A 71,871-nucleotide genomic window follows, 5' to 3' on the forward strand; every position below is an offset into this window, starting at 1 on the left:
AATGTTTTTAAAAAAATACGGAAAAATATATTTATAGTTAATGTTTTTACATTTTGAAATTATGTTACAGAATTATTATAATTTTTAAGCACTTAGGTCATTTCCTTGTTTGTTTAGTCTCAACTTTATTCCTTTTTTTAAACTTATTTTCTTGTTTTTTTTTTATTTTCTCCATTTACTAATTTCTTGCTAATTTTCTGGGTCATTTCTTCTTTTGTTGCTCATTGCTTTCCTCCCATATCTTTAAAAGAAATCAAACAAATTTGCTCAGGTTTCAAAGGGTGAAAACTGAAGTGAAAGCACAGAGCTTAGTATGCTCTCTTCAAAGCCAGACTGCAATACTAAGTTTTTTTTGTTTGTTTTTTTGTTTTATAAGTGTTTTTCTTTATTGAGTAAGCATGGTTCTGCATACAATATAGTTCACATTTCATATGTAACATAATCGTTTCTTCTTCTTCTTCTCCTTCTTCAAATAACAAATTTCATGATTTACTCCTGTTGGTTACTCGTCCTCAAATACAAAGCCATGAAATACAGTTGCAATCACAAGATGTTAAATCCTCACCCTCACAAGCTTATACATACTGATTGCACACTTGCACACATACAGACACCCACTCAACACACACACACACATACACCCCCATACTGCCCACCCACCTCCAGACACATACATACAGTTTGTAACCAGATGTTTTGATTAAGTTTTGCTGTTGTTAAACATAGTCCCCAATCAATCAATAAATCATTTTTTTAACACAGTATGACTAATTGATTTACAAATGGTGATTTCAGCATCTGCAGTGCTATTTGTACTTCATGAGTATTTTCATTTTATGCTACTTCAAACTTCTACCACTACATTTCACAGGGAGATATTGTGTTTTTTTTACTGCACTTACATGTATTTGATAGTTGGAGGCAGAAAAAACACATAAAAATAATATGATTTATAGAATATGAGAAGTTTCTGAAGTAGTTAAAATAGCTCCACTTTGATCAGATTCAGTATTAGACTGCTGCTTACATGTTTATGTGTCAGTGATAATTAATAATTTCATAATTTTAAATATAATAATATAAAACTGACTACTTATAAAACTACTCTTTAATTTTTACTCAAGTAAAGGTTTGAATATAGAACCTAAACTTGTTAAGAAAGTACTGGGTTTCTATTATATTCCTACTTTTCTCTTTAAAGATTAAGCATAAGACGACCTCTCCCACTGTGACACTACCACATACAGTAAGATTAACCCTCTGGTGCATCATGTTCCTCTCACCGCTGCTTTAATTTGTCGTCTCCTACAGTTCAGGTGTTCTGTTCCCCACAGGGTGGAGTAACAAAGAAGGAAAGAACTGAGAATCTAGTCAGAGTAAAACATTTAGTTCATTTTTATGGTGGTACCTTGACCAACAGACTGAAGACAGTAGGGAAACCAGTGTGTATGAAAGACCATGAAGAGTTAGCAAGCCACCAAGCCAAGGCTAGATTACATTTCCCCAAAACTACATCCAGTAATTTTGATTACTTTTGAACTATTTTGGTATGTGTTGCTCCCTCCTGGTTTATATCTTTGCATTTTGAATGCCGACCATTGGACATTTTTTGTTGGATTATTTGGTCTCATTCAGGAAGAATGTTTTAAGACAAATATTGTGGACAATCCAGAAGATATCCCTCCAGTTAATTTGTTTGTACTCTTCCTTTTAGGGGGAGGTTATTTTCTTAAATTGGGCAAGTGAAAGCTTACATTCAAGTTTCCTCTTAGTGCTTTTATTTGGTGAGGTCACCAGGGCTTGAAAGGAAACCCAAATTATTATCAGTTCCTCTATAAGCCAGGTCTGGGTACCACAGGTGCTCTTGAATTTTACTTGTTCTGATGCTCTGATTAAGGTCTGAAAGACTGAAAGCATGAAGATAAGTGCATAGATATGTGTTTCAATCTAAAATTGAAGATAATTGTTACACCACCACTGGCAGCTGAAGTACATCTGTACTATTTCCTAGTACAAGTGCTTGATATATCAGTCGGCCTGACCAGCACCAAAGTTACGATCACTGTTAAAATACAAACTGAGGCATCAGCTGCTTTCAAACAAATAAATCAATAAAAAGTAGCAAACATAAAGCACCATATTGAGATGAAAGCAAACAGATGAGCAGGGTGTATCATGACAAAAATACAAAGATTTATTTAGCAAGAAGGAAAAAAAAAAGCTCCCAAATAACACTGTTTATTCCTTAAATACAAGTGTAGCAAAAATGTGTCTTAGACAAGCTTGATTGGCATAAGTGTGTTTCCCTGGATGCACAAGTTAAGTGGATAGTGTCTTTTTAAGTCAGCTTCACACAGATAAGGCACTAACACTAGTGTAAATATAAAGTGGCAGTGTTGGTGAGTCGATGTCGGTTTATAAATCACACTTTACTGTTGTGTTTTACTCTGTACTGTAAAAATGCTGCGAGGTGTGAAACCCTGTCTCGTCCAGACACATGTGAATAAAGAAATGATAAAAATACAGTCACAAATGCATCTTCCCCTCTCTCCCCATACTCCCCTCGACAAACACTGACTCGACATGATGCATTGTTTCCATGAGTCAGCTCTTTTCAGACAGAGTGCGTTGCAAACTTCAACTGTTTGTGTCAGTAAGAAAAATAAGGGAGCAAGTAAAACACTACATATATATATATAAATATATGCTGTAACATGTACCTAATCCAAAACCAAGCCTCAGCTTCACCCTCCTAGAAGACTGTGAAACTGGGGCTGGGCAAGAGAAGTGTCTTTGGAAGGGCGACAGAAGAGTCAGTGCGGCTCCTGCAGGTTTATGTATTGCTGGTGTGCTCGTATTTAAAGTTTATAGCATCAAGGAGGTGTGAGGGGAAAAGAAATCAGACGCAACACAGAAGAAGGACAAGGAATTATAATGCCCTCTGACCCTGATTATGACAATTCTCGATGATGAATGCACTTGATCGACCTTCAGAAATGATCACTTAAGCCCCTTTCAGACATGGATTCTGTTACATCGCCAGAGCTGCAGATCTGTTAAATATCAAAGGTCTCTGTGGAGTAATTATTCTGTAATGGCTCCATTTAAACATGACAGCACTATTACACAGAGAGCTGCAAACGCTCTCGCTATATTTCCTCTCACTGCAGGACAACAGCTGTGGCTTGAAAAAATAATAAAGTGATTGTTCATCATTTTATTAATGACTCGCTCGCATCCTCTTCTCACTGAGCGAACAAACACTGCAGATTTCCTGATGAATTTTCTCATCTGTGTCATCGCGTATGTATAGAGCAGAAAATTCAGCAAAATATGCCAAATTTAGAGAGTTTACATTGTTGTTTCGTCGTTTATTAAACTGATTTTCTTTTCTTTGTGAAATAGAATTTCGAAACTGCTGTAGCTTTTAGATTAATCCCACATTCAGACGTGTTTTGTTAGATGGCTGACGCAGCTTTAATTGAAAAAAGGATGCATTTATTTAGACACTGAGACCAAAATGTAAGTCTCCTCATGAAGTGTATGTCTGAAAGAGGCTTTACAATAAATTACAAGCACGACACAGATGTTTTTTTCTCAATACCAATACCAATACCAAATACCTAATGATATGGCAGACAGATTAAATGTGAGTGAAGAAGTCCCTTTCAGTATAGTGTTGATCAATATAGAGCATTTAGTGAGGAGGCTGGGTGACGATCAATACTCAGACGTATTAAAAAAAAAGAAAGAGGGAGGCATATGGAAAATGAAAGTCTTATACAAAACGAAAGGATAAATATAAAATCTTACACAGAGGTATAAAACCCATAAAGAAGATTAAAAAATACCATTGAGCAAAGTGTACACAGGATTCATGGGTACAGTCATTAAACTTTGGCACAAACTCACACTCACACACTCTGCTGGTTTGTGTAGGGTTTTTTTTCCTGGTTAGTGTTTGAGACTGGCCACAAAAGGGCTGGAAAGAACATGGTCAGAATGTCACTGGTTACACTGGTCATAATGGAGTGTACTTCAGATCCAAATGTCTTCACATGAAGCCGGAACTGGAAGAGAGAACAAGAGGCAGTTGGGAATCAGTTTTACAGCAAGTAGTGGTTAACACAAGGGGGGTCAAACTCAGCATAGTGTCCAGGGGTGCTAAATCCGCCACCATTTAGGTGACAGAAACAACACCTGTTCACAGACAAAATGTTGCTACACCATCACAGCTCATCTCTGCACTCTGTAGTTTGTTTACACTTGTCCGTCGTTCAGCACTACATCGCTCTGATTAGTTGTACGTCTATCCCATTGTGTCCAAGCAGCATTATGGTCTACGTCTGTTGATATTGCCCCTTGGAATTCTGAGGTTCCAGACCACAGGGTTCCTACATATTTGGAATTTCAAAATTCCATACCCAAATTTCCAGACTTCACATCATATTTAATTATTCTTAATAGCCGATTGTAGCCAAGTACCATAACGCAGTGATGCAAACACAGGTATGGTGAAAAAAGAGAGAGCCTCTGAACTTCTAGGGGGGTCTGGGGGCATGCCCCCCCGGAAAAAAAGTTTGACTATTTTAAAGTTATAATACATCAGTCTGGTGCACTTTGGGAGCAAATTTAGGAGGCTAGATATATGAAGAACTTCGTGTTTCTGTAAACAATTTTGGCCACAGTAAGCTAAATATCTAAAATATGCATTAACCCAGCTAAAAAGGCCAGAGAATGTCATGAGCAAAAGTCCCCAGTTTGCTTAACAAAGTGACAGTGTTAAAAAAACAAACAAAAAGCAATCTAGGCTATATGTTAATAGGTCAATATTAATATTTTATTGTTCCAAGTTTTCTATTTCCACTCTGGTTTTAAAACAGTTTCTAACAAACAGAGAGATGCTTTATAACCACACTAAACACATATCCTAATGATGATTTTAGCTGCATTTTAATGGTGTAAACTTTATTTTATCCTCAGAGTGACAGCTGACTGTGTGGGTGATTTTACACTCTGCAGCTCAGAATAACTTGAGACACCTGATAACTGGAAATAAAAACTAAAGAAATAACCCACACTGTTAATTCTATTACAGTATGTGATATTAAGAATGATTTCATCCTGTCATCAAACTAAATAGCGAAAAATACTCTGTACTTAAGTCATAATAATTCTTAAATGTGCCTTAGCCTACTTTTAATATTTGTAAATTATTATTATTATTATCATCATTATTATTTCTAGTCTCTACATCTGTTAAATCAGACAAGCTGATGTTCACAAAATTATTGACAAGGATTTTTTATCTGTTTCATCTGTCGTATTTTATTCTGTTGTAGCCTATGATTACAGGCTGTTGTTACTTAGTTGAAAATAACTGTTTTGCCGTCACTGAAACAGAATTTTTTTACAGATAGGCTACTGTTTCATCTCATATGAGTATGAGTTCATGATGATGATGTCACTCCTAATTAACAACTCCACCTCTTTCACATGAATGCGCTCATTGCTGGAAAACACAGAGATGACAGAGCGAGTTGATAACCAGCTTTGTAGTACTAGTTATCCTGGATGGGCACTGTTAGGCTCTGTGAAGCCAGCTCACCTAAAGAAAGCCTGGATATGTTAAACGTGCATCGTAGTACAGGCCGACCGGGGGAGAGCGAGTATCAGAGCGGAGACAGTGGAGTGACGGACTGCGAGAGAGAGAAAGGCAGGCGAGCAGTGACACACATCCTGCGACTGGAGTTGCTTTACCTGCGACAGCTGTTTTATTTTTATTTTCCCCTTCCTCAGTGCAGTTCCATCATGTAGCGTGACAAAAATAGGATTTATTATGAATCGTTAAGGGCATCTGTCAGTTAAATTATTTTTGGAAATACCTAATTTTCTATTTTAGAAAACAGTATTTTAGAATAGTGGTAATAGTCTGGAAACATAAATATTTTTCCATACTTTATTTTTCATTTTCCACACTTTTTAATACCTAGAAATTGATCAAATTTATTTCCATACTTTTCCATACTTTCGTCGGAACCCTGAGACCAATTCGCATTAGCAAACTGGTCTAGCGAGGGCAGGCTACTCATGTAGACAAATCTTAAATGCACTTAGTACCATTCCATATAAGGGCAGCCCGAACTTTGGAACACTTTAAATCTCTTTTAAAAACCTACCTCTTTTCGCTTGCTTTCACCTCTAGTTGAGACAGATATGTCTTTTACAGCTTTTATTTGTATTTAACCTGTACTCTAGTGTTTATGTTTTATTGTCTAAGCCTATTGTTGATCTTATTGATAATTTTTGTGGTTTTTGCTATTCACTCACTCTTTGGATGAACTGTACAGCACTTTGGTCAACCGAGGTTGTTTTTAAATGTGCTATATAAATAAATTTTGACTTGACTTGACTTGACTTGACTTAGTAGTCATCAGAGTTGTTGCCCCGCATTCATTTACCAGCAGGTGGCAACATGTCCTGTGATATGTAAGACTGATTACTGAACTCATTTGTCAGCAGCAAGTCACTAATGAATTAAAAACCTCTAATGTCACACTCATTGCCTACAGACTAGGGCTGCCCCCGACTAAGATTTTTCCTAGTTGACCAACAGTCGTCATTTAGGGCCATTAGTCGACTAGTTGCCTGCATGTTTACGATATTAATTTAATCATTGAATTATATATTTTGGGCGGGGCAACACAATGGTTTGAGTTGAAGGTGTGAGAAAGAACAGTATCAGTAACATTGTTAACACTGTGCTACATTACAGAGAAATACAAAACCGTACTAATGAACCTTCATTAATATAGGCCTATATTTTATCTGAGGTCACTAAGCAACCTTAACAAGCATTGTATAGCCTACTGACCTGAGTGCAGAGCTAATCTTCTTCCAGACGCTGTTTATAAGTGTATAGGCCTATCGTCCGTGGGACAGATGTAAAGCTCTGGGTAGCCCTGCACTACCATGATCAACTTTTCCATATTTATCAGACTGAATATTTACAGAAGAAGGGAACGATATCTGTTTGTAACGTGACTCCTGTCTGACTGCTGAGTGTGGCCTCTTCCTGTGTCTGTCCTTTCAAATTAAATTCCCACATGGTCCAGTCATATAGGTTCTGATTTATGTTGACAAGGCGCAGCTCCTAATAGAGTTTCAAGTTTTTTTGCAACTAAACAACCAATGAAATCTTGTTGACAAATGACCTTTCTCGTTGACTAATGCTTTAGTCGACTATTAGGGAGCAGCCCTACTACAGATGTATAAATCTATGGATGCTGAATATTTCACTGAAACATCAGCTTTAACTTAAAGAGAGGCCTCTTACTTCTTGCGATCCTTATCCTTCTTGCCATTGGCAGTGAGGCTCTGGGCCTGCAGGAGCTGAGCGGCAGCTCGTCTCTTGCTGAAGGAACTCTGGTCATCATCCAGAAGCCTCTTCTTTTCCTCCAGAGCTGCTTTCTCGTCTGCGTGAAGGCGCTTCAGTTGCTCAAAACGACTTTGCAGCTGAAACACACAAGAGAAAACAACAGAGGTGAGTTACAGAGATGTCTCCATACTTGACTCCATAATTGATCAAGTAGATCAAGCAAAAATAATTAAAAATCTGCCTATCTATGTGGCAAATTAAAACTTTTACGCAACAAATTACTTTTTCTCATTATCTTGCTCACTCACACTAAAACCAAATTAGATGTGAAATTGTTAAAAGATTAGATTTTTAATGCTTTCATTTTGATTTTATCCAGTATAAGACTAAACATCCTGAAACATTAATATTTTGGTTTCCTTATTATGCAAAGCAGCAAACAAACACAAAGGGAAAATACTGAGGCAAGTCAAGGTTGAACCAATGCATTTGTAAAATGTTGTAGGTTTTTACACAAGACAGAACTTTGACTGTTTATTCATTCCAAGTAAGTCTAACTCAGGCTAACTTGGAGGTTTCCTTAAAAAAACCTCCAGTGAAAATGAAGTTAACTCTGTTACACATTCTTGTTCTGTTTAAAAGCAGATGTTTCAATGTTTGATGAGCAGAGTTACAGGTCAGCACGTACACTGAAGCTGCAGGCAAGCAGATGAGGGGTGGGACTAGTTTGCATATTCATAGACCTGTATATTCAAAAGGCAAAGGTGCAGAGTCACATCTAAGCCATTTTAGGCATGAAGGGATTTTTTTTCCATGGATATAATCTAAATATGTGATTTTGCTGAACAAATATATGTTTTTAGGGGTTTAAACAAACTGTCTAACTATCTTTGACTAATTTTTAACAAGGTCACCACCTTCTGTCTCCGAGATCTCAGCACTTCTTTAGCGAGCACAGTACATGTGCAGCTAATGAAGAGTTCCATGTGAATGAGTTTGTCCACATACCTCTCTCTCAGCCTCCTTTAGCTCAGACTCCTTCTCCTTCACTCTCTGCACAAACATCTGCCTCATCTCATCCTCCCTCTTCTGCAGCTCCACCAGGAACTCCTGACGCTTGGCCTCATAAGTCTGCTGCAAGCTGCACACACACACACACACACACACACACACACACACACACACAAACAAACATGTATACACACGAGTTGCCAGCCATGTCAGCTGTACATTCTTTATTGTGTCCAGTGTCCATGCAGGTGTTTCTCAGCTCACCTGACAGGTTTGCACTCTGGGTCTGTGTCTTTGAACCCCATCTCCTCGAGTTTACACCGCCTGTACAGCTCGTAATGCCGAGTGTGCGTCTGCTCCCTCAGGTCCTCCATGTTTACGCAGATCAGCATCTCCCTCAGCTTCACAAAGTCACAATGACTCTCGTTCTCCACTGACACACATCAACAGACATGTGATAAATAAGCTGGTTAGCCGTGCAGCTCTCCACTGACAGCCACAATAATTTTTTTTTTTTACTTCAGGGGTTGGCTGAAGGCCAACATTAACTCCATTGAGCAGGAATGTGCCCATCTCAAAATTAAGTTACGGTGTATTGCGCTCTTTCAGCCACAGTTCTAATTTCAACATGGGACATGTGGGACAATTCTTGTGGGGGGAAAATTTACAGCAGATCTCTTGCAATAAAAGCACAGTTGTCTAGGAAACTACAAACAAACAAAAGCCTCATTTCCACTGCGTCATACAGCAGGGGTGGACTCAACTCACAAGGAATAATAACTGTGCAATACTGTATACCGTGATGCCATGAAACCGTAATATTTTCTGAGTTATCGTAGCGTGAATATCTCACACTATTGCAACCCTAGTACCTAGTACTTCCTTTTGGTACCACCTATGCTACCAGCTAAGCTATGATTAACAGCAACTGTAATTTTTTTTTATTCAATTCACCAGGATCTTGAAAATGGCCGCCTGTAAAACCACACCATGGTCAACTGATGAAGTACAGTGGTTCCTCTGTTTGGTTGCTGTGTGTTAAAGCATGTCGCTATGAAAATCAGCTAAGAATCCCTCCAAGACTGAGGTTGTGCTATCTGTCTGCTACTAAAAAGCTGAGTCGGGCTGTACAGTGGAAATTCGGCAAATGATCCATCTTACCTTGGACTACACCCCAGGGATACTGACGAGCCTTCACCATCTTATTGCCAACGGAGACTTCCTCTGTGCTGCCTACGACTGCAAATGGCAAATGACCCTGAAAAACAGTTTATTATAAGTTTAAACATGAAGTGCAAGCAAAGATACAACATGGCTGGAACATCAACTCTTCTACTAAAACTCGTTAAAACAAGTCAGGTGGCGCAAATAAAAGTATAAGTAAGATTTATACACTTCTTAAGTTACAGCTGTTTACACCGTCTCTCTCAGCAATGTGCCCTCACACATACACACATTCAGTGTTTAAGTTATATTTTTAAAACCTTGCTGATGCTACAAAGAAATGCCGGTTCAATTCTGAAAATATAACAGCTGCAAACCTATGAGAACATACTGTACGTCTGTCAGACTGTGATGACTTAAGTGCAAATCCAAACAACAAACCGCAAAACCTTTAAAACTCAAAATACATCATTGTATTTTGACCCAGTTCTTTTTTTAGCATAACCAGGCCTTAGGAGACACTGTAGTTAAAGGAGGTGAAATGTGTGTATGAGTTTCCTTACATTCATTGTAGTGTTGACCTTAGCGACCGTCTCATCATCGAGAGGGAACTGATAGATCTGGACGCCGTTGCTGACCAGCTCGCTCATGATTTTGATCTTGAACTTGTGCAGCTCGCTCTTACTGATGGTGTCAGCTTTGGCGATCACTGGAATTATGTTCACCTGCAGCGAGATAGGAGCATGTACATGTAACAAAATAACAGATTCTTTTTCTTAAGTTATCATTATCAAATAAACATGCTACTATCTGCAGACTTAAGAGAAAAAGATCTTTAAAACAAGAAAAATTTCCAAGAAGAAGAAAAATGTTTCCACAGAGGGCTCCAGGATAATCATATTTGAAATTCTACAGGCAGCAGCTCTGAATAACTCAGTGTTTAAAAATCCAGTGACTCATCTGATCATAAGTTTCACTTCCTCCACGGTTCTCTCCTCAACTGTAGATGTCGAATATAAAGTCTTAATCAATATCGAACAACCAAAATATTTTCAGATGGACGTCCCTGACCTAATGTGTATTAATTAGGGGTCCTTGACACAAAAAAGTTAAGCACCACTGCTTTAGAGCATCATTTCTATTGGTTATGATAACTCACAGTCACTGATTTCACCAACACCAACAAGACAGATAATATGAAGGTCTGATCCACTTTGCCTTGCATGACTGTGGTGTGGTGGTAATTAAAATTAATTGTTAATTTTAATGTAGGTTTGAATAAAATAAAGTTTGTTAATATAAAATTAGTAGCAGTAACTTCCCTGAACTTTGAGCAGAGCTGCTCCCGGTGCCACAGGCATTTAATAACTGAGCTAAAACAAGCTAATCTCAGTAATTAACAGAGCATGAAACTACATGCAGACACAGTGAAAACTGTCTCTATTAAAGTACAAACAACCGTACAATTCAACAAAAACTATTCCTACAGTTTGTTTTTATTACTTTATCTAAAATACTTCTTAAAACTGATTTTAGATAAGTGTTATATAAACCAGGTTTGCTGATGTTATTTCTGGCCCAGCAGCCCACTCTGCTGTCCAAGTCGTCCCACATTCCACTCTGCCTGTCTGTCCGTCGGCTTGTCGTACCAAAGAGAGGCTTGGAATGAGTTGTTGTCACTAGACAAGCTTCTGGGCCAGACCACACACCCATACACACATACAGAATACACAGTGATCCCAGCAGAGAAAACAAAACAATGCTAGGAGATCTGTTCCAACAGCTGTCTGAGTGAGTGAGTGAGTGAGTGAGTGACTGTCTTTCTGTCAGTGCTGCAGACTCAACAAATGGCTCTTTCTGTCTGTATCTGTACAGTGGCACAAAAGGACAACTCGAGTGTGTATGCGTGAGGTGATTACAGCATTCCACTGCTTTTTCTCCTCCATTCACACGCAAATCCAGGGTTACTGACACTCCGGAGCAGTGAAATCACACAAACGCACAAAAAACACAACGTCGCTACACACAGAGAGCATGGGAAAGTTTCTGACCACTTCAAGAGTGAAGGGAGGGGTTTGGAGAGTTGGATAGCTAACCTCTCTCAACAGTCAGCCCTAAAAACACTTGAAGGAAAGTCTTGAAATGACCACAGAACAGACTATAATATGGTGGTTCTATCACATTCATATCAGTTTGTATCTGATTCTTCAGAAGCGAGCACTGTTTTCCTATTAACAAAAAAATACTAAAAATCATCAAGCTCTTTCGCATACTGACATCTCTTCTACACATTACACACGCCAGGGTTTCTATGGTAGCCCAAAGAATTGACAAGTGCATTATAAGATACTGACGTCAACAGAAGTCAGTCTAATCAATGCAAGCAGATGTCAGATAGATGCACTATCATCTCTTTGGAGTTAAACATGTTTCTGCATTTAACTCTTGAAAGTATTCATACATGATCAAACCTCTTTTCCCCACCTAGTTTGTTGGGTAAGGACAAGTTCAACAATTTCATAGCAGGTTAATCCAAGCCGCCATTTTAAGCTTTGTCAAATCAATACATTTTTTCTCCAAAAAGGTTAATATAATCTTAACCACACTGAAGATAGACACCTTTGGGATGTCTTTGTGGTATACCGAGGAAACCTATTGTGATCATGTCTGTCTGGGTCAAACTAATAACTGTAAGGGATGTTTATTAAAACTTTTTTTCCTCATGCAGATAATTGCCATTTGTGTATTTATTACATGAATATAAAGTAATGAAACTGACAGCTTCACTATTTGCTAAAATTTAATGGACCGTTTTAAAATACAGTACAGGTGTTTCATTATGTGACCAGCCATTATCAACCCACTTGACGAGGAGAGCTTCAACCACAGGTGCTTTCACCGTGCACATTCGTTTTCTGTCTCAATCACCATTTACTGCTGCATCTCGTTGGCTCTTTTTTTTGCAATTTGTCATTAGCTTTGAGGAGATTAGAAAATGAGTCTTTTTCCCTAATGATTAAATGTGCGAGTAGCTTCAGTCTCAGGTAGCCAGCTGCAAGCAGATGGGTTACCGAAGGCAAATACCATGGGACTAAAGTGAAAAAATGGAATTACCAAAGTTTTTTTCCCATATGCCATCATTTTTTAACTGCATTGTAACCGTGATCACTACAAGCGGTTTCTAATGTTGTTGAGGAACAGGTAAATGTCACCATGTAATACAATTACTATGTGTAGCGGTAAAATGACCCATTTTATACTATATTATACCTGATATTCCCCAAAAATTCCAAATATTTCCTGTGTATCCACTGCCTTCTGATATTCTATGGTATTTCAGAAATCTCATATCAAAGCAAACTTTGAAAAGCCTCCTGATGTACTGACAAAACAATACATCAGTCTGACCCTTCAACACACACACACACACACACACACACACACACACACACACACACACACACACACAGCAATCTTTCTCCCACCTTGCTATCTAGTTTCTTCATAGTGACAAGGTCCAGGGACTTGAGTGAATGACCCGAGGGGGAGATGAAGTAAAGGCAGGCGTGGACTCGTGAGTCATGGTAGTTGTGCAGAGAGCGTTTGATTTTAAGCTCCTCCTGTAGATAACTCTCAAACTGCCTGTCGATGTAGTCCACCACCGGCTGATAGCTACAGAAGAGACATATAAGCTGGATCAGAAATTTGGCTTTTATGAATGGTGAGCACAGATTAGTTCACAATGACAGTACATTTAAAATACAATATGTAACTTAACAATCATTCTTAATCCCATTCACTCTTGCATCATCATCACTCAGACTTTCTTGAACGTGATGAGACTGTTACTCCTATTCACCATCAGTGACACACTCACACACACACTCTCCTCCTCCTACCTCTCTTGTTTGTTCATTTGGTCTCCAAAGCCTACAGTGTTGACCACGGTAAGGCGTAGTCGGACATTACTCTCCTGCAGGTCATAGGTTTGCGCCCGCAGCTTCACCTGAGGCTCAAAGTGGGATGACTCAAAGTTCTCAAAGTTGGTATTGAACAGAGTGTCCATCAGGGTAGACTTGCCAATACCTGTTTCACCTAAAGCCAGAGAAAGATGGGATACAATTTTTAGTTATTGAACTCCATGGTTGAGACCCACTTTAGTAGTGTGTGCATCACAGACTGGCCCTTTGACACCAAAACAACTTTAAATGAAATATTCCTAAAACTTAATTTGCTCAAGGGAGGATCACTCAGCACCAAGCTCCAAGTACACACTCCAGCTGTATTAGAGCAGTGGTCGAATCATAGCGTTGCTCAAGAACACAGAGAAGGCAGTTGTTGAGGAAGGATAAATATTACTCGTTCACCCAACCACGTATTACCAGCTGGTGGAGAGATCTGAGCCAGCAGGACCCTTCTTACCACAAAGTGATCCTTTGACCCCTTGTCTCTCTCTCAGCCCTTAATACTCAGTCATTAAGGGTATAAAATGGGGAACAAAGGCACTCAAGCTAAGGGTTAGGAAGAAAGGAGCTATAACATCAGACAGACCTAAGCAATGGCCATGAATTGAGGCTGTCAAGTAAAACAACGTGTGTGTGTGTGTGTGTGTGTGTGTGTGTGCATGTGAGTGAAGAATTTATTCTAGTAGCAGCATTCTGTGTGTATCTGTGTTTCAGTAGGGCTGTGTGTGTGTTATTCGTGTGTGTGACATACCAATGCAGAGAATATTGAAGCAGAAGCCCTGGCAGATGGACTTGTTGACAAGCTGATCTGGGAGGCTGTCAAAGCCAACATGTCCTGCCAGAGACAGGGGTCGGACTCCCTTATCCTGAGGAAGAAATTGCAGAGACAGGCAAATCATTCTCAAGATGCTGCAGCTGTTTCTCCTCAAATAAGAAAAAAGTTGCCCTGGGGAGGTGTTATTTCAGCAGAAAAGTATACTTACAACTTTTAGGCACTGAACACTTGCAAGCCAAAGCTTTCGTGATTCTTACATTCAAATTTAAATGTTGTAGGGATGCCCCATAATGAAGATTCTGGCAATATTTGTTAACTATTCCATACCATTTTATATCATATATCATAGGTTATATCAATTAAGAAATGCCCTAATGGTACAGACACCTTTCATATTGTTTTGCAAGTACTGATATACATTACCCCTTTACCATAATATGTTCAAAGGGTAATGTCCATCAAGTTAAGGATCATATGATATGATCCTTAACTTGATATGATCCTTAACTTGATGGGATTACACAGGTTTTGCATTTTTAGAGAATGACATTTACAAGTGGCTCTTGGCTACTAATATAAAAGATCTAATAACATGCTCTAAACATTGATCAGCCATTGAGACAGACGCATGAGAGAAACAATAACATACATTAATACATTTCTTTCAATGTTCAAGCTACTATAAATGCTTACTACACTTCCTATCTTCCTCCAACTGTGCGCTCCTGTCGTCCTCCTCTGACCTGCCCCTGTCTGAACTCAGAAATCCAGAATATAATTAGTAGGTTAAACAGAGGGCTAACATTGATCTAGTTGTAGTGTAGTACAATTTGCTGACGTTAAGAAAATTCCATATGACAGACCTACAACTTTTGATAACTGTGGCCTGTGTTGTCTATTTGGAAAACACTAAACATCCGCACAAGTTTCGACAAGGTGTTTATTTTTGAACAGATAATATTGCCTGAGTGACTTCGTGTCCGTGAACACCAGTTTCCATTCATATTGTACATGTAATGATTTAATTGCACATTTCGAGCTACAAAGCTAGCCCAACCTACATAACTCACCTGTAAAACATGACCTAAAACGTTGATAAGGGTCTACTAGTGACTTATCTGTAGCACAGGAGTGTTAAACGAACAGCACATTGTAATGTTAAACTTCTGACGGTTGAATGGCTAGCATAGAGTTAGCATAGCTAGCGCCCTCCGCAGTGTATTTTGGTGAAAGATGTAACACGGAATCCCCTTTGAAAAGTTGAAAATTTAAGTTGAAAAGCCCCGCTATGTGTTCTGAATATGGCTCGACGCAAAAACGGGTGTGTTTTGTGTTTTACAGTGTCTGCAATTTACTTTAAACTGTCGTGTTGTCTATAACTTTAACAGAAAGTAGTTGTCAGGCTAACAGTAGCTAACTTAATGATAGCTTCGGACACTCCCTGCCCAACTGTCAAGAACACCGTCACTTGTCAACCGAAAAGAGAAAAATACTCACCGGCTGCCGAGCAACATCCGAAGAAGCCATAGTTTTAGCTAGAAGTTTAAAACACTAGATAAATTCAGAAATAATACAACAAAACTAAATAAAGAACGACTTTTTTTTCCCAGAACACTGATTAGGTACCGCCTCACTGTGTCTGCCGTCGACAACTGGGCAGACTAGACCACTCAAAGCAAAACAGGAATGGGGTTAAACCTATAGTTCGTAAATCTATATTAAAACTATAATTTTACATATCAGGGCAAATTATCACGATGACGTAAATATCCAACACTGTTTAGGAATAATTTAGACGAAAATTGTGGGAAAATGTAGGCAAACAACTTTAATTAACTGCAATAATACACCGACCCACCCCGTTTTTCTATAATGGTACAGCGCAAGTTAATTTTCCCAGCTGCTGCCATGGTATGTTGCGGACTGTCAGAAAAATTGTAAAGCCGATTACAGCGCAACATCTCCATTCAGCAGCTACTTTAATCAGATGCTCTGATGTTGATGCAGCCCGGTTCTGACCTTTTTTTCTTTTTCTTTTTTGAAACACTGCATTGGCCGGCCTGATAAGTTAGTTTTAAAGACCACGGCTGTCTTTCACTCCGTTTTTAGAGAGTAAGGGACTGTTCTTTACTGAACAGAGGAGGGGCGGCTGAGGTGTAGCCTCACTTTTTTTTTTTTTTAATTTGACCCTCCTCAAAGCTACAGATTTTTATTCTTTCTCCCCAAGAGATGGGTGCAAAACGCATGACCCTTCTTCCACCATGAATTAGATTTTAGACTAGAAAAGATTTTTAGGCTTTGATGTTTGAACGGTGAAAGTTGAAGACAAAATCCTGGAGTTAAAAAGCTTTGGTTTAACACTCTTGTTGCAGATGCTGGTTAGTTAGTGCAAACATTTTATTTTTGCCAAATTTTAAATAACATATAAAATAAAGTGACTTTGATGAAATAACACTATTTCTTAAAATAGTGATATTTCATCAAAATAATTTTTTTTTTTTTTACTTTAGATTTTTTTTTTTTTTTGGACATAAGGTTTGTCCAAGGACTGTCAGAAACTGGAAAATCCAACAATAATTTCTGTTGTTCCAGTTTCTGGCTATGATCAATTGGATGATTTTAAAAGAAAACACACAGGTTTGGTAGGCGTGTTTTTCAAAATTGGTGGTAAAATAAAAACAGAATGCAACCATTGCAACCAATAAATAAATAATAAAATAAAGAAGTCCTTACCCAGTGCTTAAAAAATGATTTGACATGCCTCCTCCTTTTTGCACCGTCCCTCCCTCCTCATAAGTAACGAACAGTCTCTAAATGAGATGTATTTCACAGGGCTGATAGCTATCATAGGGCTCCTTTGCATTGTATTATCTTAATATTATGTAACCCACATTACTCACTTTTATAGCCTATATTTTTGTGAACTTTAACGCATTTGTCCTGAGTGTGGTCACCATGTGCAGTCTATGATGTAAGTCAACAAAATTGCATGCATTTCCACTTAAACAGAATATCATCAGGTTTTAGTTAGCTATCACAGATCTGAATGGGATAAAGTCATCCAGTTCAGGCCCTAATTACATTTTCTCTTCTTCCTCACGCCATCATGGCTCAGTCGACACTTAAAATAAAACCGCATTTTCAAAAATTTGACCGCTTTAATGGCATGGTCGACTTAACAGTAATTAAAGTCTAAGTTTACGAGGGGCACTGGAACGCAGCATGATTTTTGCAGTGGTGAGTGTGTTTGCATGGTCGCTCCACAGCTACGTGCGACCCCTATCTGCCACAGCCCGACACTCCCCATGGAGGAGAGGAGAACAAGAAGAAGATGCTGTCATCCGTCGTCTGCCACCTAAGTGAATGACAGCAGCATGAACATGGACTCATTTTAAAAACATCCTCGTGCAACTTATCCCGCTATCTCTGCGCCTCTATTCGGGTCGTTCAGGATGATGATGGCGTCGCGGTGCACGGAGCAAGCCGTGCAGGAGTTCCTGATGGAGAGAGGAGGGAGGGTCCAACAGATGGAGCTGATCGATCATTTCCTATCAGTGTCGGGCCAAAACGAGCAGCCGGAGGAAGGGGTGGATCGCGAGGTGCTCACACGCATCGTGGACAACGTGGGTTTCGTGAAGGTGGAGAACGGCGTGAAATTTGTTTGTTTGAACAGTGAAGGCAACACGGAGTCGGTGATGCGTGCGGACACGGGCGGCCACGATCACGCGGAGTGTAACGGGAATATCCAGGAGACACTGGACAACAACTATGTCAACAGCATCCCTGACAACAGAGACCAAACAGGTGAGGGACAGCACCCATCCACCATGTGTTGTTGTTCTTACCTGTGTGACCATTGTTGCCCATGATTTATTTGTTTAGATATTATTTATACACATGCAAAACCCTGCTTCATTATCTAAGCCACAGTGTTTGTTTACTTGTGCAGTGAGTGACGTAATGTCCATTGATTTATGTTTTTGCTTAGATTGCATTGTCTTGCTTTGGCCCTCTGAATAGCCACAATATTATAAGTGTCATTGTTTTGCCATTGCTTTGAAATGCAAATAACTACCATACTGACTGAGACTGAAGTCATCTCAACACAGTGAGCTTTAATTTGGACTCTGTCTTGCCAAAAATCACAAAAAGATAACAAGACCACCCCTTTGGAGTCAATTCAGGAAACCATAGTGCCTTATAGACTCCATCACACAGTGTCAGAGCTGGATAACAATACCAAAAACATGCTCAATGTTTCCACAGCACCGTCCAGCCCACTGGCTGCCAGCCTGGACAATGCCAAACACTCAAATGGCAACGGGGAACCTGCAGCCCCCTCCCAGAATAATAAAGCCAACACAGCGACTCCTACCTCTGGTGGAGGAGGGGAGGTGAAGCTGAGGGACAGGAGAAGGCGGGAGTCAGCCCCAGTCATTGGGACTGCAGATCTTGACCAGGCTCACCCCGCGGGGTCCCACAGCCAGCAGGTGAGAGGGGCGCGCAGGATTTCCAAAGGGTCACAGCGGGCCATGTTGAGCAGCTGCCTATCTGAGGACAGCGCCTTGGAAGGGCTGGAAACACTCGGAGATATCAACACACCCAAGGGAAGTCGCAGGAACTTCATAGAGCTGATGATGAGTAGCTCTCCTCAGGTAGGATACTGTGTTTGTCTCTGGCGTGAAAAAGGCTTTTGAGTAGTTTATTATTATTATTATTATTATTATTAATATTATTATTATAAGGCATGATTTTATTTGTATGGCAGCTTAACAAAGCTCCCTACAGGGCATATGACTTAAAACAAGCACAATTAAAGCCCCAAGATAACTGTACAAATCATTGATTCACATATAATAGAAAAATGCTACTGTACTGCTTTTGATTCAATTGTAAGTTTGGCCACACCTAAAGCAGTAATGTCAGGTGTTCACCTTTGGGTGTGCTTCAAAACCTGACTGGCACTCAGTTGTCCATAAATGACATTAAGCAGGTTTCCCTGCCTTTGCTGTGGTGTAACTTGCAGCGTGGCAAAGAGCCCAAGTATTTGGAGTGTTACAAGAAATGCAATATTCATGAAGAGTGACTCCATAGCAGCTGCTGTCTGTCTTATGTAACTGAGAGACACTATGATGTAATCTATCTTGCCTTAACTTATAGGCAGGGTGACCTCTGACCTCCTATTGGGGATCATCAGAAAGCAATAAGCAGCAAAATGGACTGTTTCAAAATTAATGTTTGCATTGCATGTCCGTATGCTTTTTCGCTCCTATGTTGTAGGTTCGGAGGTCTTTGATCAACCGTGGGTCACGCCTCCGTGACTCAGTGAGGAGCGACGGAGATTCGACATCGCTCCTCTCCTCAGCCACCGACGAGGACTGCGCCTCAGTGACCCTTGACCCGCTGGAACACGAGTGGATGCTGTGCGCCTCAGACGGCCTGTGGGAAAGCCTGCAGCCCCTGCTCAGTGTCGAACCCAGCCTCGTGGCCAAGAGAGACTTTGTGACGGGCTTCACCTGCCTGCACTGGGCAGCAAAGCAGGGCAAAGCTGAGCTGCTCTCCCAGCTGCTGGCCTTCGCCAAGGAGAACACTATACCCGTGAATGTAAACGTGAGATCAAGTGCTGGATACACACCGCTACACCTGGCAGCCATGCATGGACACACACAGGTGGGTGGCGTAGATGGTGGTGGTAGCGAGGGTGTCGTGTGTTACACCTGCTCAGTGAGGCAGCAGATGAATGTATCTGCTGTGTCTGCCCTGGCTGGAATCATTAAAGCTCCTACTCAAAACAAAGTGAATCATCTAGAAAAACAATTAACTAACTTAATTTGTTGGGGGTTTTTTTTTACACAAAATTAGTTGAAAATATCATATATTATCATTTATACTCCTAACTTTGTATATGAAAACCTCTTTTCTTGCACAGAAGACTTTCTCTCACTATTAATTTAATCTTAAACAGTCCGCTGAAAGACTGTTTCCTAAAATGACAGCAACAGTCCGACAACCTGTCTGCCAAGTAATGGCTTCCTGAATGGGACGTTTTGGAAGGCATTTTGAGTCCACTATGTGCTTTTAGTTCCTAAAAAGGATAGAAATATCTACACAGAAAGTTTGACCAGTAACAGGCTTAGGTGTGGATTCAACAGGAAAATGTGCAGGCTGTGCTCTGGCCATAGGAAAAGACTGGATACAGTCAAAGGAAAAACCTTTTCCGGACGTTAACTTTTAAAGCAAATATTCCAGGAAGGTAAAAGAATGGAATTTTGTTACAAAAACACAGGAAGAAAAAACACTTTCTTGTAGTTTGGCTTATATTATGACAGTGAACTTTGTTTTGTTTGGACAGGCAAAATTAAAAATGAGTCAGTCAGACTAAAAGTCTAACTTCATCTGTTGTCACTGGCCAGACAATAAAAAGGCATCCTTAAAATTTAATACAACGACATATCCTAAATGATAAATAAAATAAGAAAATCCCCAAAAATCATATAGACAGTATGATGAATATACACAAAATAATACAGTACATATCAACCATAAATAAGACAATACTAAATATGGGAAAACAAACACACAATAAGCATGACTTAGTAATGGGCTGTATTGAGAAAATCAAATATTGAGATATGTATTTAATAATTTTATGTTTATTAGTGTTTTCAGGTCGAAGGGAAAGAGGAAAAAAGTTGTGGGGGGTTGGTAAGAGCCACACAATGGTACAGAACAGGCTTTTCAACTAAGCAGTCAATAGGTTACATCCCTTTGTGTATATGGTCCATTTTTTCCAGTCTTTTATATATTGATCAAGTCACAGCCTTAAAGAAAAGGGGATTTTCTCCAAACGGTGAATTTTGTCAATAATTGCAATCCAGTCGTCCTTGGGGGGCTTGCCTGTAGCCACCTCTGTGAGATAGTGTTCTTGCTCTTGGCCAAAAACATTTTATAAAGGTATTTGACCTGGGTCATGAGACTGTCTGGGGTTTTGCCCAAGTACAGTATGACAAAAGAAAGGTATTTTTGACCAAATATTTGATATCGATATTGCAGGGATTTTGTAGTGTTGACTTTTGGTGCTGTGACAAATTATTTACACAATGAGATTTTAGATAAATAATTATCACATATAGATTATCACACAGATATAATGTCTTAGTGGGAAAACGCAAATAATAGAACAGCTAGAACAGTCTGGAAAATGACATCACATGACTGTAATGCAGACTTTAAACCCAGAATATCGAAAATATAAGATGATATCTAGTCTAGGATCAGGATATAATATATGAAATAATATCAGTATATTGCCCAGCCCTAAGTTGACTGATCAAGACGGACAAGATGGCGGCAGAGAAAACACAAGTGTCCTAATGTTGACATGCCTGATTCTTGATGAGACAGTCACATGATGTAAATGTATTTATTTATTTCTATCAGATTTCTTTTGCATTAAAGCACTGGTACATTCTGTGTAGATGCCAGTATGTGAATCTTACCTGTACTGTGTGTATTTAATGTGCTGTGATTGACAGGTGGTCCGTGTGTTGCTGTCAGACTGGGAGGCGGACCCTGAGGCTCGAGACTACAGCGGGAGGCGAGCCATCCAGTACCTGTCCCCGCCGCTTGCTGCTGACCTGCAGGAGGAGGGCGTGGTCACCTCACCGGGAGCTGAGTCCGACAACGAAAACACCAACGGCAGCAGTGGCGGAGGGCGCAGCTGGCGATTTCCCAGAGTCCTCCAGGGCAATCTGAACCCACTGAGGCTCCTCAACCCACCCGCTGAGGCGGCAGAGGAGGGAATCGTGACCGGGAGGACAAAGGGGGGGATGCAGAGGAAGTCGTCTCTGAGCCGGCTGAATGCCCGGCTGCACCGAGGACGCCACCGGGCCCAGATCATCCACAGCGCCTCCTTCAGGGACACGGGGGAGGTGGGGAGAGGAGAGGAGCTCCCCAGCAGCCCTCTCCGAACCCGACCACTGTCCAACCTGTTTGGATGAAGTTACACAACTCGGACATATTAACCAGTGTGACGTGTGTTGATTTACAAAATACAGTTTACTCACCTTTATAAGCTGACAGGTCGGACATTTACGTGACCAAAATTAACCGCACAAATCCTAATTTAGAGTGTCAAGCTGATTTTTAAGTTTTATTGTAGGACTTATTTTTGTTCCTGTTGAGGTTGTTAGGCTGATATTGATCACTGAGGGTAGGTCACAGTTCATGTAGCATTTTATTTGCCACAACAATTCATTAAGTTAAAACTGAGCTATTGTTCTGTGAATTGCTTTTGAGTTAGTTTTTTTGTAGATTTTTCTATGTGTTTAGGCTCTGCTTTAGAGCAGGTAGCTAGCATTACACCCGTTTTTTATTGTTATTTAACACTCGAATAATGTTCACACAAATGCAAAAGCACCAGGCAGGATTGTATCAGGTTTTCACTTTAGATTTGACTCACAGTGGTGAGGGGGTTTTGAAAATAGCACTTAGGTTTGATTTCACACAGCTTATCCAGAGTCTTGTTTTTGTTTGCAGAGTAAATTAATATATTCATAGAGCAAATTTTCTATATCTCAACCTCCTTTGATTGGGTGGTGCTGGTTTTTCAAATACATTTCTGTAATTGTGAATTGTTATTTTTAAGTACCAGATTTTTAGTATTCAGACTGTTGTAACCACAGAATTCTTGTATGTCTAAACAACCGTGTACAGTTGTCATGTTTGCACTTGTCACTTTGAAGATAGTTTGTGATTATGGGAGGAAACTGCTCGGACTAAAACCATGTCAGCTGTTGTTGACCCCATGTCATACTTATGTTATTTTCCTCTTAGCTGTGGTGCTGCTTATCAGTCTAGATTGGTTTGGTGTGAGTTGCTTAGCGTTGGAGTTATTGACTCAAATATAACAGAGTGCTCCAGGGATGATGTTTTTCTGTAGGCCGACACAGAAGTTAGCATAGCCCTGGTTCCCTCGACACAGCGGTCGTGTGACATAACATCCCTACCACAATGAGGCTGTAAAGCTGTGTTCGGCTTGATGATGTTCTGTAGTCATAGAAGACATAGAAGCTTCAAAATCCAAGAGTAGGGTATTTTTTGATGTATTAATGCCATAGAACAAACCGTGAAAGTCTCTGAAGCTTTTGTTAACGACTTTATTTCAGGCATCTACCGAAAACCCATTGACTTTGAGAACATTGAACTGGGAGTGCAAAAATGCTAACTCATTTCAGAGTTTAAGATTCCCTGGAGCACTTCATTTAACCAAATGGCACTCAGGTTGTGGTGCTCAAAGTGCCAGGAACAAACAGCATTTGAAAAACTCAACAGCAGTGTCTCTTTCCAGAAATCATAACCTGGTTGCTTAAAATAAAGCACAGGAAGCAAACTGCAGAAGGAAGAGTGCATCTACTCATGGAGGTAGTCTTGTGCTTGAGACAGCGCTAGAAACATTATTTGCGTCCTCTTCGGCTGAGCTGTAATGTTAGCTAGCTTAGTGGTGCTAGATGAGCTAGCAGTAGATGCAAGCTTCCTTCTGGGCAGTGATACAGTTGGCGGGTGTAGTTCGGTAGGAAACAAAATAGTTCCAACTTGATCTGCTCACAACAAGGTCTGTGGATTATCTTGAGTAACTAGGTCATAATTTCTTGAAAAGAGACATTAATTTTTTGGCACTTTGAGCACCACAAACTTTGAGTGCCATCTAGCTCCATTATATATAGCCGATATATCCAACACTGAGCAACTCGCACCAAAACAGTCCCTTTTTAATATTGTATTCACGATGTATGAGGGCGATCAGGTGATAACACCTTTGGATGTATAATGCACTGTATATATAAAAGGACAAATAAGAGTATGTAATTTACCCTATACCTTTCACCTTAGTTGGTCAGTTGACACCAAAACAAGACTGCCATGGCTTTAGTTAGACACCAGTACTTTAAAGACACTGATCAGTTACGCAGTGGGGCTGTTTCACAGGATAGAAGCACAGGGAACTGCAGTTTTTCTACTGACTATAATGTACCTCAAAGCCTTTGAGCCTGGTTCACTCATTGTTTCATTGCTTTTTCTGGCGGAGTGTAAGCCGTATGGGCCTCTGATAGTAGATTGATGTGCTTTGTGCAAATATCCATTTCTTAAAATGTATTATATTTACCATTTATATCAGAAACATTACTCTAAAAATCATATAGATACAGTTTTTCATGCAGTTTTGGCTCATGTCCAGATTTTAATCTACTGAAAAGTTATTCATGTTTAGATCTTTCTGCTGCACATTACTGATTGGTTCGGCAGTATGGTAATTATCCAATGATACAAACTGATTTATATCCACTTTATCCCGCTGGACCATATTTTATATTTAATACATTGCTTGTATCTGCCTCCTGTATTGCTCTAACCTTGCATGTACACAATCATTTGCTGATCATGTCTGCGTCATCTGTGGATAGTGACGAGTCTAGACCAGAATAAGCTGTATTTTTAGCCGAGGAGCACATTGACTTTTTGACTGTTTTCCAAAACATGTGAACCTTGCTTATATCTGTTAATTGGATCGATGACACATCCCAGATTTCATGAATGTACCCTTAGTATTTTGTAGCATTTGTACTCAAATCGTAGGGCTTCATGTAACTGTACAGTTGACTCTTCCAATGTAGAAATGTATCGTACAAACCCACTTTGATGTCACTTTTTTCACATGCATGAATAGGGTAAATGTAAATTTTGTGCACTGTTAATGTTTTTGTCGTGTCTGTCGTCTTTGTGGAATACTGTGAAGTTCTTACGTGGTGCAAATACACTGTTACTGAGCCATTGTAGTGTTTGTCTTCATTTCTCATCCTTGAAATAAAGCAATAATGGTTTGCATAAAACTGAAGTCAGTGTCCTGTTACAGTACGCCACTGTTGTTCAAGGCAAACAAATATACAGAATATGCAGGGACGTCGAATCAGTACAAGGAATTCAACGAATGGTGGTCAGAGTTGTCATATTCAATCATGAATACTGGAGTCAGGATGGACCAGACTTGTTAAGCAGGCTATTTTGTTTGCCGGCCTGCTGACACCAAGTGATTGTCCCTGTCTGGTGGTGCTGAATAATTGATGATCTGATGACCCCCTGTGCCACCATTTACAGTACATCCACGGCTTCCTGTCCACAAGCTGCCCCTGTAACACTGCGCCCAATATATTCACAGCCAGCCCTCGTTCTGCACCTGCTGTGTGTGTATTTATGTGTGTACTTCTATTGTTAGACCACACAAGATTAATGACACTTTAATGATCTGATTTGACCTTTAAGATCTGGTCTAGTTTGGGTCAATGTCTTTCATAAAATGCAAATTCACAACCATTTGAACTGCACATATAGACTTTTCAAAGTTTAATTAGCATATTACATATGTAGCTTTTATTTGAGAGAGAGAGAGAGATAGTGCATTTGCAGCCAATGTATTAGCATCTGGGACTGGAGAGATAACTGCTGCTCTGACACAGCAGACATCTGGGACTGTTCTCTACTTCATGTTGACCAGAACAAATCAGCCATGTAAAAGTAGGATTACATGTGTACAGTCGTTATAATCAAACGTACTGCTTGTGTGAATGCACATACTCTTGAGTCGGACTCTGCTTTTTTGATGGTTCTCTGATCTCTGCTATCGCCCTCATCGTCCAGTCACACAAGATTTATAGAGTTCACTGAAGGGCTGAGCTTTTATTCCTGGGCCAGTAGATTCGGAGTCTAGTCGCCTTAGGCAGCCTATCTGTTAGATGACTGCTGATCGGGATGGAGCAGCGAGGCCGTCTGACTGCAGCTACTGACCTACATACAAAGTGAAGGGAGTAATGCCTATTATGTAAATTCCTCTGCCATCTTTTCAGGGAAACTGTGCCAACTTTTTTGCCCCGGGGCCTCTGCTATTGGACTAATCCATGTCTAATCTATCCCCATCTCTCACTCTCTCCCCAAACAGTTACCAGAGTGATGATGATGACAGTCGCACAAAGCCTACCCAGTGACTAACAGTGCCAAATAACCATCCACTTAGTAACAAATGTGCAGTCATCTGGATGTTCTGTTGTTTTGTGGCATACAGTGCCTACACAAAGTGTTTGTCCCCCTTAGAGATGTTCATGTTTTATTGTGTTACTGTACAACGCTGAACTAGATTTATTATCACTTATCATCAGAAAAGTTGCCCTTTAAAGGTCCTATATTGTAAAAAGTCAGATTTCCATGTCCTCTTTATCATGAAGCAGTCCTGTCTGCAATAACGGTGCAGACATGCAGAGAGCACAGATGTGGATGACCCGGAAACACTGACCAATCAGAGCCCTAGATTTTAACAATAACTACATACCGGACTCCAAGATGGCACCTACTGGGGAGCGACAGAAGCTCAGCCCATAGGGACTTAGGTTGGGAACTGGAGGGTCACTGGCTCAAGTCCCCGCCCGGACCAAATATGGAGCGTGGACTGGTAACTGGAGAGGTGCCAGTTCACCTCCTGGGCATTGCCAAGGTGCCACTGAGCAAGGCACCAACCTCCAACTGCCTGGAGTGCCTATCCATGGTCAGTTCCTTAATTCTGACATCTCTCCATTTAATGCATAGTGTGTATTTCAGGCCTGTGTGTACAGTGTATAGGAAAACAGAGTGAAAAAAATTGAATTTCCCCTCCAGGATTAATAAAATATATCATCTTCTTCTCTTTCTGTTCACTCCAATGGAGTTGCATGCCTGAAGCATATGCCATAAAAGCTTTCTAGCTTCCCGGTTTATTTCCGCAGTATGCAGCCCACTGAATAAGCACAGTAGTGTATCTCCCGCTGGCCCCACCTGCAAGTTCCGTTCAGCTCATAGATTTTGTGATCACAGATTTTTAAATCGCTTTTCTCAGCTTGAGAAAAGTTTTACATATATAAAACCTCCATGGCTCAAAAAATTCAGAATAGAAAGCATCATAATTGATCTTGTCTACAGGTCGAGGTGTCCTGTCAACAGTTTTACAGATCTGTCTTTTACTGTCTTTTACAATAATGGCCTATGGGGACAATACTTTTTGGCCCACAGGGGATTTTTTTGTTGCAATATCACGAGTGACCACCAGGAAAAATTGGCTTCAAGGCTGAGCAGCTTTCCTGGGGGCCTGATCAGGGCAGACAGGGCTTTTTTGGGGAGTAGGGCTTAGAGACAGGCACCAAAACAGAACGTTTCAGACTGAAGGTGAAGATTCAGGCAGACAGTGTGAGTAAAGTAATGTGTTTTTTGAACATTAAAACATGTAAACATGTTCAAGCAGGAACCCCAAATTCACGTATGAACCTGACATGGACATAATATGGGACCTTTAATGTCAAAGTGAATACAGATTTCCATACAGGGATCTAAATTAATTATAGATACAAAATATAAAATACTAGTTTGCAAAAGTCAAGTCAAATTTTACTTACATTGTCCAATACCACAAGTCACAAAACTGCCTCACGGGGCTTCACAATCTGTACACCACTCCTTAGACAGAGGGTGTCTTTTTTTGCAATGCAGTCAGTTGTTACCCATCGGCCACACAGGAGGTTATTTCTATTTAACTAATTATATGACTCCAAAACCACCAGAAAGTCATGATAATGTTGATTCTAAGCGATTTTTATCTGCCATATATTATTCTTTTCCAGTTTTTCCTACACACTCATTGTTGTTTCTACACACATATCCCACATGGTGTCGCTGTTCGGAAATAACGCCACCACGGTGCTGCACCTCGTTGTTTCTTTCTGAGGTCAAAGTTGACTGGATGCGGAAGTGGCATGTAGTTGGGTTTTCCTCTGTACGATATTTTTCCTGCAGTGTTTGGCTTTCCATAAAGCAGAACAATACGTTCGTCGATTTTTTCCCCCAGGAGGCTAACTGACGTTAGGTAGGTGGCGGTGAAAACTGTGATAGCTGACGTTAGCATAACATTATATATGAAAGCACTCGGACTTTGTAACGTTACACGCTGGCGCTATAGAGTTACAGAACATTTCAAGCTAACGAACATTAGCTGGCTCCTAACGTTAACTAGAGATAACATTGATGTTAGCTGTTTTTATTAACCTACACAGTTTGCACGTAGCTAACACATACCGTTTTTCACAAGTGGTCTATTAGTATTAGCTAGCTAACGTTGGTCATTTGTTTCATTAAACAGTCCTCGAGTTTGTCTCTCTTCGGAGTCTCAGTTAGCTACAATCAGCTAACAGCTTTACACATTAAAATGTGGCTGACATTTGGTAGCGTGTAGTAACAGGGGTTAACATCAACAATCAGCAAAAAGATTTCGTTAGCTTGAAACGAGCTAACATTCAACGATAGTGTTGCGAATAGTTAGCTAACTTTACCTAACTCAACATAGCAACGCTAAGCTAACGTTTGTTTTGTTTAGCTAGCCGGTTGTTTGGGGCTTTTTGTTTGGTGAGACAAGCACTGAAGTGCCATAAACAAACCCCGTGTGATGTCCATGTGAAGACAAATAATAAGTGAACCAAACGCTTAGGGGACAGATAGTAAAACCACTACAGTAATTCGCTAATTCCGGGTTATTTCAAGAATAGTTAGCATGTGCTAACAGTCTTCACTGTCTCCTCAACCTCGCTGCAGCTTCCCCATGTCTGCCACAATGACCACCATTGTCCATGACACTACAGAAGCAGTGTGTCTCTCTGCTGAGTACAACCTGTACCTCAAGCCCATTGCCAAAATGACCATCAGTGTGGCTCTGCCCCAGCTCAAGCTGCCAGGCAAGAGCATCTCCAACTGGGAGGTAATGGAGAGGGTGAAGGCCATGGTAGCTCCAGAGCAGTTTTCAGCTCTGCGAATCTCCAAGAGCACTATGGACTTCATCCGCTTTGAAGGCGAGGTGGAAAACAAGACAGTGGTTAAGAGCCTGCTGGGCCGTCTGGATGGGAAGAGCATCAAGCTTAGTGGATTTACTGATGTACTGAAGGTAAGGATGATCTTATTGAGGACCACAAATCCCATGATGAAAGTTTGTTCACTGTGTTGCTGATTGCAGCATTTGTATTTTTGAGGCTGTAGTGCGTAATGTGGATGAGTTACATTGTGCTAATGTTTTGCTCACCTCATTATATTATTGGAGTAGAGAATAATAATTAGAAACACCTCTCAGTCAGTTTAATGCAATGCAATTAAACTGTGCCACAAACTACAACCACCACAATGACCATATAGTTCAATAAATGTCATGAAAATAGTTTCAATAAAACCTTTTTTGAAACTTTACTGACTTAATGCAGGGCTGTTGTTTTGGGCTACATCAGTTTTTGGATGTACAATAACGCCCCTCTTTGTCTTTTGCCTCAGGTTCGTGCAGTAGAGAACAAAGTGGACTTCCCCACACGCCATGACTGGGACTCCTTCTTCCGCGACGCAAAGGACATGAATGAGACTCTACCAGGAGAGAGGCCTGACACCATCCACCTGGAGGGACTCCCTTGCCGCTGGTTCAGCCAGAAGGACAGCCCATACCCAGACCGACCCTCTGAAGAGGTCCTCATTGCAGTCTTCCAGACATTTGGCAAGGTAGGACAATGTTTCTGTTTCTGTATTAACAGGTAATTAACTTAAACACAGAATTCACATTATGATAACTCACCATGCAGAACTTTAGCAAGTAAGTAAGTACATTTTATTTATATAGCACCTTTCACAAATGAAAATCACAAAGTGCTTTACACAATTACAGTAACAGTAAAAACACAATAGCAGTAAATAAAAGACACAAGAGAACGTTACAGACGAATTTACTGAGGACATATTTTAAATTTTGCGGCCTGTTGATTTCGCACAGACAAGGCTGCTGTTACAGTATAACCGTATCATTTTTTATAAACACTGTGGGTTTATTTGGAGCATTGATCCTTATTGTTAGTGACCTAATGAAGAGGAGGGTGGAAAGGAGCTGCTTTGTAGAGTTGTAGCCCCCCTCAAACTAGTTGGTTTTTCATGTATTGACTCTTGTAAGCTTTGTTTCACTCAAACAATGTGATTCAAAGAGATAGCTGTGATTGTATTCTTTACATGTAAGTGATAGAATTGTATTAACGTATTTGATTTGATAATACTTAATTATCGCAAGAAATCAACAAAAGCCATGCATAGCTTATTGTCACACCATCAAAATTAAGAAATTGAGCATTTTGTCAACATGCTACTCGTCTGATTGTAGGTACGAAATGTCGACATCCCCATGCTGGACCCATACAGGGAGGAGATGCTGGACAAGAACTTCAACACATTCAGTTTCGGGGGTCACCTGAACTTTGAGGCTTATGTCCAGTACCAGGAGTACTGTGGCTTCACCAAGGCAATGGATACTCTGCGCAGCATGAAGCTTATGCTGAAAGGAGAAGATGGAAAGGCAGTGGCCTGCAACATCAAGGTACAGCAGGCTCTTCTTGGTTGTAAAATGGTTGGTTGGTTTCATTAGCTATGTTAATGGTAATTGCAAGAACACAGTAAGGGACGTTTATTTATTTTCCCAGTTATTCAGCTGAACTGTTTAAATATTTCATTTTAGCACAAAGGCAGTTTAGTGTGAAATAATTTTCTGAAAGCTTTCCGTTTCTAATCTTCATGACCTGGTGTATGTAACTAATCTTAAATCATTTCAGTTTCTCAATATGTAATCTGAGATACAGAAATTGATCATTGCAAACTTTTGACAGGCAGCACATTCAGAAAACACGAGTTTAACTCATGACTAAGTTTTCAAAAGAGACTTCTTTTCCCAGTAAGGCAAAAAGTGAGCATTGCAAGGTTGTGTGTTGGCCAATCAAACTTGCAAACACACGGTAATGGGAGATTAACTTTGTAACATGAACATGAACACTGTATTTCTGCTTTTTAAATCACGATTGTAAAGTTCTTGTAACACATTGCTATTTTTGGTCTGATTGATCGCTGAGGGCATATCAGATATCTGCATACCTCTGTTTTGCGTGTGAGGCCACAAGAGAATTGCAACTGCTGTAGTGATATTGCACAGATAGGCAGATTTTAGCAATTAGATTGTGCTGTTCAGAGACACATAGCAGCTTTAAGACCTTTTAGTGGAATGAGAATTAAAGCTGCGTCGTCATTATTTCCAAGGTAATGAGGGTAAGGGAGAGCCAGGTCTCTTAATCCACAGAATAAAGCTTCACTGTGGAATCTAAATTAGGGTAGAAGAAGCAAAGGAGGGTCTGCATAAAAGAAACAAGGAACAAAAGAGATAGAATTGTGGTCTGTCCATAAAGACATACTATGCAGGATTTTCCTAAAAAATAATGTATAGACTTATACAGCAGTAATCCCTCTCAGTCATCATTTATGACCCACTCTAAGCGTGTGGTGGTGTATTTGTTTATACCTCTAAATAACATTTAAAAAAAAACAAAGAGAAGGCATCTTGTAATCTCACCAACTCTTGCTTGAACATGAAGGGCTTTATCTTGTCTGCTTGCATATGACATTAAGTATTTTGAAAACGATGACCCCCCATAACCCTTCCTGATGATCAGTATTGTACTGAGGTACTTCTAACCAAGGTACTAAGGTACATTATTGAACCTCTGTATACAGGTGCTGGGGATTTCAATGTCATGTCACTGTGAATATTTTCTACCACCTGTCCCTCCGCTGGAAGGAATGATTTGCCAAAATAGAACAGCTAAACCTTCGTAAGCACCCATTTATTAGAAATATTTGAAGAGCTGGATCTGACCTACTCAAATGATTTTGCTCCTCATTTTGACAAGACTGTTGGGTCTGGATTTACTCATTAACGGCAGTATCAATACACCGGTACCAGCTGCATTCTCGTGCTCTATCTTATTGTTAACATTTACTAAAGTAATTCTGCTGTTCTCCACTACTTGTTATTTATCTTTTTCACAATATTTCAGATTTTATGAATAATATTTTTTTTCAAGGTATTATATCAAATTTAGAAATTTCAACATAGTGACAACACTAAAAAAAGATTCTTACAAGAAAATAAACTTACTACTTACTACTACTCTACCTTTTCTACCATTACAGCACTTTTTGAACGCTTTCTATCTCTACATATGTGAATTCCTCAGGTGGCCTTCGACACCAGCAAGCACCTGAGTGAGTTTGCTCTGAAGAGGAGGAGCATGGAGAGGCTGAAGTTACAAGAGCTGGAGAGGCAGCGAGAGGAGCAGAAACGACGGGAGAAGGAAGAGGAGGAGCGGCGTAAGGAGGAGGAGAGGTAAGATGGAGGACAAAAGAGAAATGGAAAGCTAGTTCATGATAAAAAATGTCTCCAGAGGATTCATGTAACTGCATCAGGGCGGCAACCACCAATGCATGGTGTTGTTCTAGTGCATTTATATTTTATTGTGTATTTATAGTGTTTGGGAATTCATTTTCAGTGTAATATTGAAAAACAATTGACCTTTTTCTTCAGGAAACAGAAGGAGCAAGAAGAGGAGGAGAAGGAGAGAAGGAAAGAGGAGAGGTTGCGAAAGCGAGAGCAGAAGCTGCGGGAGCGGGAGGAGAGGAGGAACCTGAAGAGGGTGAGGCGACAGCAGGAGGAGGAGCAGAAGAAGCTGCAGATGAAGATCGCCACGGAGGAGAGGAGGCTGCTGCTGGCTCAGCGCAACCTGGAGTCGATACGGCTCATTGCTGAGCTGCTGGCCAGGGCCAAGGTATGGCATTTACACAAAGACACACTGTACACCTCTGATTGGGTATATACACACACATCCATCTGGTATGTAATGATACTTCTGATTTTGATACCAATGCTGAGGTAACTGTCTACAAATGTGGTACTTTAATGCCTTAGTAAACACTGCAATTGAGATGTTTTTTAAACAAACTGTGAGAGCACTGCAAGGTCAGCCTTAATGTTCGAAGCCTCACTAGACTCATAAATATTCAACAGGAAGGAACACAGTAAGTGCAGCTTATTCGGCGTGTCTGTCATCAAAGAGGGCTATTGATGTCGGGCCTGTTTTCTTGATGAAAGTTAACTGACGAGACAACACTCCAAGAAGCCGCTGCTCAAAACAAAGAAATAGTCTGGTACATGACCTCCTGTGAAACCACAGAACTTGTTGTCTTTACACTTCCTTTCTTGTATGGATTAAACAAACAAAATAAAAACTGGGAATTATTGAGCTTTATGGGTGCTGGTAGATAGTTTTGGTACCTTGGACAGAGTCAGGCGAGCTGTTTCCTCGATAAAGAGCTTGTGTGTTTTGCAGAGAAAATTACTTGGATGACATGTATCACGTCATCAAGACTGTGTAGCCTTTGTTGGTCTCATCTGTACATACGTTGTTTTCCTCTCCAGGCCCTGAAGCAACAGCAGCAGGAGAAAGAAAGGGCCGAACGGGAGGAACGGGAACGGCAGGAGCAGGCCCGACAGAAGGAGGAACTTGCTCGTCTTCAGCAGCTGGAGGCCTGCCGACGCAAGCAGGAGGAGGAGCTCCGGAGGGTGGAGGTGGAGAAGGAGCGAGCGTTGGAGCTCCAGCGCCGTGAGAAGGAGCTAAGGGAGAGACTGCTTTGCAATCTGTTGAAGAAGAGCAGTGGGAAAACCACGAGACCTCCAGGCACGCAGGACCAGGCTGGCCCTGAAATGAGTGATGAGGCCTCTGATCCTGGTGGCAATGATGTCATGCTGGGCGTCCTGGGCCGGGTGTATGGAATGAAGGCAGCTGAGAGCAAAGAGAAGCAGTTGTCCAAATCCAGCATGCACTCCCAAGTTTTGGGCAAAAACAGAGCAACAGAGGAGAGAAGGGGAGGAGAGGACAGGAAGAAAGACCGAGAGGGAAGGAGGGAAGAGGTGGTGAGGAGCGGGCACAGCAGGGAGCAAGCTGGGGGCCGCTCCCATAGAGAGAGGAGCTCCCACAGCCGGGGCAGGAGGAGGCGCTCCCACAGCTACAGCAGGAGGAGAAGGAGCTCCAGCCACCGCAGGAGGAGCTCCAGTCGTCACAGGAGGAGCCTCAGCCGCCGGGGCAGCAGGAGGCGCAGCCACAGCCATTGCAGCAGGAGCACGAGCTCCAGCCGGGACAGGAGTCGGAGCAGCAGCGGAAGGAGTTACAGCAGAGGGAGGAGCCGCAGGCACAGTCACCATAGATACAGTAGGGGCAGCTCTAGGACCAGCACTAAGAGTAGAGACAGGAGGAGTCACAGCCATTATAGTCGAAGATACAGGAGGCACAGCTACAGTAGAGACAGGAGCCACTCCAGACGACGGTAATCTCATCGATCACTTTATTAATAGATATATTCCCCAACCTGGGCTTACTCCTGAAGTTCAGTGGGGTTCAGAATAAGTATAGATATATTTGCCCCCCTCATGAAGTGATGTAACAATGCATCAAACGGTTTTCTCCAGGATAGGGGAGCTTGACAAAAAATAAACATCTTAGCTATAGGTAAAAAAATCCCCTATGAGATTAAAATAAACTCCTTTTTTTTCCTCCTTCTCACATTTCATGCTGTCACATTGATGCTGCTGACAACTGTGAATTTGTCAAAATGTTTACATTTAACTGTTTAATGGCATAAAGCAACACATTTACGGTTTGAGTTCTTGAATATTATGTTTTTGCCATGTGTGAAAGGCATCATATCAGCATCAGTACACTAAAATTCTGATGAAGTATGAACATAATAGGGTATCAAAATGAGTGATCCATTATGTAATAATTGATGGTCATTACATTGGACGTTGACAATACTAGCTAACTGATAAATATTTGAATTAAAGGCTAATATCATAGGCTCACTGTGAACCCAGAAACTTGTTCATACCTCCATTTTGTGCAGGAAAGTTGTATTTGTGCATGGATAACAGTGACTTTTGTCCAGAGGACAAAATGTGTTTGTTGTTTTGATGTGGCACCAGCCTGTTCACCCACACTTGTAGCCTGAGTACAGAAAAAAAAAACAGCATCTTGCACCAACATGTAATCAGTTTCAGAAACTTTCAGACCACATGGCTGCCTGAGTCATGAAGACTTTTCAGTGGCTGCTGTTCCGTTACAAATGTGAAACTTCCACAGACTTTAGGGAACGTACCTCTGTGTTTAGGTTGACCTGCAAACTGACTGATTTCGCAGTACTGTTTCACCTGCCTGAAATATTTCTTGGACTTCAGTATTGGCTATGTTGCTGATAAGCAGCTCAGGAAAAATAACACGAGTGAATTCTGCAAAAGACTTGTCGCCGAGCTCAACCAAGCAGCGCCAGTTTCAGCTGACAAAGACTGATTTTAGTTTTATTTAAATTTCTTTATTTTGGAGGAAACTTTGAAAGGGAAAAGTGATTACTTGAGTGAGTTGTGTGACATAATGAAACATAGGACCTGACTCAACAAGCGGTGTACTCCCTCTTTCCTCTGTCATTCATGTGTCTTGAATACAAGTGATGGCTTTGAGATCGGTCCAACAGTTTTTCACAAAGTTTCATCGTTGTTTTAGGAAAGTAGCTTCTGAGATTCAAGTCAAACCAGCACAGTACCAAGTAAAAATGCAACGTTAGGATGTAACTACTTTCATGTTTACTGTGTGATACCGGATACATTTCTTTAGCCTAACTTATAACTATACAAACGGTTCTCTTTGCTTTATTTCAGCTTCTGAGAGGTCATTTAAGTCCAATATTTTGTTGACACTGCAACATCAGCATTGTTACTAGTCATGGCAAAGCCCATTTTTTCTGTGTACTGTACGCTCATGATCTGCTAGAGCATGTCTTGCGTACACATTGTTAAAATAAAAACATCAAGCTGAAAACTTTGATGCTCTCCCACCTTAACTTTCTGCTTTAACACTTGCTCATGCTCCACTGTGATCAGCAGCATTAAAATTCTGTCAGAACAAAGTGCGTATTGTCAGTCAGTTTTTGGAAATGTGATGCTTGTATTACTTCTTTAAATCCTTGTGTGGAGGATCAAGGTTACAACTTACTCAACTCCAGCTGTGTGCTGTCCGTACACCACTGGTTTAATTAACTGTGCGGCTGAATAATTGATAGTCAAACTGATTAGTGTCTGTGTAATCACATCAAGGCATGTGACGTGACCGCCTGTGTCATTAGGTCTGATGTTACCATTAGTCTCTCAGCGTAAGTGCAATTAGGCCATATGGAGAAGAGAAGGGGAGCTCATCTTTCATGAAAACACAGTTGCCCCTCAGAGTTTTGGTATTTCAGAAGTGTCGATCACATTTTGGGGTCACGAAAACAGTCTGGTATGAGAATCCACTGTGTGAAAGTCTCCATCCAAGTGTGAGTGATAATGAACAAGGCAGCAGTGTATTGCCAGAGAGTTGTTTCTTTGTCCAATGCAGACTGAGCCCCTGCTCTAATCTGGGTTATCTGGCTGTAATCAGCTTAGCCCACTGCTACTCTCACTGCTGCGGCTGGGTGGGCACATTCTGAAGCTGTAGTCGGCCATTCATACACACACCTGTTGGAGTGTCTTGGGAGTAGAATAGACTAGCAGGGAAGTTCACCTTGCAGACAGAAGGGCTTGGAGGACAGCAACATTTTATTGGGGAGTCCTGTCTGAACTGTGGCCATGGCTGAACATCAGGAGGTGGCTTCATCTGAGGGGACACCTGCTGCTGACATGTACCCCAGAAAGATACTGGAGTATATGGAAGGATTCCTCATCTCCAAGGTAACATACACTCGTAGTGCATACACACTAACCGCGAAGCCCTCTTGTTTTTCAGGGGTGTAATAATTTTAATGTGTTATGTGTCAAAATGTATTTTAATGTGTTAAAAACAAATTTAAGGGTTATATTAAAATCTTATTCATTTATTAAAAAATCAGTAATTTAGTATAGAATTTTTTTAAAATATGTATTGAGGGATGGGAGTGTATAATGTGTGTGTGTGAGGTGGTGGTTAGAGGCTGGTTGGAAGAAAAAGATTGGGATCCACTGATGTAAGTGATGCAGGAAGTGCAGAATGTTAGGTTATGAGTGAAAATATTACCGATGTCCACCACTACACCAACAAAATACCTTAGTTGTGCTCTATAGGTCAGGCTAACATGACAGTTTAATGGCTCTTTACAATAAACCTTTATTGTGAATGATGGTAACCCACAGGACAGAGCATAACGAAGCATGAAGCGCCACAGCAAATGAGCTACAAAGCACACATGGGTACACTGTTGAAGTAACTTTGAAGCATAATAATAGTGCCGTCCTAATGTAAATACATAGTGACTTATGTGACCGTAACTTCGTTGATCAGATCATTTAACTCGAGGAGATTAACTGGTGCTGCATACGGAGCTCTGCATTCTAGTCTGCTCTGGTACATGAATGAACTCTACTCTGTTTCACTCTGCTGTATTTTTCTGTGCTCATTTTCCTCTCTCTGTGTCTCTGACCCAGACGGTTTTCTCCTCCTGTGAGCTGGGTGTGTTTGATGTGTTGCTGGCTGCAGAACGCCCCCTGTCAGCGGAGGAGATCAGTCAGGCAGTTGGAGCCAGCCTGGATGGCACACAGAGGCTGCTGGCTGCCTGCGCCGGCCTGCAGCTCCTCAACACACACCAGGACAACGGAAGAGGTCTGCACACAGACATAAAAATGATTTGATAACTCATTAATAGTCTAACTTGAGTAGTAGTACTTGTTTACAACAGTGTCACAATGTAAGGATTGAAAAGCAGTTATTAGTAGTGTTCTTTAATTACCAAAATTTTGTTTTAATTTTTGCCCATGTTGTCATATCACCAGACATGCATTTCTGCACCACCTACATGCGCACCTCCCCGTCTGTCTCTGTCTCCCACGTAGACATAAAAGGTCAAACTCAGTCTCAACACCTGCAGTGATTCATTCCCAGTCACCTCTTCCTCTGTCACTCCTCCTCCACCTCTCCCACCACCTGTTTCAGTGCTGTACAGTAACACAGAGCAGGCCAGTGTCTACCTGACCCGCTCCAGTCCTGTATCCCTCTACCAGTCCATCCAGTACAGCTCCAGAACCATTTACCTCTGCTGGCACTACCTGACCGATGCTGTCAGGTCAGTACACACGTCTCTGTCTTTGCCTTTTCCCAATATCCATAGAGATGATGTCAGAGTAAAACTGCAACTACCTCCTCCCCACCCCCCACCCAAATCTATGAATCTGTTGATTTTCAAGTTTAATTATAAGCTATAAAATGTTGCAGATTGATGAAAAATGTATATCACAAAGTTATATGCAAAACAGTGTTTAGTGTTTATGCCAATTACAATAATATAAAACACTGAAAAATATCAACAAACCTTTTATTTTAGGGGGTGAAACAAAATATAATTTAGGCTAACTGTATTTTTTATTTCATTTTTTTAATAAATGACTCAAACAATTAATTGATAACCAAAATTGTTAATTATGGTCAGCTGATCTTTCACATATAGTGGTCACTACAGTGGACAGCTATTTGAAAGTCATGCTATAGTTGCATTTAGGTCACCACAGTGGACCCTAGTGCATCCTGCCATACACTGCCACCCACTGGCCAGGTGTTGTCAGTGCAACACGAATCTCTCAAAACCAAGATGGCCAACAAAATGCAAGAAATGTTGTGCCCCTCAAGAATATCTTGCCAAACCTTCTATAATAGGAGACCTTGGCAGGTAAATAAAATCTGGAAAAATCAAGTAAGATCCAAGGAGTAATACAGTTGTTAAATTTTACAATATTGAATATATGTTGTGAGGAAAGTCCTCTATACTGGGCATCATGCATCGCTGGCTATATTTCAACTACAATTAATAGTATTACTGCAACTTTATTGTTGTTGAAAATACCTTATCTGCAGGGACTTTTTTGTGTGTAATGTAATGTACAGTTTTTTTTTAACAGAAACAATATTTTGATAAGGTGACAGGTACACAATATAGTACACATAGTAATAATTAATAATTTGATTAATAATTTAATTATTTTTTACATATTTTTTCATACCTAAAGAGGAATAAAAACACTTACAAAAAAATCTTGACTGAGGTTGCAATAATTAATTCATTAAAGGGTCAACTGACTAATCAGTTGATTAATGGATTGCAGCTCTACATCAGACATTAAGATATCTGAACAATTTGTGTCTATCACCCAAATCTTGGTTATTAATAGATATTTACAAGTTAATAGCTGGAGTATTCTTAAAAAGGAAGGTGTTTTTCTCCATATTGCCTACACTTATATCATCTTTTGTAAAACTTCAACTAATTACAGTGATGTGATTTAATTGATTTAAATTTTAGATTTTATTCCCACTCTGGAGTAAATTGCCGTTGCTCCCTCGTGTTGGTTGTGATTGGCCATACGGTTTGTGCTGAGATATTAAGATACTATACCTTTAACATGACCTGCAAGAATTTAAGATTAGTTTAAGTTTGTTTTGTTTAAGAACATGTACCAAAATATAATGAATGCAACAAGTTCTAAGTACCAAATGTTGAAGACAATGCTATGGTAAATGATGCACAAGTAAAACGTTATTCAATAAGACGAGTGAGCAAAGTAAAACGACACTCAGGTGGGCTGTTAGGGGCTGTAAGAGCTGCAGGTTTGATCTGTAGCCTGAGGATTTGGATTCCAGTCCCCCTTCATGTTTGAACAGTGTCTCAGGATGGATTTTAGTCTCATTGTTATGTCTGAGGGAGGAGAGCCAGCAGCTCTCAGGCAACGTGACTGGATTCACTGTGGCTAACGAGTCAAGTCTATCTGTGAGAAACACTGACAACAGATAGAAGCAATGATGATTATCAAAAGGAAAAAGGCACCTTGATTTATATGACTAATTCTATAGCGTGGGCGTGTGCAACAGAAACACATGAATTTACCTGAAATAGACAGAACACAATCGTGAGATCCCACATTTTGCACACTTACATAGCAAATGTGTATGTGAAAAATCATCCTCTAAAAAGTCACATACCCAAAACTGAAAGCATGTGGTCATCAAATATGAATATATCTGCCTTTGCCTTGTAGAGAGGGAAGAAATCAGTATGAAAAGGCTTTTGGAGTCAGCTCGAACGACCTGTTTCAAGCTCTCTACAGGTGAGAAGCTACACACACACACACACACACACCCCCACCAACAGATGAAACACACGTCCTTGCTCATTAACATTCCACCCCTGTCTCTCATCTTAAGCCTGTCTGTCACTCTCTTCCCCCTTAAAGGAACGACTCGTGGGATTTATTAGGAGGCGGGGGATGTGTGAGGGAGAGAGGGTATGGGCAGTGATGTGAGGAAGCTTGGAGCAGAGAGAGTGAGAGAGAATATATCTGCCATTGTCCTTGAGGTCTCGTGTGTTTGTGGTATCTGGTGCCCAGAGTTTTAACACTTCACTGATCTGCTGGTCAGCACTTTTCAGGGGTCACACGCTCAAAGTTTCACACTTTGTTCGCTAATAGGTTTTGATCGGCCTGCCTGAGGCACTGTACTGTAGAAACACTGCCACTCCCACAGCAACAGAGACCATCAAAACTGCAACACAGTGGAATCACTTGTTAAAACATCCTTCTTTCTTTTCCTCTTCATCATGACATGATTTGCACAAGCACTGTGCTTTGATGGGAGTGGAAAACAGATGTTACAATGCACATTTCAATTATTATTTTACATCTGAACCATAAAATGAAATGTACCAACACCAATGTGCAGATGTATGAATTAACTACATACACACACCAATTCAGAGGAAGCAGAACATAATTCGACACATTTTTTGGCATGTGAATGCATTTCTTTGTATTTTTATACATCATGCAGTTTATGTTTTGTATGTTGCTGGTTGTTCAGGCTTGTGCATTAGCTGAATTATCTCTCTATTTGCCATTTTTCATTCATTTTTGTGCTCGTATCCTTTTGAATAGCAGCTGATCATCACACAAAAGAGGCCTCATTAAAAAAAGATGCATGCAAAATGGGAATATTCAAAATATGAACCATGCACACATAATGTAATACACCCTTGTGCTGACGAATTTGCAATTCAGCTTTAATTGATTGAAAATGAAAATACCCTGCAAGAAAAATTCCAACACCTGTGCACAATTGATTTGATGCGGAGTAGCAGTTGTTTGTCCCCGCTGATTTCCCCCGTGAATACTGTGGGTAAATTAGCAAGGGGAAACAACCACTGAAGTCCTTCACTGTGTTCTTAGAGCACTGTAGCAGGAGCAGGATGATTCCAAGCTGGCTGGATGACTCAGACTCCTGTTTACTCATCGCCATTTAACCAGCTGTGTACTGCACCTGAATAATTTACAGCCAAGTCCCGTCTACAGCTTGAGTTCTCCTACTCGAGAAAGAAGAAAAGATTTGGAGTGAATACTGGCAAGAGAATGTGAATTTAGAGGGCTTTTGAGATTTCAAAAATATACAAGCCATTGCATAGAAAGAACTTTAACAGATGAGTACTTATTATTTTGTCCAATGTAGGAGGATGTTGCTTATGGTACGCTTATGTCATGTGAAAAATGTAGTCCATTGAGTGATTTAATAACATGATATTAAAGGGGCAACTCACCCCCAAATCAAAAATATATATTTTCATATTACCTGAAGTGTTATTTATCGGTCTAGATTGTTTTGGTGTGAGTTGCTGAGTGTTGGAGATATCAGCTGTAAAGATGTCTGCCTACTTTCCAATGTAACAGAACTGGATGGTGCTCGGCCTGTCATGCTCATAGCACCAAAAAAATGTTAAAAAACTTAACAGCAATGTCTGTTTCCAGAAACCCTGATGTGTTTATTCAAAGTAATCCACAGACTAAACCATCGAACTACACCTGCCAACAACACTGCGCAGAAGGAAGAGTGCATCTACTCATGGACGAGAGGCTGGTGCTCGTGACAGCATAAGATGTAAACAATAATGGAATCATCCTGGGCTGAACAGTAATGTTAGCTAGCTAAGTGGCACTAGGAGAGTTAGCTGTAGATGCAAACTCCCATCTGTGCAGTGATACAGTTGGGAGGTGTATTTCGGTAGAAAGAAATATTTCCTACATGAAACTTGTCACAGCAAGGTCTGTGGGTAATGCTGAGTAATCAGGTCATGTTTTCTGGAAAGAGACATTGCTGTTGAGTGTTTCGAATAGGGCTTGACTCAGAGTTACGTCAAACAGACTATTCAATACAAATATCCAATGATTTTTTTTTCTCCATATAAAATTTTAAAGTTTAAACAGCACTTAGCAGAACGAAAGCGGCATTCGTGTAATATAGCAAATAAGCTAACTGCACTAATGAAGGATTGGAAATGTGCAACAACAATTTTGGCTGACACTAGATTATCAAACAAAAGCCAGAGACTGTGTCGTATTAAGTTGCTGTTAGCTGTAAATTCACCAATTCCAAGCAGAAAAAAGAAAATAATGTTATCTCGGAGCCTTATGGTAGAATGTTTCTCCTGCTCTGTGCCTTTGCATCACGTCTGCAGCTGTCTGTACCAAAAAGCAGTGCAAAAAAATCAAGAGCGTTTAACCTGCAGCAAAATCTGGGGACCAAAACATCCTCAAAAGTACACTGTACAGCATGCTGACTAGCAAAAAAATGAAATAAATTTTAAAAAAGGCTGCTTAATTTGAAGCAATCTCAGTCGACTGAGGGGTCTCCGACTTTCAAGGGGCAGCCCTCGTTTCAAGATAGCTACTGGTGTTAGGTGAGCTAGCAGTAGTTGCACACTTCCTTCTGCATAGTGATTCGGTTGGCGAATGTAGTATGGTAGGAAACAAAATAGTTTCTACATGAAACTACATGAGTAACTAGGTCATGATTTCTGTAACGAGACATTGCTGTTGAGGTTTTCAGATGTATTTTTGTGGTGCTTTGAGCACCACAAGCCGAGTGCCATCTCGTTCCAATATATTCGAGAGAAGGCAGACATCTGTATGGCCGATATATCTCCAACACTCGGCAACTCGCACCAAACAATCTAGATTGATAAATGGCACTACGTGTAAGAGGAAAAATATACTTTTGATTATGGGGTTAACTATCCCTTTAAATAATGTTTTTACAATATGCTGTGCAAAAACAAGTACAGTGCATATGTTTATTCATTGTCTGGGATACAACGAATACAGACACTTGTGATTGGATCCTTTATATTTACATGTTTGAATGCTGGTCATGAAACCTGCATTATCCTAATGCTGTAATCAAAATGTAGAAATTTGAGCCACAATAATTAGATTAGAATATCTTGCTTTGGCACCCTCCTGTGGTAGCATCAAAGAAAAAACTGTGAATGAGACAAGGACACTGAGATGAATGGACGGAAAGGACACATTAATTGCACCAGTTTTCAACGGGACTGTCGATTTATTTATTTAATACAAATAAATAGAAAACAATTTATAATCAAGGTTTAATACATTTGTTTTTGTTCTCTATGATGTTACGTGAAGTGTCTCGGGAGCTGTGTATAGCTTCTCTGTTATGGCGGGACAACAGTGCCTGTCAACAACACAGTTAGAAATCAAACAAATAATTTATTATGTAATGACCTCCATTTTGGTAGAAGTGACAGCATGACACAAGTCAAAGTGGATCATAGCTTCAATGATACTTGTCAGTCTTTTCTTCTATTATTGTTGATAATAATGGAGAAGCTAAAGCATAGAGACAGCTGTAAAACACACAGCAGTGATCAGGCAGCCATGAGCCAGAACTCAGACGGTACAGATATGACAGAGACCTGCGGGGATGTTGAGGAACACACAGCATGTCTGTGCAGAGAGCAGACGAATCACAAACCACGTTATAATGATGTATGTAAGGACAGAGATAAACCAGGCCGAGCGACTTTCCCTCAATACAACAGGAGGCAGGATGAGAGCCTGTGCATGCAAATGAACTCAATCAGGGACAAAAAGGGCTGCAGATGTTATCGTTGGGGGGCATTCGATAACTTACGTCCAAAAATGTTCTCAAATTAAAGCTGACAGTCTGCTGTTTGGCCTCACAGTCATTTCATCTTTTCACATCCGATGTAATCAGAGTCTGAGGCTGCAACAATGAGTCACTTTCAAAGTTCCTCTGGAGGTCACCGTGTCATCCGAAGTTGGATCAGATGGCTGATCACTTTGCTGCAGTGAAGTTTGGACAAGTAGAAATCTAGTGTTACAGAACAGAGGATACTAAGTGTGTGTGTGTGTGTGTGTGTGTGTGAAGCCCCATAGCAAGGCAGAGTGCTGGTTGATGAGGTGGAGATTCCTCAGAGCAGCAGCAGTCACCACAGGCTCTTCTATTCTGCTGCACCCTGTCTCTCAAACACACACACTGTGTCGCCACAGGGAGGAACTTTGTAGATGAGGAGAGGCACTGTGTGAGTGTGTGTATGTGTGTGTGTGTTTGACTGTTTATTGTGGACACAGAGCGAGTAGAACCTTAGTTGACAGCTTACAGAAAATGATATAGAAAGTTCTGCCTCAATAAATGGAGGAGAGGCTGTACCGAGATGACTAACTGAATGGTCTGTGTGTGTGTGTGTGTGTGTGTGTGTGTGTGTGTGTGTGTGTGTAGGTCTGACGAGGAGATGGTAAAGTTTATGCAGTTAATGAACTCCATTTGGAACATCTGTGGTAAAGACGTGGTCACAGCCTTCGACCTTTCGCCTTTCAAGATCATCTGCGACCTTGGAGGTGAGTCTGTGCTTGTGTGTGTGTGTGTGTGTGTGTGTGTGTGTGTGTGTGTGCATTTATCCAGTCACCATGTCAAATTTCCATAAGGTTGTGGGTTCATAGTCATTAACATTCAAAATTGTTGCCTTCATGTGTTAACTAAGAGACAGCTGGCTCAGCCACACACATATTAATACTGTACAGTGTGTGCGCACAAAAATGCACGACACACGCAGTCAACTGTGACCTTTATTATACCCCTACCCCCCCAGCCTCTCTGAGTTAATGGCTCTTAGTAAATCAGTCAACCTTCTGAACACATACAAACCTCAAAGTCACCTCCAGCTTGAGTTTCCCTGTCAGAGATGTATTGTTCCACTGTTGGAAAGTGCTAACATGGCTGTGCATCTGTTTAGAAAAGAAGTAAAAATTTTCCTTCAGAGCTCAATAATAAATACAGTGTACAAACACATGAGGTTAATATAACCAATATAACAGAACTAGATGGCACCCAGCTTGTGGTGCACAAAGAGCCCAAAAAAACACCTCAACTCAGAGCAGAAAACGCCCCACGTCATCTCTTTTTTCATCATCTTTTTTCCCATTGTCCAATTGGATGATTTGAGAGGTGGGCCTTCTGTGGTAGTCATGACAACAAGTTTACAGTTGGTAAACAATGGAGGAGAAACTGGTGGTAGCCATTGCTGGATACCCAGAGCTATATAGCCTGACGATAGACAGCAGGTTGTCAAACTGCCTCCGAGTCATCCTTAAAATATGCCTGGAAACGGCCATCATCGAGGAGAAGCTCCTGGACCAACTGGTGGTACTCCCTGTGATCCACCCTCTTTTTTAGGGTCTCATGTACCCACACAGATCTCTGTTTCCCTTTGCCCAACAAACTACTTACTTAAAGCCTCTCGCCCTCAGCCAGAGCTACAGCAAGTACCCTCTGCCTGTTCATTTTAGGAGCTAGACACAAATTACTGTCAACTAACTAAAATAAATAGATAAACGGCAGACTGATTACAGTGGAGGGTTAGAATCAGGAGGTGAGTCCGCGGTTGCCTGGCAACAATTAAAAGGCACAGCAAGCGTTTTTTTTTTCATCAGTGACATTCAATAAAAAAAAGTCAGTGTGGTGCGCCTCATATATTTTAATCAGCAAAATGCTTTCTGTGTCATCAGGGGCTGATAGAAACATCTCTTTTCAGAAATCATGACCCGCTTACTGAAGATAATCCACAGACCTTGTTGTGAGCAGTTTCATGTAGGGACTATTTTCTTTCTACCAAACTACACCCACCTACTACTGCACAGAAGGAAGTGTGCATCTACTCATGGATGAGAGGCTTGTGCTTGTGACACTGTGAGAAGTAAATATTAATGCATCCTCCTCGGCTGAGCTGTAAGGATAACTAGCTTAGCGGCGCTAGATGAGCTAGCAGTAGATGCACGCTTCCCTCTGCGTGGTGATACAGTTGCCGGTTGTTTGGTAGTAAGAAAATAGTTCCTACATGAAACTGCTCACAACAAGGTCTGTGGATTATCTTGAGTAACCCGCACATGATTTCTGGAAAGAGACATTGCTGTTGAGTTTTTAAAATGCATCTTTTTTAGAAGCATCTCAAGCTGAGTGCCATCTAGTTCCATTATATTTGGAAGGCAGACATCTCTACAGCTGTTAATCTCCAACACTCGCCAACTCACACCAGAACAATCTAGACTGATGAACAGCACTACAGGTAAGAGGAAAAACATGTATTATTGATTTGGGGGTGAACTGTCCCTTTAAGTGTGAGTCTCAATGCTCATTAAGTGAGTCTGACTTTTAACCCACCACCCACTCAATGTGAGATCACCTGCTACTGTATGTAGAGCTGTCAATGCACCTTAATAATTAAGATGTCTGGGTTTTGTGGAGCTTTTTGTCATTTTGTCATATGATCATATAAATGCTATTTCAGGGGCCTGTCTAGCCTAAAGAGAAAATCATTTACAGGAAAATCATTTGTTGACTGGTCAGACTTCTGTGTTGTTTTAACCCCAGATCATGTCTCCAGTGTAATAATGCATCTCTTTTGTTTATTTGGGGCTTCCTTTCACAAAAACGCACTCTGAATGGATAAAATTAAAAAGGTCAGTGCTGCAAAATCTGAAATTTGTCAACTCTCAGGCTTTGCCACTGACTTGTTTATCCCTTTTTAATTTTTTTTTTTTGCAGATAATAATTTGATTACCAATTGTGATGGCCTAGGAATTATCATTGGCCATAGTTAACATGTAGCATGTATGACCATTTAATATTTTATATTCATTTGAAAGCTGAGGCAGAAGGTTTTCAATAAAAAGACCCGAGCTGTTGTGCTCCTCTACTCTGAGAAGTGTTCATGGAGAGTTGGAGGCAACAGAGCATGTTAACCTGCCAAGACCAAGTGAAATATCCAGCCATGTCTTTCACAACAGTGTTTTTATTTCACCCTTCTTTCTACCACGTAATGTCTGTAATACATGATTTTATAGTTTGACAACCAGAAGAAAGTCTTTTGTCTATAAACCTTCATTAATGTGACCATGGCCCTTGTGTGTTTTAATAATTGGTTAATGGGAATTTGCATAGCCTGATCCTGACGTTATTATCCTATCACCAGATTTTTCTCAAGCATACGAGAAATAAGCACATGCCAATAAATAAGAAGAGAAAACATGTGACTCCAATCTGCGGCACACAAATTTAGCTTCCCTCCAATGTTCAGCAGAAGAATCCTGGTTGAACTGAACAGCTGTGAATGTCAAATGTATGAATGTGGAGTAGGATGTTGCAGCCCAGTCAGTCTTCTTTGAATACATCACGGTAAAAAAAAAAAGACAGCTTCATTGACTGATCCCCTCTGTCTGTTCCTCTCCTTCCAATTGGATTTATTTATAAAGTGCCTTTGAACAGAAGATGTCTTACAAAATGGTTTACACAGAGAGCAAAGGGCACGAGGATAAAAAAAAAGAGAGAGAGAGAAACCAGAGAGACTGAACAAACACGATATGAACTCCACAATGTGAGTTCAAAGAAAAGCAGAATAACAAGACAGGATCAAAAAGAAAAATGGAAAAAAGTAAAAATGAATCTTGCGTTGTCACAGGAGTTTTCATCTCTCGCTGGAAACGTCATGCTATGAATAATGGGGGCTTTTGTCGAGGAGATGTTGCCAGTTCTTTTTCATTTTGTCTCTGAACTGAGAGCTGAACGTTGTCTCCACTCATGCACTCCTCCATCAGTTAGAAATAGTAGAAGATGGATAATAATGTAGCAGTAATGAGATAGGAATAATGACATTTATAAGAATAAATGTTTAGTCCGTGCCTCTGTTCACATACAAGACCATACTCAGTATTAATCACACTTAAATGACCCAGCACATTACCCATAAAAGCACCCAGAGTCCCCACTGTGTTAAATCAGGTTAGAGGTTGAGATACAAGCATTGTCCAGACACTCTAATGTCTGAATGTCCATTAGTTTAACATTTAAATGTGTAGGAGTGCCTCAATATTTATCGAGAAAAGGCAATCCAAGAAATAATTGCAGTTGCATGTAAACAGCTATTTTCCCTTCACAGCAACATTTGGGCTCAGTCAGGCGAAGAAAAGGCAAGCGGCTCATTGTACCAAAACACTCTGACACCCGTGGGTAGCCACCTTCTGTGTGTGACACCTCAGCTGACCACACAGGGGAGCTGTGAAGCTTCTAAAAGTACCATCTCATACACACACACACACACTCGAAGACACAGACACACACATTCAGGGCGCTCTTCCTCCTGTCTTTTTCTTCGCTTTCCCCTGTGACTTTCTCAGCATGAGGTTCGTGTGTTCATGTTTATGCATTAGGGTGCATCACCAGAAGGAGTGTGCATGTGGACAGCAGGAATGACTGCAGTGTCCCATAAAGACTTTGTCTCTCACACAGCATCTGTTGTGTCTGCACACACCTGCTGCTCAGGTGCCCTGCCTGTCTCTCTCTCTGTCTCTCTCTGTCTGTCTGTCCTACTTTCTGCCAACTTGCTGACTTTGATCTAAATCACAGCCCACATTCAAAGTCTTCATCATTTCTGTGATGAAGGTGGTTTGTTCTGTGCTGGCCGATCGTGAGAACTAGCTTTATTTTAATGTGACATTTAATATGAATTTCAATGCTATGTTTTGTCTAAAAATAAATAATCAACGTAAAGGTTACTGCAACTTTAAGGAAATATATTCATGGTTTGGAAGTAAAACATTTCTCGATATAAACAACTGTCTGCTTCATGTTGCTGCGTGTAACAATCACAGTAGAGCAGTAGTAGTAGAGAGAAGCATTCACATGTCTTATATTAGAAAAACTCATGATACCACAATGAGAGAATATTGCAAACGTATTTACTCAAACTTTAATCAAAATTAGAGTAAACAAGCACTGGAAATGCACTTAAGTATTGGAAACACTGATAGTATAGAATATAAGTGTATAAATAGCTAGAAAGAACAAATAGAAGAGTGTCTTTATTAAAATATTAACACCTTAATATGTGAAGTTCAAGGGGTCAGACCATTCTGTTGCAATGATTAGCAATCGCTAGCAATATAGCAAGATTATTTGTATGTGTATGTAAAATCATAATCTTCGGAGTAACTTGAACTATAGCAGTCAGTAATAACTATCTATCTGTCTGTCTTGTCTGTCTATCCATCTAACATACACTCACTAGCCACTTTATTATGTACACCTTGCTAGTACCAGGTTGGACCCCCTTTTGCCTTCAAAACTGCCTTAATTCTTGGTGGCATAGTTTCAACAAGGTGCTGGAAACATTCCTCAGAGATTTTGGTCCATATTGACATGATAGCATCACACAGTTGCTGCAGATTTGTTGGCTGCACATCCCAAAGGTGCTCAACTGGATTGAGATCTGGTGACTGTGGAGGCCATTGGAGTACAGTGAACTCATTGTCATGTTCAAGAAACCAGTTTGAGATGATTTGAGCTTTGTGACATGGTGTGTTATCCTGCTGGAAGTAGCCATCAGAAGATGGGTACACTGTGGTCATAAAGGGATGGACACAGTCAGCAACAATACTCAGGTAGGCTGTGGTGTTTAAACCATGCTCAGTTGGTACTAAGGGGCCCAAAGTGTGCCAAGAAAATATCCCCCACACCATTACACCACCACCACCAGCCTGAACCCTTGATACAAGGCAGGATGGATCCATGCTTTCAAATTCTGACCCTACCATCTGAATGTTGCAGCACAAATCAAGACTCATCAGACCAGGCAACGTTTTTCCAGTCTTCTATTGTCCAGTTTTGGTGAGCCTGTGTGAACAACCTCGGTTGTAACAAGTACTTATTTGAGTTACTGTTGCCTTTCCATCATCTTGAACCAGTCTGGCCATTCTCCTCTGACCTCTAGCATCAACAAGGCATTTCGGCCCAAAAAACTGCTTCTCACTGGATTTTTCTCTTTGTCGGACCATCCTGTGTAAACCCTAGAGATGGTTGTGTTTGAAAATCCCAGCAGATCAGTAGTTTCTGAAACACTCAGACCAGCCCATCTGGCACCAACAAGCATGCAACGTTCAAAGTCACTTAAATCACCTTTCTTCCCTATTCTGATGCTCGGTTTGAACTTCAGCAGGTTGCCCTCCACCTGCTCCCATCTTCCCATCCTCAAAAGTGGCTTACACATACTTTGACAGACAGGGACAGTAATAGACAGACTGATGGTCAGACCGACAGATAGGCAGATGGATAAACAAGAAAGACAGATAAAGAGAAAAACAAATAGACATATGGACAGGGAAGTGAAGAGTCAGGCAGATGGGCCAAAAGATGTATGGAGACGGATGTAAAGAAAATGCATAACTAAAATGACAGAGGAGACACAGGGTTCCTGCTAAAAATTTTGAAGTCTCAAGCCCAAGTCCAGATAACCCTGATTACATCTTGTGAGACTTGACAAATCTCCTCCAGAGCCACAGAAATACATCAGTGTTTTTCACAGGCGGAGGAATATTCTCCACTGTAAGTCAACTGATCTTAATGTTTAAGTCAGTGGAGTTTCCCCTCAGTGGTTCCTCCACACAGTGGAATAAGTTAACTAGAGATGCAGGCACCAGTATCTCATTGCTGACACAATACAGATGGAGAGCCCACATAACCAGTACTCGATCAAATGGTCACACATATGCGCAAATAACTATATATCGGATAACATACAGATAAAGTAAACCAAAAAAAAAGACACGAGACTTAACACAAACACAACAATATACTGCAAATATAACAGACTGTAAAAATCCCAAATGCCCATCAAAGGACTCCATTAACAAACTGAGGCAGCCAGGTTAGCTTGGGGTCTTGTACAGCGTGTTGTGTTTGCTTTCCTCCTCTTCGCTGCTCTTTGATTCTTCTCCTCTGCTAACCCCTGTTTGATGTGAGAGCCAAAGAGTATCTGTCTGTCTGTGTGTATGTGTATGTGTATGTGTTTGTGTTTGTGAGAAAGAGAGTAACTCTTGTAAAAATACAGACTGATACAGTAGCAGCAGGTTATATTAGAAGGAAGGCACCGCCAGGCTTGACTGTTTGCCCTGCACACACACACACACACACACACACACACACACACACACACACACACACACACACACACCGAGGTCTGTTTGGCTTTGTAGGTTTGTCAAAGTGAGATCCTTTGATCCTGTATTCCACCTCACTGCCTTTCCATCACTCTGCCCCATTCATACATTCTTCATCTATCTCAATCTGTCTCGCACACTTCCTCTCTCACCCTCTCTGTTTTAAATTCAGTTTGCTTAGTGAAGCCCAAATGCTGATAATAGAGTAGTGCAGGGATGACGTATTTTTGTAGGCCAAGTTAGCATCGCCCTGATTCCCTCCACAAAAAGCCAGTGGGATTATTCCGTTGAATTTTGCAGAAAATAAACTCTGTGGCAAACTAAAGTTTATTACACTTAGGCCTACATGTTCTGTTCAGCAAGATCATCTTCACACATTCACACCACTTTTAATATTTTTGAAGTGTAAATGCTAGAAATGAACACACCACCGTCACATGCCTACACTGACACCACCACATCCGGGCTGCACAGCTATGTTAGGCGTGATGATGCTTTGTAGTCTAATTTAGCCTTGTTAGCAACCGTCTTTTTTCAGACATGTAAAAGCTTAAAAATTCACGAGCGGGGTATTAACTTATGTATTTTATGACACAGAGCAAAGCATTAAAGTCTGTTACACTTGTGTTACCACAGACCTCATTTCAGGCATCTAACCAAAAACCCATGGATGAGGGAACAGGAAGTGCAAAAATGCTAACTCATTTCTGGGTTTTAGGACTCAGTCCTGCACTCTATAATGCTGCCGAAGCATCAGTGTGAAAATTCCTATTTTCACATTAAGTCTTTCCTTTAACCCTTTTGTATTTGTGTGTGTGCATGTGTTTGTATGCTAATTTCAATACCTTATTTTCCACTCAAATCATCAGGCCTGACCTCTGCCCTATAAGTGACAGTTCTCTCTATGAGAACAGTAAGCAGAACAAAACTATGAGACTTTGGCCATGATAGTGTAAGCTTTCAACACAGATATTGCACTATAAGGCCTCTACAAAGTCCCCTCTTTACGCTGCCTTTGCATTTTTACAAAAAACCCAAACAACCACAGCATAATGTCCCCCCAGTGTGTGATTTTAGACAGCATGCCGGCATCACGGAACAAAAGAGGCGTGACAGGCATGACATGTAACACAACAGCATCAGTCTCCACTGTGATATCTAACATACACATCAGCAGCACTTTATAAACATTAACAATGGCATAACATAGCTAAAACAGTCATTTATTGTCTCTCTTAAATGATGGCTGATCTCACCCTCTGCCCAGAGGGTACAGAGCTCCTGGACTTCATTGTTTTCCAATTTGCGGACATTTTGCTGCTGTTCTTCTTCTTTGAGTTAGCTGCTAACTGCTAGCTGCTTTTTAAATCTCCCAGTGGTGGATTGCATGAATAATATGTTGTCAAATATCACACCTGTCATGTCCATAGTACTGTCCTGCAGTCTCTTTTATACAGACATTGTTTTGGTGCAGCAAGTTAACTCTGTCTCCCCATTCAGTGCTTGTACAGAACAGTGAGGAGGCACAATGGTGTGACATTCCTACCTTGAAGGGGCAATGTAAAAAGGGCTTGTGTGGCTAAACTAAATGCTAGTGCCAACATGCTAACATGGACAATGTTTACCATCTTAGTTTTGCAAATTTTAGCATGCTAACATGTGCTAATTTACACTCAACATAAGTACAGCTGAGGCTGACGGGATTTTGCAGGTGTTTTATCATAAACGCATTAATGAAATAGGCCTACTGGAAAAAATATAAATTTGACCTGATGATGGCACTGGATAGAAAGTCATTAGATCCAAAGTACTACAACTCATCCTCTGGGTATAACAACTGTCTGCACCAAGTTTTGCTACAATCAAACCAAGAAACAAAAATGTCTGCCTCATGATATGCTAGAAGTAAAGTCTCCAGGATTTATTCCTTGTGGACCACGAATGCGTGTACCTAATTTAAAGGCAATCCCTCCAATAGTCCAACAGACCGACATTGGCATCACTTTTCAAATGCATTCAAATGTGAATGTTCATATATAAATGCACATGAAATCAGAATCAAATCAAATTGTGTGTGTTTGTGTTTGCTTTTCCTAAAATTTGATTCCTTGGTAGGATTGCTAGACAGCAAGCTCTGCTGTTTCTGTATTAAGTGTTTGCCTCTCAGTCACTCTGTATTCAGTTCAATTCAGCCTGCTTTATTGGCATGAATGTTAGATGAACCGTATTCCCAAAGCCGTCACATACATCTGAATAAAAATCAAGCATAGAAATAATCGGTACATACCTGAAAGCATTTGTTCCACTCGCATGATTCGGTGTGCTGTGTGTGTGTTTGCGTGCACGGCGTGTGTGTGTGTGTGCACGCGAGTGCGAGGGAGAGAGTGGTGCACTACCTTGTTAATGAAGGTTGTGTGTATTCATTCAACTAAATGTAACTCTCTCTCCTCCTCTCTCCAGGCTGCAGTGGAGCATTAGCCAAGCAGTGCACGTCAGCCTACCCAGAATGCACTGTGACGATCTTTGACCTCCCCAAGGTGGTGCATACGTCGAGGGAACACTTTGTCACTGATGCTGACCAGAGGATAAGCTTCCATGAAGGCAACTTAAAAAAAAAAAAAAAATCCCTTGACATTTATAATCATATGCAGCCAGTCCAAGTGCTTTACACACACTTGATCATGTACATGAACAGAGACAAGATAAAGTTTTGAATAAGACTGGTAAAAATGAAACTATATCAAAATGGAATTGACCCTTCCCCAAGTCTCACTATCCAATGCAGACTGGCCAATCAGTGTAGCACTGACCAACTCTGATGTACTCTAGTGCTCCATAGACTCTCATGCAGTCGTTTCAGATTTTCTTTTCATTTTCAGGCTGATTTTGAGCTAGTCGTGGTTAACGTTGTGCCTGGATGACATTTTATAATGATATTCCCGTAAAACATCTTTTGAAGACATTTTCTTCCATTTATAATGTACTAACAAAGATGTTGAGATGTTGAGAAATTTCAGTGTAGTGTTTCTCACCATTCAGTACAGTATTCAGTTAATACACAATCAACTCTGATCTGAAAATAACAGCAGACAAAGACAATGTCGATGCTGTCACCCGCGTGTCTGCATGCTCCTGCTGAACAGATGCTATTGGACTGAAAATATTGTGTCAATTTATACCTCGGCTCTCCGACAAAGCAGCCAACATGGAAATAAAAAGTTCACAGCAACCTGCGATCTTGAAAACACAGAGCCAAAATCAATTCCTGCCTCTCCTGCTGCTCTCATAGCTGCAATGGTGTTGAACACAATGGCAGCTGTAACATGGAAAACACAGGAAATGAAATGTACTGTATTATGAGTGCAGACCTCTATGTGCTTTATTTCATATTAATTGACAACAGTGTTTTATATCATTTAAAATATATTGCTAGGTCATATGCTTTTGACATAATGTCATTACAATGGACGTCGTCCCTTTGTATTTGAGCATGTAACACACTAATTGAATCATTGTCTTGTTACTAGAAGGCTTGTGAACAGAATTAATAATTACGTGAAATAATTACCGTAGCAGTGTCTCAGAAATTCAGTGCATTTGAATCGTGTATATGGGTGTGTGTGTATGTTGTGTGTGTTTAGGGGACTTTTTCAAAGACCCCCTGCCAGAGGCTGACCTCTACATCCTCGCCAGAATCCTCCACGACTGGACAGACGAACGCTGCATCGAGCTACTCAGTAGAGTCTACAAAGCCTGCAAACCAGGTCTGTGTGAGTGTGCTTGTGTGTGTGTGTGTGTGTGTGTGTGTGTGTCTTTGAGTGTGAAAAGGATGAGTACTTTTTTTTCCCCCTGCTTGAAATGAGATGGCAGATTGTATCCCACAATGCAGCTGATCCCAGAAAAATCTGTCCTTGTGACTTTGATCAAAGACAGGCGCACACACACACACACACACACACAAAAGCAGCAGGCGATATCAGGAGGCAGAAAACCCTCTCATGTGTTTTTAAAATGATGTGCATCTGTGTGTGTGTACACAAGAGGAAATAAGAAAAACAAAGGAATAAACAAAGTAGGGAAGCCTAGTTTTACTGGACAGGGAATACAACCTGTCGTAGTATGAAGCGGCTTCTCAGACAGTAGATCTTTCCAACAGCAGACATTTTGACTTGTTATAGCAGGAAAGCACATGTGTTACTAATAACATTAATGATGTCACCGTTACAGCAATTACTACAATGCAATGCATCAATTAAAGGGTATGTTCGGTGTTCAGTAGCAGTCATTTTCTCATTGCCACTTCATCCAACCATTGGCAGAAACAAAATAAAACTTACAAAAAAACATACACAATAAAAGTACTGTCAAATTACTGTTTATTTAAATGGAGTCTGGTGGGTTTGGCGATGGCAATTTTGGGGCTGTTTCGGGGCTTACTCCTCAACAGGTAGTTTTGTCACTGAAGGGATCCTTTCCATAAGTGTCAGACATTTATTAATAATAACAATCTGAGCCTGTCAGTGACAAAACAAGCACTTTTAGTAAACGTACACTGATGGTGCAAACATGCCTAAGGTGGTCACATTGTTTTGAAGCTCAGTACTAGACAGACTTTAAAAGTAGTTATTTCCATTAGTTGCTTAGACACAAAAACATGGGAAAATGGGGTCTAGGTATGATGTCTCATGGTATGAGTTAGACCTGTGTTTGATATGTTAGGATTCTGCAATGAAAAAGGTCTATGAGAAGCTTTACTGCCAAACTGTATGGTCATAAATGTTAACATAATTAGTACTTTTTCACAATGACAGATCAGGGCTAGGCAACCTGTAGGTCCAGAGCCGCTTGCAACTCTTTAACTTCTGTCCAGTGGCTCCCTGTGGGTTTGACAGAAAATTATATGGAAATGAATAATCATTATTTTTTTTCCATCATTTTAATTTTCATTTATTTTTGTAGGCCTGAAGTGATTCTTACATTCTTCAACTGTAAAAATGTGTAGCCTATGCACTGATTTAAAAAAATGTTTTAACATTTCGTCAACTAAAATGCATGTCATACACCTTTTTTTTTCTCTAAAAACAACCCTCGTGATAGCTACAGTAGTCTTGAGTCTCCCTAGCTAGGCTGGCTGTAGTCTCTATATACAGACTCTACATTCAGTGAATGTTGTAGGCTGTTTGTAGTCCGCGTGATATTGACCAATCACGTTTGAGCCGGCTGCAGTTGTTGCCAGGTTAAACGGTCCATACGATGAACTAACGAGGCAGAACATAATTGGCGTCACTGCAAACTCTGAATTCATTGCAATGGTTCAGCATATTTACTTATATATAAAGGGAAGTCGGAAACGGAAATTCGCCTCCTCCGCCCAAATCAAACCAGAATGCCAAAAAATCGGGGGTCTGTATCGCCGTCTGCCGGAAGTCAGACACCAAATACAGCCGATGGGTTCCGAGAATGGGCTGGCTGTAAATCCAAAAAGGGAAAATCTCAGGAGAAAATAGATTATTTAATGGTGTGTGGACAAATTTGTCTGCTTTCATCAGCGGCACTACAAAGTTAAAGTACCAAATAATCAAAAATAGTCCACAGCAGAATAGCCAGCTTGTGCTAAAACATATTAATGAATGCTCATTTAGATCTATTAGTAATGTTGATAGGCTAAATTCAACTTATATTTGGCTGTGTTACCTTTATTATGAGGCTCAAATATGTTTTGCAGCTCCAGACAGATTTTTCTTTTCTTATTTGGCCAAAAATGGCCCTTTTGATCGTAAAGGTTTCAGACCCCTTAACTTGATGAATAAAAATATAAATAAAATATAAATATAAAATATGATTGTTTGTCCTGTTGACTTTTTGATCATAAAAGTAAACAGCCATGTACATACTATGCATACTACTAAGCTTTGCCCGGACACTTGTTGATCAGTCAGAGAGGGGGAGAAAGAATCAAAGATAGTAAAAAGACAAAAAAAAAAAAAAGAAGTGAAAGGATCAAACAAACAAAGCTGACCTTGTGGTCCGTCCTGCAGGAGGCGCTGTGTTACTGGTGGAGGCCTTGCTCCATGAGGACGGCTCTGGCCCAGTGACAGTGCAGCTCTACTCCCTGAACATGCTGGTACAGACGGAGGGCAGAGAGAGGACAGCTGCTCAGTACGCTGTCCTGCTGGCTGCCGCCGGCTTCACTGATATCCAGCACCGTCTCACTGGGAAGATCTACGATGCTGTACTGGGACACAAAGAGACATGAGACTGACAGATAAGGCTACTCGTGTTCAAGGACTGAAAACTCACACCGACTGAGAAGAAAAGTGCTACTTACTTACTACTACTGTCCCAGTTTTGGATTTCCTTTTTAAATGTCACCTTAAGTTTCTTCAAATAAAAAGTTTCTCACACTGTAGGCCTATGTGTGTATGTGAAATACCATGTTCTGTATCAAGGTAAGCTCTCCCACAATAAAAGAGCTGACGTTTTGAAAGTTTTACAACCATAAATCTGCAATAAAAACATAACTAGACAGAAAAGTGCACAGACAAATGAAAAGCAATGCTAATTATTTCAAACTGTGGTTGCTAAAAAGATACTCAATTTGTAGCACAATAAACATATTTTTTCTGCTATGGCACCTGCTAATTGGTAAAACCAAGTACTTAGGGACAAATGGTGTCTACAGCAACAGTGTGAAAAGAGTTATTGCAGCAGGGGAAGCAGTTAGTCTGTGTTTCATGAGTCATTAGAAGTACGGAGCCCCTCTGGGGTCACATGGTAAAAAAAAAAGTGTAAATCCTTGTAGTCCATGCCCTTGTGTTTTATTTTTTCTACACAACAGTGAATGGTTACTGTACTGTTGTATAACCAACTGTCATTTATGCTAATGTAACTCCCCGGGGATTTAAGCTGTTGTTTTTTTAAAGGTCAGTTCATAGTTTATGTGTCCGTGTATCCGTGAGGGTCTGCGAGGGTCCATATAACATAAATGTCATCATACTGCCATGTCTGTAAGGGTCTGCACCATGCAGACATCTGCGTGCAGCCCATTTTCAGTGATCTTGCAGACTGTACATGTAGCAAGTGCGCCTCCGACTACGCATACTCCAATTACAAAATATAATGCCTTTTTCCACACTCCAGTCCAAAGCACTGCAGTCAAGCCAGCCCCAGCTGCCACACTGTGGTGAAGTTAGTTTCAAATTGGATATTTCACAGACATTCACGCTGGACCAAGTGGTGTATTTTTAGTTTCAGTTTCACCAATGTTGGTAGTAGGACAGTAAGCTCACCTTCCAGCCCGAGGACCCACAATTGTAGTATGAATGGAACCAGATGCATGTCTGAGTGACTGCAGCTGTCCGTGGAAAGTATATTTGAGCCTTAATTTTGACCATATAACTGGTGTCAACAAGGTCAAGGGGTATGGCTGTCGGTAGCTGTAATTGGTTTTATTAAAAATGTCCGATTTTAATTTTATAGTCAGTAGTTGTTTGGAAGATAAGGATAAAACTATAGAATGCAATTTCTGAAGAAACTGCAGGTGTGAATGCTCAAGCTGAATATCTGATGCTACACTGCAATGCTTGCTTTAAATGTTGAATACATTTCATACATTAATTCATACATACCATTAATGTATGAATGCTGTGGAATATTTTAAGGTTGTCTGAAAAGCTGACGCTACACTGCAATGCTGGCTGAAGTGTGTGAGAAGAGAGTGAAGAAGTAGGAATAGTTGGAAAAGTGTGAACAGGCTCAATTAGTGTAAATGTCATTGAAAAGTTGAGGGATATTTTAAGGTTCTTGAAAAGCTGATGCTATACTGCAATGCTGGCTGTAATGTGTAAGAATAAGGTAAAGTGAAAGGAATAGTTGAAAGGTGTCTAATTAGTATCTTGTCTTTAAATAACCCACTAACATTAAAATACCAAAAACCTGCTTAGCCATCATTTTTACCTAAGCGTGTTCCAAATCTACATAATCAAGTAAGAGACTAATCCCAGCGCAGTCTGATTCTGCTGTAAATGATTAGCCACACACTGCAAAGGTCAGCCTCTATTAGATGGTGTGCAGAGTGAGCTTCCAGTCTCATCACTAAGAAGATGAACTTCCTTACATATCTGTTCTCATCACTCAATCCTAAGCTCCATATCTGAACCCCTCGCCCCTTTACTGTTCTTAGCAGCCCAGTAAAGCTGTCTCTGTACCATGTTCTTCGTAATGATGGACGTGACTTAATAAATCTTCACAATGGCCCGGCCCATTTTTTATTTCACCCCTATCCTCTGCTGTGTGCAGAAATATTCGAAATGCAGATATGAGCCTTTTATTAAAGCTCAGGCTGTCATTGTGCTCTTCCTCTGATGTTTGAACTGATCAGCACAACACTGGCTGTCACAGAGAGACTTCCACACCAGTATTTGTGAATATAATTTAGATTCAGTTACATTAATACTAACTGTCATTTACGAGGCATCAAATGAGAATGCCAAAAGATAATTGCACAAAGTATCAGTTGTCTGACTCCTCAGCTGAAAAAGATCATTATCAGTCTTCAGACACCAATATTGTCTGCTCTGCATTCAGAGGACTGTACCGCCACTGTTCACTTCTCCGTCTCTTTTCTATACACCCACTGATTCTCGCTGCCCTCTCTATGCTCTCTTTTTTTTTCTCCCAGTAATTGTGAATTAATCAGACTTCAAAGTGCAACAAATTAGAATTGATGTCAAATCCTTGTGGACAGCTTTACAGAGAGCTGGCCTAATGAAGGGAAATGAAGTGCTGAGGCTGAAGACAGCTTGACCTGTGCAGAGACCACGGTAGTGCCCAGAGATGCAATGCAATATTACCAATGTCATGGTGGTGAACTTGGTGCTGGGTGTTGTTGTTTTTGAGCAATATATCTTTTCTCAAGGATAAAGCGCTTAGCGTACAGGAAAAATAATTCCCCCTAAAGCTACATTTGGTAACTTTTATGAAAATGACCTTGTGACGTATTTGCTGAAACTATTGCTATATTTTGAAAAAAGTGCGACTGCTTCCAATTATGGATGCACAGATTTCTGGGCTGAGCATCAGTATCAGCCGATACTGCCTTGTTGACTGTCACTGACCTATCGGCAAATACGATGACATTCAGCAATGGGAGTGGCTGATGTTTTTCTGTTGTACCACATCAATTTTGCGCAGGCTAAAAAGCAGTGCTCGAGATGAACGCCCATAAACTTAAATTATTGAGCAGGTGCAAGGAGAATGCAATGACTCCTTGGCAAACGGGCTCTGTGACTTTACTGTTGTCTGACGAGATGGCTAGTAGCAGCCGGCGTCCTGTTGTCCTGGGGACAATAGAAAACTTGTTGGGATGAACAGAGACCTGTTCCGGGATGCTGTCGGGACGAAAGGACAAAGTAATGTGAATCTGTGTTGAAATTGGCAAGAGGAGAGGTAGTCAACTTTAGCTCTAAGTAGCTGGTAGCTGCAACTAACAGCTCAAAAGAGGTTGTAAATACATTATACATTACATTATATTACTTTCAAGCTCTAGTCAGTAAAAATGAGTAGGCTATTGGACAAAGGTAAATTATAACATTTTCATGCTGTGTTCAAATGTAATCTCGTAAAGACGCTTTTGGCAAGAAACTTGAATAACTGCAGTTGTTTGAAGGAGAAATCTGTTGATGTTTTTACAGCAATATAAAACAGATAGAGAGGGACTTATGATGTATCATATATGGTAAAAAGGTAAACCTCCTGAGACCTGAACTTTTGTTTGGTATCCATTTTTAATTTCTCCCAGCAGTAGGGATCAGTAGGACCCTATACGTATAAAAAAAATGAAACACTGTCAATGATAATTAAGTCCCAATGTCCTCAAACGGGACGATAATAAAATCCTAATGTCCTCAAACGAGTAACTCCTAATTAGCATTGTCTTGTTACTGTTGTTAAAATTGGTCAAATGTTGGCATATCAAACTACAAACATTATTAATCATAAATAAACAAATTTCAACCATAAAATGTGATCAGGTTTTGGACCTTGTCCATTTTTGTGTCAGGATTGGCTGCAGACTGACTTGGCAGAGATGGCTGCCATCTTGTTTCCACATGGATTCATGTATTGTGCTCTTACTACCACTAGATGGCACAAAAAGTGTCCACGAATGAGGACAACAGGTCTAAGTTAAAGGAGCTATATGTAAGAAATCTAAAGCAAATAGTCATAAAATCCTCCTAATATGTCACAGAGACTAAGCAATAATGTTCATATAGCATACTGATCTCACCAACAACAATAGTACGGCCAGAATATTCACATTTAAAAAACATTTTTACAGTCTGCAAATCATGTTTATGTTTTGAATTTGTGTTTTGGCCTGTTGCGCCACCCACCGCCGTCTACCAGTCATGCAGTCAGTAGAGTCTCAGCATCAGTTACAGTTAGGACTGAGCTACAGCAGCACGGCAAGCAGCATTAGCAGTGTCCTGGTACATGGCATTAGCCGCTGTATCCCGGCAGCAGCATTAGCAGCAGAGAAGCCGGATTTGCTCGAATGGTCCGCTGGAAAACCGAAGATCAAGGACGCGGCGACGCGGTCCCTCCACGGCAGTCACCGGTGGGCAAACAAATCAGTCTGCAGCGTGCCGCTGTCCAGCAACCTCGAATCTGTAGGGGATGGGGGGCGGACACGACTCGTGACAGTATTTTGAATTTGAGTGCAGTAACTGTTTGGGCCACATTCTTACATACAGCGCCTTTAAAGCTACTCTTACTTTTCTCTCATTTCACACAGCACTTAGAAAAAATTCTCCTCCTGCCTCCCTCCAAAGTTCCCCCCCCTCCTGCAACTCCACCTCCCTCCAAAGGCCTACTCACCTCTCCTCCATTACATCCTCATTGTGTCTATGATAGATATAGGCGTTGGCAGGGTAACGTTAGATACATGGAAGAGGAAAGTGGGTGTGATGTTACAACCAAGACAGTCAAACGCAACCCCAGAGTTTTAAAACTCAACCGGTTATGTTATGCGAGCGGTTACATCAATTGGAGGCCTCCACGTGGAGAAGACAGACAGGACTGCAATGATTGGTCAGAGTTTTCTTGGAACCATATGAGAATGGTATAATTATGAGTTATCTGGCTATCAGCCAGATTGTTATTTCTAGACATTGGTATTGGTATCCACCAAAAATGTCAAAATGGTGCATCCATAGTTCTAAAGGCATTTGCTATATTCAGACTGCGGCACGGCAGAAACAACTAATCAGAGCCAGTCTCTCTGGCAGCTGTCAGTTATGTCATGTTAACTGCAGTGAAACTGTCATAAACATTCTCATTTTACAGCTAAACAATACAATAAAATATGCTTGTGAAAACATCTTAAGTGAGACATAGGCAATGCAGTATTAGAATCTTGATTCATATTTGAGCAGCACTTACTAGTTTGACAGTTTGACTGCGGTTCACAAGCAGTGACATGCACTGTGTTAGAGACTGCTCGGCTCTGATTGGTTGTTTTCGTTCACATGCAGTAAGGCTATTAGAAATTCTACAAGCAAATGGAGTAGGCAGAGGAGTATAATTTTTTTTCACATATTATCTGTCTCGTTTAGTGCTGTGTGAATATAGTGACAGTTTCAGCAAATATGAAAAGTTAGATTTAAAAAAGTTACCTAATGTAGCTTTTAATATGAGGTTGAATTTGAATTAATCCAAATCTGCAATCATCCATCTAACCTAATTTAACTCTCCTGTAATTACTAATCCTCCCCTCACACTTAAACCAGATTAGATTAAATTTAATTCATTTTAAAGTCTAGACAAAAAAGAAAAAAGTTAACTTTCTCTGAATAAAAGTATCCCACTGCTTTGTATTGTTAAGTAAAAGGAAATTAAAGCTGTTGGATTTTTTTTTAATCATCAAAGGGAAAAACATGTTTTCTTTGTGAATAAAAGAAAAGCAGCTTACGACATGAAAGTAAAAAGAGTATATAAAAAGCCATGTGAAGATTTACAGCAGGGAGCGTCATTTGAAACTATTCAGTGAGTGGAGCTGCTTGTCAGTCAGGAAACAACAATTCAGTTGCATTTAAACAAACTTTGCCGATTTCTTTCCCCTGACTGCTGAAATTCTGCACGAGTATCTCTTCCAGTCCTCCCCCCCTCCCCCCCGCGCTTTTCGTCAATGATTTAGACTGGGGTCAATGTTTTCCACTTCAGCAGAGAGAGGTGCATACATTTCTCCTCTCTGCTTTTCAGTTCCATTTACTGCTCCATCTCATGAGGCTATTATTGTGCCGGCCTCAGGTTCAACCTGAGTGGGTTTTATAGATGGTTCTAGAAAGTTGGTGCTATAAAAATAGGGGACTGTGATGGAGACGAGAGTAGATAGGTGAGCTGAGGACGTCCAGGCACTTCTACTCTCCCGACCATGGACATGTGACCTAAGTCCAACTGGAGAAACACAGAATCCCAAAATAATACAAGGACAGGGGCGTGTCCTCGTAGCCTGGTGGATTATGATGCATGTCATGTAACAGTAATGTCCCTGATGCATGCTTCATATCAAATAAGGGCAAAATGAATTATTATAATGATGCAGAATATACATATATATATATATATATATGTATATGGATTACATATGTGTCTGATTTCAACACATTTATTATCTCAGGGAAGCACATTCCCCTCTGAGACAGAGATGAAAAGTAAGGAATGATAAAAACAAGCAGTCTCCTGAGTATCTCTTAATTATGGCACAGTATGTAAAAATGATGACTTCTGGCCATGTGCGCATGTCAGCATGTGTTTAATGATGTGTGAGTGTTGATAAACCTGCCTGTACCCACATGTGTATGAATTTGCATAGAGGAAATCATGTGTATTCACCTCTGTGTCGATTGTGTGTGTGTGTGTGCTCTGTACTACACTCTTCAGGGACACTCTAAATCTGCTCCACAAGTCACGCACCCTTCCACCCTCGAGCTCCAGGATGCCACTTTAAGATAACAACTTCAGGGCATTTCAGGGAACACACTCAGTTTACGCCCAGAGACTGTGTTTGTGTGTGTGTGTGTGTGTGTGTGTGTGTGTGTGTGTGTGTGTGTGTGTGTGTGTGTTTGTGAGGACGTGTGCGTATATGTGTGGTGCTTATTAGGGCTCCTGGCTCTTTTTTGTGATATAGTTATGTTTTCATTCCAAAGTTTTCACAGGCAGCTGAAAGTTAAGACCTGTTTTGATTTTCGGAGCAGCAGCAGTCGGGGTGGAGCGTCACATCACATCGTTTTCAAACAGGAATCTCCTGGAAAATCTCAGTGTGATCAGAAGAACAGTGAGGAGCTGTCTTCCACTTTAGGATTTTTTTTGTGTGCTTTTAAAATATGTATCATAACAATGTACTATACTGGATTTTCCCTCTCAATCACTTATGACACACAGATTAAAAGATTATTTTATGGCTTTTCATGCCTTTATCTAATAGGACAGATTAAGTGTGAAAGGGGGAGAGAGTGAGGGGAGGACACGGAGCAAAGGGCCCAAGGGTAGAGTCAAACCTACAGCCGCTCCAGTAAGGACAATACCCTTTGTATATGGGAAGCCCTCTACTCACTGAGCTACTGGGCGCCCTGCCTGGAAATGTTCTTCTTATCCTCTGTGTTTGGGACATTTATAAGCATGTACACTCAAAGTGCTCAGGTGAGGTCGGGGCTTTATTAAAAAAAATGGCAGCCAGTTGCCAGACTCTAAACAGCAGGACCCTGACACTGAAAGAAATGCTACTACAACAAGGCGAATGGCGAAACAAGAGTGAATCCACGGTCGGCTGAACATGTTCCTTTTTCATTTTTAAAAACAATTCTTGCATCCTGGGGTCTAAAAATGGAACATAGTCTATAAACCAATCTGACATCTGTTTTTCTCCAATTAATAAAAATGTTTAGTGTATTTTCTCAGTTCACCTTTAACCTACATATTTTTTATTGGTACTTTATTACCCAGTTAATGACAATACATTTTTTGTGTGTGAACAGATGCAGGACCAAGAAGCTCACCAACATTTTCCTGTAACGTAATTATTTACATGTAATGTTCACGTAATTCATTTCCACATCGGATGTTTTAGAGTTTCCTCCCTGAGATTCATCCACCTGGGTTGCTATAGTTACTCAATGTGGCACAGTTTCGCTGTAGAAAAGACCCGAACTGCCTCAAAAACTGACAGTTTACCTTATGTGACATGACCTATTTATTTAGTATTTCAGTCACATGGTCTCCAGCATGCAACAGGACCCAGATATGCGCTGCATGGAATGTTTAAAGCAGGAGAAAAACACCCAAAGTACAAAACCAGCTTGCCAGCAGTTAAGAGGTGACCAAACTGAGCTGAGATGTGGCCGGGATAGAGATAATGTCACCAGGGTGACTGCACCTTGCTGCTCACTGTCACTGAGGAGGCTGCATTCAAACTATTTTTTTGTTTTGCTGTGGCTCAACTGTTTGTTAGACGTAGAAAAAAAGAAGAAGTGATGGCAGTAGTGCCTCAACAGTTATTTTTTTTATTTTTTTTGGAGCTGGTGCTGTAACTTAAAAAAGGGTAACCCCCCTAAATTAGGTGTCACCCTTCAGCATGCACCTGATTGGTGCAAATTATGGACAGCTACCTGACCACAAATCAATTTTAAATTTTTAGACATTTAAAGAAATAAAAAAAAACCTGCATGCTGTATGTTTGCATAAAGCTCATGGCCAATGTAAACCTGGTTGTTTTAAAAAAGCACCTGACGTGATGATGTTCTGTAATCTCATTTAGCCACTTGTTGGCAACCGCCTTTTGTTAAGACACAAAAAGGCTTAGCAGTTAGCAAGCTTTCCATTTGTTTCTGTATGTGGACATTTTTATTCACATCTCCCTAATTAAACCATTCATTGTTAATCACTTTGACAACTTCCAGAGTAACTAAAACCCAGATTTTGGCTTGAGTGCCTCCTTCCTGGACCGTGAAAAAAGTATAAACACTGATGGGGCTGGGGTGGGAGCTAAGATGTACCTAGTCATTCTTTCATTCTGCTTCCTAAGATCAAATTTAGCAATATAAGCTTATCTTGTTAGAGCTGTCTCTTACTATATAATATTAACTAGGCAGTCACGTCACTGTTAAAACAGTGCTTACTACAAACTGTGCTCTTACTACCACTAGATCGCACAAAAGTGTCCATGAACGAGGACAACAGGTCTAAGTTAAGTAGAATGAAGTATAAGGTCAAGTAAACCCAAAATGTGATGTCCTTATATGGGGTCCTCATATGGAGACATGTATGTCCTCATGACTGGCTATGAGGACATACATGTCACTGTCAGCACAATGCTTGCTACAAACTTACTATTCGTACACTCACCTCAACATACAGCAGAGTTGCGGGCAGCAGGCGGAACTCCTTTTACTGTGATCTTGTTGGCAGTTGGAGAGCAAGGCTTGGCACTGCATTGCTTTTCAGCATGGGTACTTTAAACCCATATCCACCTGCATGAGACTGGAGAAACGATGCTGGGAAAAATATCTGTTGCAAGCTTCAACACCAAGTGGGAGATTAGATTAGTGGTCAGCTGGCCCAATGCACGTAACTACTGTCATTTAATGACAACACTGCTAAATACCCATATATATTGGTTTTCAACTGAAAAAAAATGGTTTGAGAGTTGAGTCACTCTTTAAAAAGACTCACCATTTCAGACCCCTTAACGGTTAGCATGGCATTCGTTGATTCATTTCCATAACCACTTATCCTCTTGAGGGTCCCGGGGGCTGGAGCCCATCCCAGCTGACATTGGCAGAGGCAGGGTACACCCTGGACCGGTCACCAGACTATCACAGGGCTGACACATAGAGACAAACAACCATTCACGCTCACATTCACACCTACGGATAATTAAGACCTGCATGTCTTTGGACTGTGGGAGGAAGCCGGAGTACCTGGAGAAAACCCACGCTGACATGTAGAGAACATGCAAACTCCACACAGAAGGGCTCCCTCCTGGGTTCGAACCAGGACCCCCTTGCTGTGAGGCAACAGTGCTAAACACTACACCACTGTGCTGCCCTTTGGCATGGCAGTGTCACAGTTTTTTTTGTCTGTCTGTTTGTTTTAAAATTGGGTCTAACTTTAATTCTTTAGGGGCCACTCGTATTTCTCTTTCACAGCAGAAAAAATAAAACATTTGTTTTCCTCCAGAGGGGCAGCTCAGCTAAACAGGGCAAATGGGCTGTTGCTTGGGCAACTTTAGCGAGTTTCCTGTGCACATCCCTGCTCAACAGAGAGACGGAGAAGAAAAGTGGGGATGGGTAGAGAGAGAGGTGATCTGTCTTCCCATCACAACCATGGTAAAAACACACAAAATTACACACATTCTCACACTCACACAAATGCACATGTGCACACACGCATACGCATGCACACACCCATCACATCTCACAACTCAATAAAAATGTCTCTTGGCTGTAAGCCGTGCTTTGTCACTTCCAAACACTTCCATAATTCATAGGCCGCTGACAGCAGTATTGAACTGAGGACAAAGATGTCTGCCCTGTAGGTGACACACACACACACACACACACACACACACACACACACATAAAGATGATCATAGATTTTCATGAGCTACAAATACAGAGAAACAGAGAATATGGTAGTGGAGACCTTTGGGGAGGTGATGAAGCTCTACCGTGCATGTAAGTGTGTGTGTGTGTGTGTGTGTGTGTGTGTGTGTGTGTGTGTGTGTGTGCATGTTACACTTCTCCGCTAGATAATGACTAATCCCTCCATGTTTGCCCTTCCTCCCCTCTGTCACTTACTGTTGCTTCTGTTTTTTGTATCTTTGTCCTGCCCCTTAGCATGACTAAATGCAGTCTGTCTCTCTCTCTCTCTCTCTCTCACACACACACACACACACACACACACTTTGGCAGACATGTTTCAGAAACAAGGTTGTCACTTCTACTCCTGGCAACATGTCACCCACCCACATGTGCCCCAAAAAAAAGGACCAGGGACAGAAATACATCCACATCCCTGTATTGACGTCATTTTATCCTCCTGGCCAAATTGAAGAACACACACACACCCAACCCACTGTTTGTCTTCATCAAAGTGATTTTCTCACAGAATTGATGCTCATCCTGTCAGAGTGGAAGGCACGACACGTGTCATCGCCGCATTTGTACCAGTGACACTGAAGGTGGTATCTAAATTTGTTTACTAAGAGCCCTGAAATGACTCCTGAAATGGCAACGGGAAAACAAAACATCACACTGCACTCACATCACATAAATAAAAAAAGGAAGAAGGTTAACATTTTGTTGTCATAACTTAAGGACCTACGAGGTGACAGGTGAAATGTCATGTGCCGTAATTTACATGTTTATTTTTAAATTGACTACTAATTAACTGTAGTGGGTGGAAATGTCAACTATGCAGCATGTGGTTGCAAGAAGGATTCAACAGTCTTTGAAGTGGATCCAGGTGATTTTTATCAAAATAAGGAAAACAATAACAAGGAAGCTCACATTGCCCCTTTCCTGTCTTCTCAGCACCGGCTGTCTGATAGTTTTAGAGTTGGTTTTAAACTTTTACTCATCACTTTCAAAGCCTAGAATGGGTTTGGCACCAAGCTACATTTCTGACCTTTTAACTCCCCATGTGCCATCATGGGCCCTGAGGTCCTCAAATGCTGCTCTCTCCTGGTGGTTCCTAAATCCAGAGTAAAAGACAAAGAGTGTCAGCCATCAGGGCCCTCAGACTTTGGAACAACCTTCCAGAGGTGATCAAGTTCATCTCTCCATTTAAAGCTGTAGTTGATAACTTTTAATAAAAATATATGTTTTTATAGTCTGTATTCGTCATTCAGAAAGGGAGCCCTGAAGACCTAGGACTGAGGATATACAAACTGTTGTTACGGTACATACACAACACAACGCTGTGTTTTCCTACCATTTTCACACTGCTCTGGCTCACCTCTTATCCTTCAGCTGCTTCATGCCAGATGGCCATGTCATTGTCAAACTTTTTAAGTACTGGAATGATCAGATGATATAAAGATGAAAAATAAGAAGAGCCTTCTGTATGTGAGAGAGCTGTTGTTGGCAACTGCTAAAAAAAAAAAAGTTTTTGTCATCTTTGCTGAGACTGTCACTATATTTAAACAGCACTAAATGAGACAAATAATCTGTGAAACTAAATTGCCTTGTAGTGCTTCCAATGGCTTTACTGCACAAGAATAAAAACAACCAATCAGAGCCAAAGAGTCTCCAACGCAGCTGTCAATCATGCCAATCGCGGCTTATGAACTACAGTCAAACTGGCAAACCAGGCAGTGCTGCTTGATTAGGAAACCAAGATTGTGTCACTATATTGCCTATTTCTCACCTCACATATGTTCATAAACATATTTCAGTGGACTCTTTAGCTGTAAAATGAGAAAGTTTGTGACCTACCTGCCATGTTGGATACAGGTGACCTAAAGCAAAACACTGCCCACCAGCTGAAGCAAACATGCCATGGGGCGGCAGTAGCTCTGTCCATAGGGACTTGGCTTGGGAACCAGAGGGTTGCTGGCTCAAGTCCCTCCCCAGACCAAATATGGAGCACTTGGGGCACCGGTCATGGGCAGCCCCCTCACTCGGACATCTCTCCTTTTAATGCATGTATAGGTCCTGTTTCTGCATGTGTGTGTGTATGACAATGGAGTGAAAAGATTGAATTTCCCCTTGGGGATTAAGAAAGTATATAAAATCAAAATTAAAAAATATCTTAGAGAGCTCATAGTACCTTATTATCCCACCAGAGCACCGTGCTCTGAGAATGCAGGTTTACTCATGGTGCCAAAAGTCTCCAAAAGGAGCCTTCAGCTATCAGGCTCCTCTTCTGACTCCCATATAGTTAGGGCTGGCTCAGGCTTGCCTCGGACCAGCCCCTAGTTAGGCTGACATAGGCCTAATCTGCCGGGGGACCTCCTATAATATACTGAGCCCCGTCTCCCCTTTTCTCCTTCTCTTTCTCGCTCTCAGTTTCTGAAAGTTGGTTATTCTTGATTTGCTAACATTCTCAGCATTTTCTCCGGAGTCTTTGTGCCCCACTGTCTGTTCTCGCAGCTATGCCTGGATGGTGTATCGTGGTTGAGCTGCTGCCATGGTCCTGCCAGATGCCTCCTAATGCTGCTGTTATTATTAGTCATACTTCTACTGTTATTATACACATATGATTATTATCACATACATATACTATCATATATTACTATATTCTAATAACATATATACTACCAAAATACCATTATTATTATAACTTCAACATTATCATTAAAATTAATGTTATTGTAGCTACTGTCATTACTGTCTATCCTGCATCTCCCTCTGTCTCTCCCTCTCTTAATATAATTTAGTCATATGGGTTGCTGTACATCTACTATGTGGTTCTGTACACACAAGTTTTTCCTTATCCACTGTGAGGGTCCAAAGGACAGAGGGATGTTGTACGCTGTAAAGCCCTCTGAGGCAAATTTGTGATTTGCCATATTGGGCTTTATAAATAAAACTGAATTGAACTGAATCAAACTAATTGCCTGGCAACGTCACAATGACGTCAAGCCTCCAGAAGATCTCTGCGCCCAGCCAAGATTGCAAAGTACTTCTCGAAACCCTTTTCCAACACATTTCAATCTTCTGCTTTTAACATTTAAATAACCTCACAGAGGACATGCTGCAGTGTGCATCAACAATAACTGCCAACATAAGCTCTAACTGCATTTAGAAAGACAAATCACATCAATGAAACACACAAACACACATTTATCCCAGGGAGTTTCATTTCAGCCTGGAGATCTGTTGACCTTGGGCTGCAACTTGGCAAAGTATTTTTGCTCCATGTACCTTTTTCATTCTGCCGTGTTATCTCCCCAGACGACAGAGCACTGTTAAAGGCTTATTGTTTGCCTTCACTTTTGTCTTCACAGAATGGGACTAAGCCATCTATTGTCTTAGACAGAGCAAATACAGCAGGCCAAGCAGGCATATTGCACAAGCAAAGGATGTTGACATCACCCTCAAATAATAGACCGTTAACTGGGTACACTGTGTGAAGAAAGCAGATGTGATGCGACTGGGTTCAGCGGATGCCAAGAAGATTCCCCACAGTGATTTCCATTACAGTCTACAGACGA

At 40.8% G+C, this 71,871-nt stretch overlaps 4 protein-coding genes across 5 annotated transcripts; 3 read left to right on the forward strand and 1 right to left on the reverse strand.

Annotated features, from left to right (window-relative positions):
* Positions 1 to 677: 677 nt before the first annotated feature.
* On the reverse strand, positions 678 to 15,956 carry septin10 (septin 10). The gene is made up of 10 exons (XM_049593828.1): positions 15,791 to 15,956; positions 14,270 to 14,384; positions 13,453 to 13,648; positions 13,039 to 13,225; positions 10,117 to 10,278; positions 9,551 to 9,647; positions 8,654 to 8,822; positions 8,387 to 8,519; positions 7,337 to 7,515; positions 678 to 4,070 (listed from the first exon to the last, which is right to left on the reverse strand). Exons 1-10 carry the CDS (start codon positions 15,818 to 15,820, stop codon positions 4,055 to 4,057), a joined length of 1,284 nt encoding a protein of 427 aa, XP_049449785.1. The 5' UTR covers positions 15,821 to 15,956; the 3' UTR covers positions 678 to 4,054.
* Positions 15,957 to 16,970: 1,014 nt separating this feature from the next.
* Positions 16,971 to 25,114, forward strand: sowahca (sosondowah ankyrin repeat domain family Ca). The gene is made up of 4 exons (XM_049593822.1): positions 16,971 to 18,097; positions 18,560 to 18,948; positions 19,574 to 19,963; positions 21,829 to 25,114. Exons 1-4 carry the CDS (start codon positions 17,746 to 17,748, stop codon positions 22,291 to 22,293), a joined length of 1,596 nt encoding a protein of 531 aa, XP_049449779.1. The 5' UTR covers positions 16,971 to 17,745; the 3' UTR covers positions 22,294 to 25,114.
* A 2,981-nt stretch (positions 25,115 to 28,095) lies between these two features.
* akap17a (A kinase (PRKA) anchor protein 17A) lies at positions 28,096 to 36,198 on the forward strand. 2 transcript variants are annotated; one of them, XM_049593820.1, is made up of 7 exons: positions 28,101 to 28,232; positions 28,955 to 29,300; positions 29,678 to 29,896; positions 30,543 to 30,755; positions 32,440 to 32,588; positions 32,787 to 33,027; positions 33,678 to 36,198. In XM_049593820.1, the coding sequence occupies exons 2-7, from the start codon at positions 28,962 to 28,964 to the stop codon at positions 34,584 to 34,586; spliced, it is 2,070 nt and encodes a 689-aa protein (XP_049449777.1). In that variant the 5' UTR covers positions 28,101 to 28,232; positions 28,955 to 28,961; the 3' UTR covers positions 34,587 to 36,198. The 2 variants fall into 2 exon arrangements, with proteins under 2 accessions (XP_049449776.1, XP_049449777.1); XM_049593819.1 differs by having other exon boundaries at positions 28,096 to 29,300.
* A 590-nt stretch (positions 36,199 to 36,788) lies between these two features.
* On the forward strand, positions 36,789 to 57,983 carry asmt (acetylserotonin O-methyltransferase). The gene is made up of 8 exons (XM_049593835.1): positions 36,789 to 37,013; positions 37,743 to 37,917; positions 38,248 to 38,377; positions 40,341 to 40,409; positions 44,890 to 45,008; positions 54,117 to 54,257; positions 55,298 to 55,420; positions 57,695 to 57,983. The coding sequence occupies exons 1-8, from the start codon at positions 36,912 to 36,914 to the stop codon at positions 57,910 to 57,912; spliced, it is 1,077 nt and encodes a 358-aa protein (XP_049449792.1). The 5' UTR covers positions 36,789 to 36,911; the 3' UTR covers positions 57,913 to 57,983.
* The last annotated feature ends 13,888 nt before the right edge of the window (positions 57,984 to 71,871 follow it).

The sequence above is a fragment of the Epinephelus fuscoguttatus genome, linkage group LG13 (assembly GCF_011397635.1).
Source record: "Epinephelus fuscoguttatus linkage group LG13, E.fuscoguttatus.final_Chr_v1".
Taxonomy (NCBI): Eukaryota; Metazoa; Chordata; class Actinopteri; order Perciformes; family Serranidae; genus Epinephelus; species Epinephelus fuscoguttatus.

Excerpts from the sequence above, each read along its gene's own strand:
- akap17a (XM_049593819.1), top strand. The coding sequence starts at position 28,962 with ATGTCTGCCACAATGACCACCATTGTCCATGACACTACAGAAGCAGTG. Across the intron at positions 29,897-30,542 it reads TCTTCCAGACATTTGGCAAG|GTACGAAATGTCGACATCCC; the intron begins GTAGGACAATGT and ends GTCTGATTGTAG. Across the intron at positions 30,756-32,439 it reads CAGTGGCCTGCAACATCAAG|GTGGCCTTCGACACCAGCAA; the intron begins GTACAGCAGGCT and ends TGAATTCCTCAG.
- septin10 (XM_049593828.1), bottom strand. The coding sequence starts at position 15,820 with ATGGCTTCTTCGGATGTTGCTCGGCAGCCG. Across the intron at positions 14,385-15,790 it reads CGGATGTTGCTCGGCAGCCG|GATAAGGGAGTCCGACCCCT; the intron begins GTGAGTATTTTT and ends TTTCTTCCTCAG. Across the intron at positions 9,648-10,116 it reads AGGTCAACACTACAATGAAT|GGTCATTTGCCATTTGCAGT; the intron begins GTAAGGAAACTC and ends ACTGTTTTTCAG.
- asmt (XM_049593835.1), top strand. The coding sequence starts at position 36,912 with ATGGCTGAACATCAGGAGGTGGCTTCATCTGAGGGGACACCTGCTGCT. Across the intron at positions 40,410-44,889 it reads CTGTTTCAAGCTCTCTACAG|GTCTGACGAGGAGATGGTAA; the intron begins GTGAGAAGCTAC and ends GTGTGTGTGTAG. Across the intron at positions 55,421-57,694 it reads CTACAAAGCCTGCAAACCAG|GAGGCGCTGTGTTACTGGTG; the intron begins GTCTGTGTGAGT and ends TCCGTCCTGCAG.
- sowahca (XM_049593822.1), top strand. The coding sequence starts at position 17,746 with ATGATGATGGCGTCGCGGTGCACGGAGCAAGCCGTGCAGGAGTTCCTG. Across the intron at positions 18,949-19,573 it reads TGATGAGTAGCTCTCCTCAG|GTTCGGAGGTCTTTGATCAA; the intron begins GTAGGATACTGT and ends CCTATGTTGTAG. Across the intron at positions 19,964-21,828 it reads CCATGCATGGACACACACAG|GTGGTCCGTGTGTTGCTGTC; the intron begins GTGGGTGGCGTA and ends TGTGATTGACAG.